At 34.6% G+C, this 72,089-nt stretch overlaps 1 protein-coding gene across 1 annotated transcript; it reads right to left on the bottom strand.

Annotated features, from left to right (window-relative positions):
- Positions 1–8,765: 8,765 nt before the first annotated feature.
- On the bottom strand, positions 8,766–12,933 carry LOC124232193 (amelogenin, Y isoform-like). The gene is made up of 4 exons (XM_046649154.1): positions 12,880–12,933; positions 10,909–10,956; positions 9,475–9,519; positions 8,766–9,191 (listed from the first exon to the last, which is right to left on the bottom strand). Exons 1-4 carry the CDS (start codon positions 12,931–12,933, stop codon positions 8,766–8,768), a joined length of 573 nt encoding a protein of 190 aa, XP_046505110.1.
- Between the last annotated feature and the right edge of the window lie 59,156 nt (positions 12,934–72,089).

The following is a 72,089-nucleotide window of genomic DNA, read 5'->3' on the forward strand; positions in this document are numbered from 1 at the left end:
ACATTACCTACAGGAGAACTTTTTTGTTTTTTTTCCATCTGGCCAAATCATTAATCTTTTTCTAGCAAGGCATGTCTCCTTTTTTCTGATGTGTCCATATAGACTTACAAATAATAAAAATAGACATAATTAATTATTAGCAACAAAAGATGACTTATTTTACAAAAACTATTACTTACAATCTGAATTTCTGGACACTCAGTAAACGTAGTATGTTAATATTGTATGTTTTTCTCTCATCTGAAATGTTATCTTGAATTATCAGCATTATAGAATAAATTTAAAGATTAGGTAGTAGGTCTCTATTATATAACTTTTTCTAATACAGCATATATTAATTTTCAAATTTAATTTTTCCTAAGAATTTTCTGAAAAGTTTCCAGTAAGGCTGGTTCCTGGATCCCAGACATTATGTTTTTCTCAATTTGGAACTGAAATACAGCTAGTCCATTTTGGGCACTAAATCTCTGTTTTCTGATTCAGGGTCTAGTCTTCTCAGTCTTTCCAGGTGTACACATAAATGCCTGAAGCTAAAAAAACTATTGACTCCCAAAGAAATTTTAAAACTTAACTATATGTCTGTAATCAGAGGATGCATCAATCTCATTAATTATGAATTATTATTTTAAAAATTTCATTACATATAAAAATAAGTTTTAGTGTAAATTTTTTCTTTTAGCAAAAGTTCCTGAACATTTACAGTGATTACCTAAAATCACAGCCAGAAAAGAAATGAATGAATGTCCAATGCATCTGGTTTTTTTTTCAGAAATTGTTTTCATAGATTACTCATTGACAAATCATGTCAAAGTGAAAATTATAAAAATGTTTAAATGAACAATTTGTAATGACACAGTGCGTCCTGTGGTGATAGGCCTTAAAAATAAATGCTTAAAATATCTTGAAACCCAGGATACTACTTCTGATTAAAAAAAAAAAATTGTTCTGATAAAGTTGTTCCTGTGCCCTTAGCTAGAGAACCTAAAGTTAATGCATCATATCACCAAAGCATTCTCAGCTCACTTTAATCATTCTTTGAAATTTTGCAGCATTTTCTATGTGTAATGCATCATACTAGATTGAAGTAAATAATGGCAGACACGATATCTATCATCTTGAAGTTTACATTCAATGGAAGACACAGTCAATAAACGTATGAAAATAATTACAAGTTGAGGTAAGAGCTATCAAGAAAAACAACAGAGTATTGAGACTGAGAAGCCTCAACGAATGTTGACTTCAGATTGGGAAAATCAGAGGAGACATGAGATTTACACAGAGACCTGAAGCAGAAAGAGACAGCTCTTTTGCAAAGAATGCAGGGGATGAAGCCTGGGAACAGCAGTTCAGGCATAGAAAACACATGAGCAGAAACCTCTAAGCATGGCTGAGCTTTTCCTATTTGTTTCTAGCTGTAGTATAGGGAGGAAACAAAACGAAGTTAAAGAATTGCAAGAGACAGGAGGGAAAAGAATGAAGCCCTGATCCTATAGTATAAGGAAGCTCCACATGAGTTTTATTGTAAGTACAATGAAGCCCACTGAAGGTTTTTGCTTGTTGGTTTGTTTTTTGTTATTTTTAAAGCTTGGATATGGCAGGGTAATTTGCATAGCAGTTAACTATACAATTCTGGAGCCAGACTGCTGAGGTGTGAATTCTAGCTTTGCTGCTTAGAGGCAGAGTAATCCTGTGATATTCCAGTCTCCTTTTGTTTAATTCTTTGCCTATGGAAAGGAAGTAACATCAATAACCACCTTAAGGTTGTTCATTGTGCTTAATGAATGTCCGATAATCAATATATATCTTAGTTATAAAGATTAATATTTAAGAAGAGCACTCTTACTTTCTCCATGGAGAAATAATTAGGCAAAGGGGAAATAATTAGGTTGGTCATAAAGCTGTTAAATTTGTTCAGGAGAAATATGATGAGGACAAAATATAGTAATAAAAGTAGAGACAGAGAAAAAGGGTCAGCTTCCTGATTTAGTTTGGAGGCAGAGCTGGTAGAATTTGATAGTGGACTAAGTTGGGACATGAGATAATGAAAAACTTCTTGGTTTCTGACATTATCATCATCATCATCACCATCTTCCACCTCCTCCTCCTCAGTGACATTTTTTGAGCAGGTGCTACAATGCTACATATTATGGTAAATGTTTTATGCATGTTTGTTCAGATGTGGGGTGCTGGGGTAGAAAGCTATTTATCAGAAGAGAAAGTCAAGAGTTCAGGACTGGATAAACTACATTTGAAATCACTGTGAGATACCAGGTGGATAGTCTACTCTACCCTGAGATAACTAGATTAGAGATATTTTCAACTAATGAACTTTGCCACAGAATTAACTCTGGTATATTTTTATGGAATGATTTTGTCTGTTACAATATTGTTTTCTTTTGGTTGGTAACCTAACTTTTTTTTTCTTTTCTAAGTTCAAAATCTGCATCTCAACAACTTACTGTCAATTGAATTTTCAGTTGATTTTTCATAGTGTAAAACACAATATTGCCTTAACATTTCTGACATTATGAAACAGAACTACACTGAGCTCAGTTCGTTTAATCTTGGATCTGTGTGGTCTGTAAAGCATTTCATAATTAAAATGAAAAAATCTTTATTTCAAGTTATACACTGAAATCAATGTAATTGTTTAAATTTATTTGAGTATAGAAAAATCTCTTACTTACAACCTTTAAATTCATATTTAAACAGATTTCCCAATCTCCCATATTTGCATAAAACATGAAATATATATTTAATAAATATAAATATTCATTTTATATATTGTATATATAAATATATATTTTATCAGCCTAGTAGCTCCTTGAGATTTACAATCCTAGTTTCTTTTCCATAGAAACACACAAACCTGAGCAGTGTCTGAATTTTCAGTGTTGTTGAAAGTAAGCCGTTTTTGATAAAAATTGTTAACCCTTTGATTTCTCCCTTTGTTTTTTTCTTCATAAGAAGTAACATATGTCTCAGAGCTTTGGCATCACCCATAGCAATTGAGTACACTGCAAATAATCTTTCATACACGTTCTAGAACAGAATGAACAATTCCTTTGCAGCTGTACCTATTCTCAGATGGGAAAATATGCTCAATCTTTTCATCAATGTCTTTCAGGAGGCAATGATATTGATGGATAATCTCAACAGTTTTAAAGGTTGAATATTTTAAGGCAAATACATACTTAGCAAAAATTACGTGTTGGTCTCAAAATGTGACAAATCCCAGAAGCCCAGAATTGCAGCTAATTAGGGCTACTAGCAAATCTTTCTTTTGAATTTCAGACATAATAGCAGATTGTATGGGTTCAAACAAATATTTAAACAAACATGAGGCAGAATAGATCTAACTATCTTGAAGAAAATAATATCCCAGCTATTCATTCACTATGACCTAGAATACTTTGGAAAAATGAAATATATGGAAACAAAAAAATGTCAACAATATTTATAATGAACTAATAATTAAAGTGTTCAAAGAATGCTAATGTAATTTTCTTAGTGGATAAGAAGATTATGGAGGAATTTTGGATTTTTTTTAACCCAGTGACAACTGCGATATTCTCTTCTTGGCATTGTACGATAAATTCAATTTTACTTATGATGGCGAAAATGCACAACTACCCCCGTAGGCAATACGCTAATTTTAAAAGTGATTATTTTGCTAGAAAAAGTACATGCTTTCCCTGAAAAAATAATCATGGGGTAGGCATTATTGAATTTCAGCTATGAGAAGGCTACTGTGAGAATCCTCTGTGTTTCAATTGAGTCGAATCTATTTGGATACGGTGGATTTAATAACAATTCTAAGCTCCAGATAGAAAATCTTTTTCTTTTTTTATGATTCTAGTTGTGGTTTTCTTAGTGATTTCATAGAAATAATGTCTAAATACATCTTTTCTCATTAATTTAGAGTAGTACTAAAGAGCTCTTATGTTGTGATGATTACATATATTTCAGAAGGTATAAGACAAACAAGCAATCACCATAACATAAGACTTGGTTTATTTTATAATTGCTATTATCTTTAACAATAAGCATCATAATATCAACTCTTTGCCATCCCTTATAATGGGAGTGGTGGGTAGAAACTGCTTTTGTGGCTTGTTTTCCCACAAACTTTAAAAATCTAAACCTATCTTTAAGAAGAAATAGATTTGGTTTTGGTGGGGAATATTGGCCCTGAGTTAACATCTGTTACCAATCTTCCTTTTTTTTTTTTGCTTGAGGGAGATTGTAACCAAGCTAACTTCTGTGCCAGTCTTCCTCTACTTTGCATGTGGGACACCATCTCAGCATGGCTTGATGAATGGTGTGCAGGTCTGCATGCCCAGGATGCAGGCCTGCATACTCCTGGCCACCAAAGTGGAGCATGGGAACCCAACCAGCATACCATGGGGATGGCCCCAGAAATAGATTTTAAAATGTTCTATTGTATCTATTTTCAGATTAAGAAGAATGATTTGTTGAAGCCAGAATGAGCCCAAGTTCCTCACCTAGGAAGAAAGTGGGACTTTATAAACATTTGTTATTGCACTTTGCTGTACCCATAATGAAGATTTCCTTTTCTTGTCAGAATGCTCTGGTATGACACAGTTTGCCTGCTGCCTCAGTCATTAACAGTTGTGGAGACTACATGCAGGAAGACATCAGGATATATGATTTTTTTCACATATTTTAATCTGGACATTAATTGCCATTTAAAGAGTTTGTGCTCTATCCGATTAGTCTTGATTCAATGCCTTTTTAAGAATGTATCAGCAGCCTTTCTCTTCTGGCCATTCATTTGAATTTCAGAATTCTATTCTAAATTGTCTTTTCATATGTCTTAAGTTTGCACTCATTGGATTACCTTGGAAGGAAAATAGGTGAAGGTGAAGCCTAGATTTTCAAGTTTGGCATTATTGTTTCCTACTACAGCTTTCTCTGAAGAAATCTAGGTGTCTGCCTCTGGTCAATCTAAGTGGCTGCACACAGTTGGCATATATGGCTTTATCTGATTACCATGGCAATGCTAACCTAGTAGGCTTTCCCAGAATTAGTTGGTGATGTTTGTCCATTTTTACAGAGGTTTCTTTCTCTGCTGTGCTACTTTACCAAAAGAGGCAATTTTTGTAGGCAACTGAAAAGCTGTTATTACATCAGAGCTTCGTTTGACTGAGTTAATATTAGTTACTAGGCACATATTTGGAAAGTCAAATAAACAGCAAAAATTGTGACAAAAGTTGTGACTTTGATCAAATTGAATTCATATTTGCTGTTATAAATAGATGCAAGTAATTTTAGTTAGAGTCCTGGACAAAAAGAAAAAAAAATAGTTTACATTTCAAACGGTGTTTATTCAAAATAAAGCAGAATGTGTGCATGTTTTAAAGAGTGTTTGAATTCCTTTTAGAGTTTAGAAAACATGTCATCTATAAAATGAGGATGGAGACGGATCGACTTCTATAAGGTCATGAGTAGTAAATGGGATAATATGTGACATTTGCTTAGAAAAATATCTGGAATGTAACAGGAGATTGATAAACGTTCAGGATGATTATTATTAATTTTACATTACGGAATCATTGGCTTTTAAAGCTGATGATGGTTCATTGAGCAGATATTAAACATAGCGATCAATTTCCAAATACTTGTCTAAGTCTAATTCAAAAAGCTTGCTTACTGGAGTGGAAACAAACCATTGCTTAATATGCAGGAATGCTCAACATATCCTAGGAAATCTCACAGCTTAACCATTCCAGCATCGTAACAGGCACTGTAGAATTCAGGGATTTGAAGAACTGTATCTGGGGGTGTCAGGTAATAGAAGATATGTGATCACGCTTCTAAGGCAAAATGGAGGATAACAATCAGTAAGTGATTTTCATGTGGCTATATGTCAGAAATGGCTCACAGATAAACAAGAGGTGTGTTAGACTTTAGAAACTTTTGCATCTTAAAGTGCCCTTCTATGCCGAAATTCTGCATCACCTTTGGGTCTACCTGAGTAGTGTTCCCTTGAGGGGTCTACAGAAACATAAGAAGCCTTCTTTCTGAATGAAGAACTGTAGCCAATGTGGTTTATGAACTGTGCTTCATTAACAATATTGTTACATTTTATTGTTGATGAAACTGAGGCACACAAAGTCTAAGAAATTTGTCGAAGATTTCCCAACTGGTGGCAAAGGTCATGACTGTGAACCTAGACAATCTGCTTGCAGAGTCTGCACACCTAACCACACCAGGAAGCCATTTTTGCACTTGTGTGGAGAGTTAACACACTGATTCCAGAAAACCCACATTCCACAAAGTCAAAGGATGAAAAAATTCTTTGAAAAGGAAAACGTGTGTTCGGGTATTCTGACAATGTTGAGCTATTTTTAACAATGTTAGTTTTTGTTGGATTAGCAAGAAGAACAGAAACATTGGCCCCTGGGGTGTTTTCCCTTTTTCTTTTCTTTCTTTCTTTTTTTTGATCACATGGCCATGTTATTGGTAGTGGACTTTATTGGTCTTGATTTTTTTGATACACTATTCAGACGTGGATTGTTGATATGAATAATTTGGGACCCAAATAACCATTCCTTTCTTTTCTCTACCAATCTTCCATTCATTGTATGTAAGCCACTGCAGCATGGACACTGACAAACAAGTGGCATAGGTCTGCACCCAGTAACCGAGCCCGAGTCGCTGAACTAGAGGGCACTGAACTTAACGACTAGGCCGCTAGGGTTGGCCCACTAATTCTGTAATTTTAAATTTAGTGTGTTAAACTGATGTGAGTATAAAACTAGTGTTCCAAATACAAATTCATTTTGTAACAAAGAATTTTTTAAGAGTTCGGTTTCACTGACTGTAAATTGTCATTTTCTTTTATTTTATCAACTATTAGAACTCATGTGTAAACTAAAAGGAAAAAAGAATTGACATAGCATAATTAAATTTTTTTCTGAAAAGAAATAGTATTATTTGCTTGCCAAACTATCAGTTTGTAGGTTGTAAATTGCATGTTCACTCAAGTAACATGAAATTTTACATTTAATTCAAAAACTGTACATGGATAATTTTTAAAACACTTTATTGGCTTCTAATGATATTTATTTTTAGTTACAGATTTTACTAGTAAACTGACTGTAGGCACAAATCATTGTGTTCTTGTGTCATTCCTAAAAGCAACTGAAATATCTAGATTAGTTCTCTCATATTCCAGTCTTTTAATCCTGAAAAAAAATAGCAAAAGGAACATTTAAAGTAATTTACAAATATTTCTAGACAGTGCTATGTACAACAATATATATAGCTTCGGTTTTACTGAAAAAATACCCTAAGTTAAGTTGAACTCTATAATCGCCAAAAATTCCTTATTGAATTGTCATTACATATGAGGTTCCCATGAAGGTAGTCCCTGCCTTCAGGACACTTAAAACCAATTATACAACTTTAAAATAATACAGCTATCTTTCTCTGAGTACTTCTTGCCTGCCAGAGTCTCAGCTAATCACTTTATTTTCAAAATCAACTCTAAGGAAGTATTCATTTACATTCTCAATTTACACATGCGGAAACTAAGTTTGAAAAAATTTAAACTACCTCCTCAGTCATCTTTTCATAAATAGCTTTGACATGGTATGAACACATTGTGAAGTCCATTGCCTCATTTATTAATAAATGAATAAAAAACGTATTTTCTTTATAATGAGAGAACATGTAGCTTAGCCAAAAATAATTGACTATGGATATGACAATATTTGGGATACAATCAACTTTCAAAAATGCTGTCCTATATTCCTGATAAATATACTCACAATTATGAAAGCTCATGTTGCATATAATATAATATTTGAGGGAAAATTATCTTATTATTTCTACTACGAGTACAAATGTTTGAACAAAGCCTTTAAAATTAAGTGATCCAGTCACTTCCCCCCATTTTAGAGATAGGAAAACACCCATAAATGTGAAATAACTTGCAAAATACCATCTCCTTCTTGCAGCAAAGCCAAAACTAGAACCCATGTGTCCTAGGTACTCCTGTAGGTAATTTCTACCTCACTTCTCATAGCTCTAAGTAGCAAATTGCTAACTGAATTTATAAACTGTAGAATTAAATAAACTCATATATATACAGGACTGAGGGTTTATGGGAATGGATGCAGTTTATCTTATTGGTTATTTCTCATTCATTTAGAAAAAAACTTCCTATAATGGAAGGAGATTTTGAGCTAAATTGTGAAAAATTCTTAAAGTTTGATCTATTTAATCTTAGCAATAAAATGGAATCTAAAAGTCTTTCTAGTTTAGCTGCGTCCAAGTTACACCAAAAATCTACATTATGTTAAATAACTAACACAGGTAACATTTTCTAAGGTCTTTAGATTTTCTATCTACCATTTTTTAGACCGTTCTGATATTTGCATCTCCTTACCCTGAAAATTACTTTTTTCGTGTCTTTCTGTGTAATTCTAGCCTACTCTTGCAAGTCAAACCATTGAAAGATGAGGAGATCTGATATTCCCTTATGCAGTTGGCCTTAAAATGAATGTATTTCAGTAATCTATATTGTGGCTGGAATTCAAAATAATCATAGATTTTGAACACACAATAAACATGCCATATAGATAAATAAGCTCATCTATAATATAAAGTTACAACACATGTTTGGACTAATAGAGTCATTGACCTGAATCTACTGAAACTGTAGACCTTGGATTGTTTGAGACTAGAACTCTGAGGGCCAATATTGCTTTACTATTTTCACAGGTGTTGTAGTGGCTTCAAGGTATACTCACCACTTCCTCCCGCTTGGTCTTGTCTGTAGCTGGCCAAGCTTCTAGAGGCAGGTCAGGAAGCATGGGGGCCAGAGGCTGCAAGGGGAATATTGGAGGCAGAGGAGCTTGTGGTGGCAAGGGCTGGATGGGGTGCATAGGTGGCTGAGGTTGGATGGGCTGGTGAGGCTGTGGCTGGAAGGGCTGCTGGACAGGTGGAGGGAGGTTTGGCTGGTGGTGTTGACTTGGAATCATGGAGTGTTGGCCAGGAACTGGTATTGCTGGTTGCTGGGAGACCACAGGCTGCTGGGCTGGCACCATGGGGATGTGGTGATGAGGCTGCAGGGCGTGATTTGAGGGATTCTGCTGGGTCAGCATAGGGATGATTTGGTGGTGCAGCCATCCACTCATGGGTTCATAACCATAGGAAGGGTACTGGTGAGAAAAAAAGAGTCAGGTTTACCATTGGGTCCATTGACTCTCTGCTGGAGATATAGCAATGTTTTCTTTGTGATTCATTATTATATCATTATCATAATATGGATGTTTATTCATTCTTTCTGGGAAAATATTTCTAATTATGTACACAGACATGACTTTTTACAAACTAGATTTCCCAATATGTCTGTATGTGGCATAAATATGTTATTTCACTTAAAATAGGAATTGAAATCCATACTTAATATTTGAAGGGAATAAAGAACAAAATTCTACATACCGGCTGTCTTATCATGTTCTGGTACCACTTCAGAGGGGTAAGCACCTTAAGAGAAAGAGACATTAAAATATATGTGTTTAAATTTATTTACATGAACTATAGACTAATGAAATCATCTATATTGATAGCCTGAAAATATGAGTTCTATGGAAAAAAGAATAAGCTAGACATTTGTCAGGTGCTTCCTATGTGTTAGGCACTATGTTGCATTGATCACACACATTTTTCTTTTTCTTTTTCTTTTCTCTCATACTCTGAAGGAAGTATGATCACGTTTACTTTTATAGACAAGGCCACAGAGAGTTAAAGAGGTTCATGAGCTTGACTGAGTTTACAAAAGTGTTCTTTCTGTTTAATTCCACATCTCCTGTTCTTCTTTGTAAGAGTAGAACAAAACACAAAAAATAAATGTGACATAACATTAATTATATCCTTTTTTGAGTTCAGGTCATAATGAAAACATAAAGGAGGCAGAAACATTGTCCATCATCCTAGAAACACAATTTTTCTTTTCACATATGTCAACCTCTTAAGGTTTAAAAGAGAAGCTTGCTAAACTACTTAAAGTTTTCCTCAGTGTGAATGAGTAAACAGACTCACAGATTGTCGCTTGAAACTGTGTAAGAGGAATAGTTTCCTTTCTTCCTTGAAACTGTGAAAGAGGAATAGTTTCCTTTCTTCCTAAGCAGTATATAGTTAGTTAATCGCAAATCTGGAGACTCCTTCATATGGTAGTACAGCATTTGAAATCAATTACTAACTTTGCTCATGTAATATTTGAGCAACTATTCTTTATATTCCATAACAATTTTGCTCCACAAACAATATTTTGAAGTGTGGGCATTAATTCCCTTCTACAGATGAGGAAACCAAAGTTCTAGAGATGAAGATGACTTGCCCAGGGTCACATGGTTAGTATGGGATTGAGGAGAGCCTTGAGCCCAGATTACAGACATCTCACACTTTCCATTGCTCTGCAGAATGTCTCATAGACCACTTCTTCACTAATCTTTCACTAAAGACAAATGAGACATATATAGGTGAACATTTTAGAATCAGGAGTTTTCCAGCTGGAAAGAATCTAAAATAACATCTTACCTGATCACCACATTTTATGGGCTAGGATAGAACAAAGCTATTCAGCCAGAGTTCACTTTCTGCCCTACAATGTAGCCCCATGAGTGGTAGTTCATAATGGATAATTTTATAGCCATGTAAGGAGATGAAACTGAGCCAGAGAGGCCGAGTAGGAGCGTGATGGGACAATGCAGGCTTGAAGCGATGTATCAGGGCTTAAACTAGGAAACTGGTAGTGGGAACTGAACAAGAGGAATGGAAAAACATCTTGAATAAAGGATAAACACACTATTCTTTACGGAGCCTAGGGCATTGTTAACTCAAACAATGGTCAAAATTAGTAAAGAGAAAAATTACCTCATAGCTGAAGTTGATATAACCAGGGTGCCCAGGATGAGGTGGTAGCTTTTATATGGAAGGGAGAAAGGAGAAGAAAAAGAAGGAGAGGAAGAAGAGGGAGAGGGAGAAAGGAAGAGATTAAGTCAATATGCAATTGTTCACATTAAGAGAGATTGAAGTTACTTTAAAAAACTGATGTAGTGCAGAATATATTTGAGGTCTGCTTTTAGGTTGAACATGTACATTGTGTAGGAGAAGAGCTCTCTTATTTTAAAGTCCAGAAAATTAAATGACTTTCTCAGGGGTTGCAGTCTTATGATGGGAGACCTGGAAGCAGAATCTAGCACACATTTATTCTCCAGTAATCTTGAAGATCCCCTTCACCCTACACCCCATGTTGTCCGTGAATCTTCCCCTATCCTACCCACTATTTTCCTTGTTAACAAAACTCACTCTTTGTCTGGGAGAGAGGTATGAGTCTCTTGCAGAATTATAAAATACCACCAAGAAGAGAATAGCTTTCATTACAGATCATAACATGGATAAATACTTAACTATCAAAGACAGTTAACTATTCTTAACTACCAAATACTTAGCTAGTCCTCAGAAGTGGCATGCAAAGTAAATAACACATCAACAACAACAAAAGAAACAATTGTTTGGGCATTATTGATGTATGTGAGAACAAGATGGGTAAAGTAGAAACATTATAAATCCTATGAAAAATAGAAGTTGATTTATGAAGTTTAGGCCAACTTTTATTACCCTGTCAATGTTTTTATGACAGAAAAATGTTAAAGGTCAAAGTGAAAAGCACACTGAGTAATTATCTAAATCAATACTGTCTTTTCAAATGTGGAGGCCGAATGACCGATGCCTGTGTTGTGCAATTTGTATTGGTGCTGGAGTGGGTGAGAGAGAAAGGATAGAGAATGGTGCAGAATATCTCCCTTAGATGTCAAATTAATTAAGAATTTATTTATCTTTAATGCTCGTATTTCATAAAAGAGTTTAGTCACACATTTGAACGTGAAGTATTTTAGTTAGGTAACTATCATTCTTATATTTTCTTGATATACAGCCCTTAGAGAGTAAGGGTGTTGAATTGAGGAACGGAAAAGGCGCTGAATTTGTGGTAAGGGACCACTTAGGGAACAAGAAATTGGCACCATGCAGGATTTCAAGAAGGCAAAGCACAGTCTTGGTCTTGTGGTTGAGAAGGGAAGAGAGGAGGCAGATATGCAAGTTTTGCTGGCTTCTGGTTGTATCAACTGCTCTTTATGCCACTGTAAAGTAGATGGATCCTGCTTTGCCTGTTTGTGATCTAAGCTCTCTGACCTTATGTACCTATGTCTAGAAAGAATGGATCAGATTCCTGGTCCTTGGTATATTTGAATGTAAAATATATCCATATGTATTGGACATAGGTAGGATTTGGCATCACCATATACAAGTCATAAGAGATGAACTCAAAGTGACGTGGTCTCTCAGAACAGGGAGATGCTTCAATAAAGGAATTCCTAACACAGAATTCTTCCCCTCTGAAGGAAAACAGCAGTGGAGTTTGGAGAGTACGGAGAAATTTAAACACTTGTGAGAAATTGGGTTGTAGAGAAGACTGATGTTTTTGCAGTGTTTGTCTAAGGCTGCTTAAACATTTCTCTGGAGCCCTTTTAAGGATCCCTTACAAAACTTTCCTCCTTCTGCAGATGGGCAATAACGTTTACAAGCTAATTGTTGGAACAGAATCTCCTGGGGGGCTTATTAAAACACAGAGTCCTGGATCCCTCCTCAGCTGTATTCAATCAAAATCTTTGGCAGAGTCATCGGAGAATCTATTCTTTTATAACTAGCTCTTCAAATTTATTCTTAAACATGGAGACATTTGAAGATACATGATCTTGTATTGATTTAAACCCCAAAATTTACCAACAATGAGGCCAATTTTTGCATTCAAGCTTGTGAAATAGGATGCTGATTTATACTTACGGGCATAGCAATGGCTGTTCCAACAAGGCAGGCAAACAAAATCCACGTCCCCATTTCTTGATCGTTCTGAAATATAAGTCAACACCTGCTTTTCTTACCTCATCTCAAACATGTATGTAATTAGTCCTTCATAAAATACATATAATACCTAATAGTCTGTTGCTAGGAAAAAGCTTTGGAACATTTTTTGTGAAGTTACTTCATTCAATGTATAATTTCTAGTTCTCAGCACAATGCTTTCTTCCTGAAGTCACAGAAAGTAAATATGCTTTTCATTCAGATAAGCTAAAGAAATTTATAGAAATGAGTGATCTGTTGTTCTGTAATTTAGAATACCATTTCCCTGTACCTACCCAGCCTGTATATTCACTTAGGATTACAAAAACGAAATGTAATTTATAATTAATGATTTAAGGAACATGGTTGGCTCTAAAAGTTCAGATCATTAAGACATTTATCGTTATTTTCTACTTTTAGAACAAGGAGCCATGGAAGTGTTTCTTGTACTGTCTACTGGGAGTTGCTACTGCTAAAAACAAAGACTAATCATTTAAGAAAAGTTATTATGTAAATTAAATTACCAAAATGGATTAAAAAATAAGCAGGATTTAGTCCTAGATGTTCTAACCCTATTGGATTTTAGGGGTTCTTTTATTCTCCAATGAATTTGGAATGATTTCTACCTAAATGATTCTATTCATAGTCAATGATATTTTCTTTTTTGTTAGATACTGCATTGTAATTCCTCCACAAATTAGATACATGGGATCTAAAGCAAACTCCAAGCATCCTAAAAATTGGACATTGCTTCCTGGCCCAAATTTATCCACTCATTTTTAAAACCGTTAAGTGGGAAAATCTAAACTTTTTTTAATAGAAGGTGAATACAATGGTAATAATACTGATGCATGAACCACAATAAGGTTTTTTTTTAATGTATTAATAAGGAAAAATATGCAGGAAACATTTAGCTAATGATTCTATTTTAAAATAAGTTATTGAGGTACTTAAAGTGTTTTTCAAAGTAGTAAATTATAGCCTGAAAATAATACTTTAACTTTCATTTATAAGTAATTAAAATAAACTTTTACTGTGAGTTTTGGTTTTAGAAAGCACTTTTGGGCTCTGGAACTAAAATGTAAAGAAATACAAACACTTTGCTGCATTAAAAAGTAAAAATTTCAGTTAAGTATTCAAAGATTAATTCAATTATGGTTCAACTGAAGAAGTAATGAATTCTAGACAGCATAATCTATGAGAAATGTGGAATACATTTGCATCTGTTAAACAGAAAATACAGAGACACAAAAAGCATAATAGAAAGAATACCAAACTTGAATAAAACATATACCTTTGAAGGTGCTGGAGTGTCTGCTTGAAATCCAAGGATGCCTGATTTTTCATATTTCTTCCAAGTATGAGCTCAATTTATATTATTCAAAGCATTGAGAACAACCAATCATATTTCTGAATGAAAAACATGTTGAGTGTAACTAAAAATCCTTGTATCACGAATTTTTAGCAATCTGTCAATTTTAAGATGATATATTATGATTAGTACATATAGTATTTCATTATGGGTAATAACAGGCTTAACAGTTAAAAAGTTTCACTGGGCTGTTTTTAAGTCAGTAAATTAGATGACTGCATATGCTGATATATTCAAGATTACTTTTAAGAACCTGTTATGTCACTGTTTCTTAGGGGTTATAATTTCAGAATCACCAATGCTCTGTTTTCTGCCTTCATTGAAGTTGTGTCCTCTGTTCCCCGTTGATCTCCATTGTTGTGTCCTCTCAAAGAAGGGACAAAATATCTTTTTCTTTGACTTCCTGAAACCTATGTTATCAAAGCAACTAAAACTCAAGGTTATCACAGTAGCAATACCTTTACTGATGATCTGAAAGGTAAGACAAGAGACTTATCATACACTAGATAGCACACTTAAATACATATTCTTACAAAATTCCTGCTGATCACAGAATATATTGCCCTACCTATGCCATTCCATGCAGAAATATCCTTTCTTCGTATTATGGTATTCTTCTTTCACATGAGCTTTTAGCCCATTCCTGCTTTCTTTCATACATGAACCTGAATTACTCTTTCTTTTTCAGAACCTTTTAACTGTCTGTTTAGTTGTATTGTCCCCATGTTTTTAGCAATCTTTGCCTAAACAACCACTAACATCTATCTCTCTCTAAAAGTATCATGACCTGGCTATTAAATCCATGTTGGTTTTTGCTATTCAACCTGTACAAAACATGGATTTATTATTTTATTCTATAATCTGTTCAACTAAAACACAAATTTGTAACTAGTGACAAGAGGTAATTGATGAATTGTCTACCAATATTAGATTAGAAAAGCAAATACTGAGTATATACTCAAAGACAATTGATCTTATAGCTGGATCTCTGATTTCTTAAGTGATACTTATAACTGTGTAGTGTACACATATTATTAAATAGATACTCCACAATTGACAAGTTAAATTCTAGAAGAAAATATTTATAGAAAGCAATGTAATAATGGTTAACATTTGGGACTTAGACTTACATGATCCCAGCTTCATCACCAGTTGAATTACCACTGATAATTTACTTAAGTTACTTAGGTTACAGATGAGTGACAGTTTCTTCAACTGTAAAAATGGGACAGTAATAGAATCCACTTAGGATTAGCATGAAAACTAAACAATGGACATACTTGGAAAGTACGTATCACTTTCCTTAACCTCATTGTATGGAACACAGTAAGTATTTAAAATATGCAAATAAGTAAGATTCTAAAATGCTTTGAGGAGATGAATTAATAATGAATAGGGAATTAATAATTCTTGAAGAAAGGTAAATCTTTCAAGCTTAAGGAGATAGTGATTACAAAGAAGGAATTGGAAGATCATAAAATGCAAAATAGATGAGTTAAGGGGACTATAGAAAATAATTGTGAATGCCAATTCTGTCCAAGGTTTATATTTACTTATGAATATATTTATTGGTGAATTGTATATTTAAGGCAATAAAGATTTCTTTTGCGAGTAGTTGCATGAATGTAATTTAGGAAAATTAGCACTATCTTATTTGTGGGGAGGAGGCAAAGTGGTAAGAAAGTAAAAAGAGAAAGCAAAGTGTAGATCACATTTTCTGTTTCAATCGTTTTTTCCATTTTATTTAATTACGTACATTGGAGCTCATGAAAGGACTTTAGAAATTTTTCATGCAAGATTGTGGGTGATATCTATGAAGTCATTAAGTAAAAATCATCAGTCTTCTGGTTTTACAAAATTCATCTCATTATGTTGTCTCACTTTTCAGGAATGAAAAGTGATATATTTGGCCTACCTGATCAACAGAATGCTCATTTATTGTGGCTGGAATTCCTCTCAGATCTCTGAGAGGAAGTTAATGCTAATTCCCCATGGACAGTCTTCCAGGGTTTGATGACTAGTTCTATAAAAATGGTCTGTTTTTTCTGTTTGTTTTCCATGACTGCATTTCCTAAGTTGTAGAGTCTTAAAATATGGATGACTCTGCTGGAAATGTCGTATGTTGATACAGGTCCCACTAAAGAAAACAAAATTTCAATAGAAAAGTTTTTTCTTTCCTATTAACAACTATTTCATTTATTAATAAGTTCAATTTATAAAGTAAAATGGAATTTGCTATTTTGACCTAGGATTCACTACTTTTTCACATAGAGGCTATGACATTTCTAGATTATTTATGTTTTTGCTTTTCTTGCTTTTTGATGTCAGTTATTTTACTCTCTTCTCTATTTTAAAAATGAATAATTTAAAAAATATTGAATAATTTATAATTTCAAAATATGGAAAAATAAAGAATAATTTAAAAATGAATATTTTTAAAAAGCATAAAGTATTTTCCTCTGTGGCAATATCTCAAGGACAACTGCAATAATATGGCCCTAGGAGTCTTTCTTTTCTCACTCATGCATTTGTTCCAAATATATACATGAAATCTATGAATGTGAACCTCATACGATTTTTGTGAAAGCTAAAAACTTATTTGAATTTATAATTGTTTCTGGTTTTCTTCAATATGATGAGTAAATACATTTCCTTAGAAATTATAATTGAGGTATTTTGCTCATTTTTGTAGTTTTATTCATTTGCTGGACTTAAAACCTTTCATATTTTGCTGTTCTGTGATGCTTATGCTAGCAAATTCTCCAATTCTAATTTGCTGCTTCTAATTTATGGTGTTCTGGAAAACCACATGCCCAATCTTGTTAAAAGTATGTGTGAACTACAGCAAAGGGATGAACTAAGTGGTAGTGGTTGGGGTACTTATCTGTGTAAAAGTGCAAGATTTTCAGTTTGTAGCATTGATTTTTGACTGCTAGGAGGGTGCTCTGCTTTGTTTTTGTTTTTGGCTTTGCTTACCTGTTGATTATTGACAGTGTTTAGAAACTGTATATGATTTTTTGGAAAATTCTGGTATTATGAATTCCACAAGCCTTTTTAATTCTCTAGAAGGAGTCTATGCAATTGGAATATGTTCATATCCAGGCTCCATCACTTGCTGTGTGACCTTGGGCAAAGCACCTAAACTCTCCATGCTGTAGTTTGTTCATCTGTAAAGTAAGGATATTAATAATAATATTTACCTCAATTACTTGTAAATCTTAAAGGGATTTTTAATGTGAAGCACTTAGCCCAGTCTTCAGCACTAAATATTCAATGCCGTCATCTTTATTAGTTGTAACATTTATTTTTACTATTTTTTTTTGAAACAATTGAAAGAAAAATTTTCACTTATCTATTCTAGGAAAAGATGTGGATAATGTTTAGGAAAAATATTAAGGGACAGTGGAAAGAAATTCTTGGAAAAGCTGTAGGAATGGAGAAGTTATTATTTAATTGCTGTTAAGGAAAACAGTATTGAATGTTTCTTCTAAAATGAACATATATGAAAAACAGAACTTGGAACAATGGATTTTGATAGCTAGAATTAGGTGTTTAGGAACATGCTAAATCACTGTATGGAAATATTTTGTTGTTTCCTTCTTGTTAATATAAAATTAGTGAATCTTTGGGGCTGGCCCCATGACTGAGTGGTTAAATTTGAGCGCTCCACTGCAGGTGGCCCAGTGTTTCATTGGTTTGAATCCAGGGCGCGGACATGGCACTGCTCATCAAACCACGCTGAGACAGCGTCCCACATGCCACAACTAGAAGGACCCACAACGAAGAATATACAACTATGTACCAGGGAGATTTGGGAGAAAAGTAAAAAATAAAATCTTTAAAAAAAAACTTAGTGAATCTTTAGTGGTTTATTGAAGTCTTTGATCTTAAATAATCAAATTTGTTTACTGCTAAAGCAGTCACATTATTTTTGAGCGAATAATTTTATCCATTATGAGTTTTATTTGCTTGAATCTCACCTGACACTTTCTTCCACCAGAGGTCTAATTTTCATAAACACAGGCAACAGGAAACTCTGTCTTTCTCTTATCAGGGGATCAATGTAGCATCCCAGATAGGGATCCAGACAGCGACTGTGGGGTCAGGGTAGTGTCTTTGTGTTCTCAAGGTGCCATCTTGGTGAGTCACTTCTTCCTATGGGCCTCAGGCTTTCTGCTGAGCAGGAGGAGTTGATTCAGCATTTCTCAACTATTTTTTGAGGAACCTGAGGGATGTGAAAGACATTCTCAAAATCAAAAGAAAAAGAGGTTGGACTATAGCAAGTGTATTTTGGAGATACTCTGGGTTGAATTTTTCCCTATGCAGGATTTCTCAATTATCTCGTGATGATTGTTTAATGTGATTACTTAATATATGACTAGCACATACAATTTTCTCAGACCTATTTGATCCTAGAATAGTTTGGGAAATGCAGTAGTAAATAATTTGTGAGTCCCTTCCAGGCTGATAAATTTTCTAATTCCATATGTATTAATTTTCTATCATTATAATAATAAGTTACTGCAAACTTAAAACAAATCTCACTTATTATTTTATTGTACTGGAGGTTAGAAATCCAATATGGATCTCCCTGGGTACAAATAGAAATGTCAGCAGGGTTCTATTCTTTCTGAAAGGACTAGGGGAGAATCCATGTCTTGCTTTTTTCCCATTTCTAGAGACCCCTATGTTTCTTGACTCATAGGCCCCTGCCTCCATCTTCAAAGTTAGCAGCATTGCATCTCTGTAACCACATATTTCCTTTTCATTCTGAAATATACTGGGAAAGATTTTCTTTTAGGGGCTCATGTGTATTGTGTCCTCCTAAGTAATATATTTTCCCCATCTAAAGATTCTTTTTTTTTTTTTTTTGAGGAAGATTAGCCCTGAGCTAACTACTGCCAATTCTCCTCTTTTTGCTGTGGAAGCCCGGCCCTGAGCTAACATCCTTGCCCATCTTCCTCTACTTTATATGTGGGACGCCTACCACAGCATGCGGTGCCAAGCGGTGCCATGTCCACACCCGGGATCCGAACTGGAGAACCCCTGGCCGCTGAGAAGCAGAGTGTGTGAACTTAATGGCTGCACCACTGGGCTGGCCCCCATCTAAAGATCCTTAATCATGTTTGCAATGTCCCTTTTTCCAAGCAAGGAAACATTGGTAAATTCCAGAGGTTAAGGCACAGATATGTTTGGTGACCATTATTCTGGTGACTGTATTATCTGCCCCAGTATCTTCCTCTATTTCTCAATACTAGAGGGTGTGGAGTAGTGTTCTGTGGATGCAGAAAAAAAGATCGAATAGTTATCTTTCTTGTTTATTTGCTTCTAACTCAAAAAACCCTTGTAGTATGGAATGACTTCTTTGCCAGGGGTTCTTCTAACTTTTCTTTACCTAAAGAGTTGTAAAAACTAACAACTTGAGAGGTGCTTGAACACCCTCTGTAGCATTTTATTTTCAGCTTCTTTCCTGATGTAGGCAAGACTGTATCACTAAAAGGAAGTAGGCTCTGAACTACATTTTATTTTAACATGTAAAGTTGCCATGGTGAGTATCAAGTTTTCAAAATTAAAGCATGAATGTAAAAATATTAAAGAAGTCTGCCTTCTTGTTTTGATATAGCCTTACCCAGCGCAGTAATTTAAAAATGAACATTTGAAATCTAGGCAATTTTCAAATCGCTAATAATCATACTTCATTATAAAAAGCTGGAAGATTGTATTTCTAATCACTACTTGACAAAAGTTCTTATGGTTCATCTATTAGAAGGAAAAACTTACGTGGATTGGCTGATTATTAATTACATTTATGGCTCAATTGAAAAGAATACGGTAAAAAGTCAATTTTGTATTAATTCCTTTTCCAAGTCTTCTTGGTTGGCATCTGTTATTTAAGGTCTTTTGGGATACATATAGAGTTTTATTATGGTGCAGCAATTCCACTCCTAGGTAAGAAAACTGAAAATATATGTTCTCAGAGAAACTTATACCTGATTGTTCATAGCAGTATTATTCATAACAGCCAAAATGTAGAAAAAGCATAAACATCCAAATGCCCATCAGCGGATGAATAGATAAACAAAAATGGTACACATAAACAGTAAAACAACATTCAGCTATTAAAAGGAACCATGCATGCATCCTGAACATATCATGCTATGTAAAAGAAGCCAGTCACAAAAGCTGTTATTCCATTCATATGAAATGTCCTGAATAGGAAAATACGTAGACACAGAAATCAGAGTAGTGGTTGCCAGAGGGTAGTGGAAAAGGAAAATAAGGACTGATTCCTTAAGGAGGTAGAGTTTCCTTTTGGGATGAAAAAGTTTTGCAATTAGATAGTAAAGATGGTTGCACAGTTACTAGAATTAAACCACTAACATATACTCTTTAAAATGGTAAATTTTAATAGTATATGAATTATATTCCAATTTAAATTATATTTATTAATTATAACTCTCAAAGCCTTTTTATAAGTCTCTAATTTATTTTTAATCTTAAGATTCTGTATACTTCCTTGCTCAGAAGCATTCAAAGGAAAAAAGAAATTAACAAAAAGACCCCTGAGAAAGACCAGTTGGTGAACTTACTAGAGAAATCTTTAAAACCACTGTCTGAAAGATACTTGAGTAACTAAAGGAAGACATAAAAAAATAAATATATATGTAAATACATGATCAAAATGTAAATATCAATAAAAAGTTAGAGTGTAAAAAAACCCCCCAAATTTGAAGCAGATAAGTAAAATAAATGCAGTGAAAAACTCAGTAGAGGGATTTGAAAGCAGGTTAAACTGAGCACAGGGGCTGGCCTGGTGGCATAGTGGTTAAGTTCGCATGCTCTAATTTGGCAGCCCAGGGTGTGCAGGTTGGGATCCAAGACACGGACCTACACACAGTTGATCAAGCCACACTGTAGTAGCACGCCACAAACAAAGTAGAAGAAGATTAGCACACATGTTGTTAGTTCAGTGACAATCTTCCTCAAGCAAAATAGAGGAAGATTGGCAGCCGCTGAGAGCCAAACCTCCTCATCAAAAAAAAAAAAAACAACTTTACAAGAAAGAAAAGGTGAGCAGAAAAAAGATTTAGGGAACTTGAAGATGGGATAATCGAAATTATTGCGTCTAAGGAACAGACAAAAGATTGATGAAAAGTGAAGAGAGTCAAAGGACTTGTGAACACCACCAATGGACTAACTTAATGGATTTTGGAAATTCCAGAAGAGAGAAGACAGGGAAAGGGTCAGGGAGATTATTTGTAGAAATTATGTCAGAAAATATTCCCCATTTGATAAACACCAGGAATTTAAACATCCAAGAAGCCCAACAAACTTAGGATAAACTTAGAGATCCACACTGAGATACATTAAAATCATACTGTCAGAATACATAGAAAAGGAAAGAATTTTGAAAGAAGCAAGAGAGAAGGAACTCAAAACATCACACACAAAAGATGCTCAATAAGATTATTCTCAGATTTCTCAACAGATACCTTGGTGGTGAGAAGGCAGTTGACTGATACGGTCAAAGTGCTGAAAGAAAGAAAAAAATCAACCAAGAATGCTGTACACGGTAAGACTGTCTTCAAAAGTGAGGGAGAAATTATGGCAATTTCAGATAAGCAAAAGTTGAAGCAGTTTATTTCTACTAGATCCACCATGCAAGAAATTCTGAAGAGAGTCCTTCAGGTGACATGAAAACACAGTAGGCAGTAACTCAAATCCATGTGAAGAAATAACGATTTCCGTAAAGGTAAAAACACACGCAAATGTCAAGGTTATTATTGTAACTTTGGTTGTATCTCCACTTTTCGTTTCTATAAGATTTAAGTGACTAATGCATAAAAACAATTACTAATCCATGTTTTTGGAGATACAATGTATAAAGATGCAATTTTATGACATCAATTATTAAAATGGAGTGAGGATTGAGCTGTATAGGGGCAGGCTTTGTACGTTACTGAAGTTAAACTAGTATAAATTCAAAATACATTGTTATAACTTTAAGATGGTCTGACATTTAATTGTACATGTTAACTTGGCTGGGTATTGTACTCAGATATTTGACCAATCATTATTCTAAATGTTTCTGTGAATGTATTTTTAGATAAGATGGACATTTTAATCAGTAGATTTTTAGAAAAGCAGACTACCATTTGTGATGTGATTGTGTCGCAACAAATCAGTTGAAAGCGTTAATAGAAAAAGACTGACCTCTATCAAAGAAAAGAGAATTCTTCAGCAGACTGTCTCAAACTCATAACAGCGAAATATGAATTATCTACAGCCAACTTCATATTTAATGGTGAAAAACTGAGACTTTCCTCTAAGACGAGGTACAAGGGAAGGATGTCACATTCTCCATTTATATTTAACATAGCACTGAAAGTTCTAGGCAGAACATTTAGCCAATCAGAAGAAATATGGAGCATAAAAACTTAAAAGGAAGAACTAAATTTTCTCTTTTTGCAGATGATATGATCTTAACTCAACAAAGTAGCAGGATACAAAATTAACTCATTAAAATCAGTTGCTTTTAAATACACTAACAATGAACAACTTCGAAAGGAAATTAAGAAAATAATTCCATTTATTATAGCATCAAAAATAACAAAATGATTAGGAAATTAACTTAAACAAGAAGGTGAAAAACATATGTAATGAAAACTACAAAAGACTACTGAAACAAATTAAGGAAGAAATTAATAAATGGTAATACACTCCATGTTCATAGACTGGAAAACTTAACATTGTTAAGATATCAAAGCTACCAACAACAACCTACAGATTTAATGAAATCTTTATCAGAATCTCAATGTTTTTACAAGAATAGAAAAATCCTTCTGAAAATTCAAACAGAATTTCAAGAGACCTCAAATATCCAAAAAAAGTCTTGAAAAAGAAGTAGAATGCTGGACATCTCAAATTTCTTGATTCTAATCTTACTACAAAACTACAGTAATCAAAACAGTGTGGTATTGACATTGAGACAGATATATAAACTAATGTAATAGAACAGAGAGCCAAGAAATAACCTCATATATGTAGTCAAATGTTTTTTGACATAGTACCCACATTAGTCAATGGATAAACAAGTGTCTTATCAAAAATGTTGTTGGAAAACTGAATATTACACATGTAAAAGAATAAAGTTGGATGCCTCCCGTAAATCACTTACAAAGATTAACTTAAGATCAAAGACTTAAATATAAATGTATAAAACTCTTACATGATAATATAAAACAAAAGCTTCACAATATTGGTACTAGCAATGATTTCTTGGCATGATTTCTATGACATAAAAAGCATAGCAAAAAGAAATTTAAAAAATTTGAAGTGAAAAAATTAGAAACTGTCCTTCAGAAAAGGACACTATACACAGATTAAAAAGAAAATCACAGAAGACAAGAAAATATTTGGTAGTGATAAGAGATTAATATCCAGAATATAAAGAAAATTCCTAAAAGTTTACAACAACAAGAAAACTGGATTTAAAAAATGATCAAAGAACTTTAACAGACATTTTTGTAAGGAAAATGTAAAAATACATATCAATATTTGTATATTGTACAAAATATATAATATATATCAATACAAAAATAATATGTATATACATATGTATATACATATATACAAAATATATATACACATAAATATATATATGGAATGATACACTCAAAGTGCTAAAAGAAAAAGAAAAACTTCCAATAAAGAATACTCTACCCAGAAAAATTATCATTCAGCATTAAAACAGAGATAAAGAGTTTTCCCAGAGAAGCAAAACTAAAGGAGTTAATAATCACTAAACTAGTCTTACAAGAAATAATTAAGGGACGTCTTTAAGCTGAAACAAAGATATTAATTAGTAACAAGAATGCATATGAAAAAAGAAACCTCACTGGATAAGTAAACATTTATTAAACATGTGGATTAACTGTATATAAAGCTAGTAGGAATATTAAAAGACAAATGTAGGGGCTGGCTCAGTAGCACAGCAGTAAAGATTACACATTGTGCTTCAGTAGCCCAGAGTTCACCAGTTTGGATTCTGGGCATGGACCTATGCACTTTTTGTCAAATGATGCTGTGGCAGGCACCCCAAATATAAAGTAGAGGGAGATGGGCATGGATGTTAGGTCAGGGCCAGTCCTCCTCAGAGAAAAGAGGAGGATTGTCAGTGAATGTTCGCTCATGCCTAATCTTCCTTAAGAAAAGAGAAAGACAATGTAATAAAAAGACAAAATTAGTAAAAATCACCAGGATTACAATAATTAGTTAATGGATAACAAGATAAAAAGATGTACAATGTGATATCAAAAACAAAACGATGGAGAATAGAATGGGATCAAATTTAAGTTGTTCTCGACATAAAAGAGACTGTAATAGATATAGGCTGTTATATGTAAGCCTCATGGTAACCACAAGCAAATATCTATAGAAAGTACACAAAAGATAAAAGGAAAGAAATACAAGCATCCTCTAAAGAGAGTTACACAAAAGGAAGAGAGAAAGAGAGAAGAAATGAACAAAGAGAAATTACAAATCAGCTAGGAAACAATTAAAAAAATTGGCAGTAAACATATGCCAAAATGTAATTTGACTAAATTCTTCAAAGACGTAGCATAGCTTAAAGGATGAACAAACAAGACTAATCCATTTACTTCATACAACAGACATACTTTAGATATTCTAGATTTAGATATTTTAGATATAAGGACACACAAAGACAGAAAGTGAAAAGATGAGGAATTATTCTATACAAATGAAAAACACAAGAAACCTCAGGTAGTTATACTTATGCAAGATAAAATATACTTTAAATAAAAAATTGTAATAAAGGCAAAGAAGGATGTTATGTAATGATAAAGGGATCAATCCAAAACAGGAATATCAAATTTGTAAATATTTATGAACCCAGCATAGGAGCATCTAAATATATAAATCAAATATTAACAGACTTAAAGGGAGAATATAGAGAATATAATAGTAGTACAGGAATTTAGTACCCCACATATATCAATGGATAGATCATCAAGTCAGAAAATCATTAAGAAAATCTTGACCTTAAGTGACATGCTGGATCAAATGTACTAAATAGACATTTACAGAATATTCCATCTGAAAGCAACAGAAAACAATCTTTTCCAGTGGACATCAAACACTCTCCAGGAGAGATCATATGTTAGGCCACAAAACAAGTGTTAATAAATTTGAAGGGCCAGCACCAGTGTCCTAGCGTGATATGTATACAAATATTTATAATAAAACATGAACTTGATCTTAGTATGCCAAGTGAAATAAGTAGAAAAGAGAAAGACAAATACTGTGTGACCCCTCTTATATATGGAATCCCCCCAAAAAGCTTGTAGATACAGAGAACAGATTGGTTTTTGCAAGAAGAAGTGTTAAGGGGACAAGAGAAATGTTTTTTTGTTTTTTCTTTTAGTGTGAGTAAATTTTCTTCAAAAAAGAAAATATACAAAACTACATGGAAAGAACTCAACATCACTAATCATAAGGGAAATGCAATGAAAAACAATGAGACAGTAACTCATATCAATTAGAATGCTACTATTGAAAACGGAAAAAAAAAAAAAGTGTTGCCTAGGATGTGCAGATATTGAATCTGCATGCTGTTGCTGGAAAAGTAAAATGATAGTCATTTGGAAAACACTATTGTAGTTCCTTAAAAAATAAAATTAGAATTACCATATGGTCCTGCAATCCTATGTCTGGATATATATCCAATGAAATTGAAAGAGAGGTCCCAAAGAGATATTTGCAAAACCATGTTCACAACAGCACTATCTGCAATATTCAAGAGATGTAAGAAATCCAAGTGTCCATCAATAGAGGAATGTATGAAGAAAATGTGATACATATAAAAAGGAAAGTAATTCTGAAATGTAGAATGAGGATGGACCTTGAGGACATTAGGTTATGCAAAATAAGCCAGTCACAAAAGGACAAATACTGTATGATTCCACTCATATGAAGTATCTAAAGAAGTCAAATTCATGGAAACAAAAAGTAAAATGGTGGTTGACAGGGTCTTGAGGGAAAGAGAAAAAGAAGAGTTAATTGTTACATAGTTTCAGTTTTGAAACACAAAATAGTTCTAGGGATCTGTTTCACAGTAATGTGAATGAGCAGTATACTGAACTCTACACTTAAAAATGGTTAAATGGTAAAATTTTTGTGTGTTTTACCACAATTTAAAAATTTAACATAAAAAAGTAAGTTAAAAAAAGATAAAATAGGGGCCGGCTCTGTGGCCAAGTGGTTAAGTTCGTGCGCTCTGCTGTGGCGGCCCAGGGTTCTGATCCTGGGAGTGGACATGGCACCCCTTGTCAGGCCACGTTGAGGTGGTGTGCCACATCCCACAACTAGAAGGACCTGCAACTAAGATATACAACTGTGTACATGGGGGGTTTCAGGAGATAAAGCAGAAAAAAAAAAAAAAAAAAAGGATTGGCAACAGTTGTTAGCCCAGGTGCCAATCTGCCAATCTTTAAAAAAATAAAAAAGATAAAATAGTAGATAAGAGGAGAAAATATTTGTGAAATAAAAGACTGAAAACTTGGCAACTATAAACTCAGGTATGTGTCAATGAATATAGATGGTTTATATTCATGTGAAAATTTGTATTTCAAGTCATTCTACAAATTAGTTCAATTACCCCTTAACACATTTTGACACAACAGTGAAACTTGGGAATAAGTTTTTTTTTTTTTTTAATTTTTACTCAAAGTAATATTAGCTGTTTAAAATAAATGTCTTAAAAATAAATATTTCCAACTGGTCTTATTTCCTCTGTATTAATTGACACAAATGGTTTTCTGTATACATTCAGAAGTGCTACTTTTTCCAAAAAATTCTTTTTCCCTAATACATATTGAAAACTTATAAAATGCAAGACATTCTTCTAAGTGCTGTTTCTTCTTTTGGATAGACAGTCTAGCCAGGTGGAGAAGCACATAGAAAATAAAATAGCTTTCCAATGTTTCAATAAAAATTAAGAAAATAGCCGAAATGTCAGAATTATGTTAACAATTTGGTGGGAGGTTAAATGTGATTGTTATGTAGGAGGGAAGCATCTTATGAGACTAAAATTTTCTGGGAAAATAACTGACATTTAAACATTTGCCAATCCCTACTTCCCTCCCTCAATGAGACATCATGAATGATTTCTTACATAAGTGTCTATATCATTTGAGACCTTAAATGAAACAGATTTTCTTTGTTCTTCAAACATAAAGTGGATTTCCTTTAGTACTGTTTTAATACATTCATTATAATTCTATAGGAAACACTGTTGTAGATCAGATATGATTTTCTTGTTAATTTGATGTTTGTGTAATGGTTAGTTGGCAATACTACTGTGAAGGGATAAGAGAGCTTCACCAAGGATGTGATACTTAATAAACATTGCAGGGTGACCAACAACATGGGGACAGCATTCAGTGTGAGAGCATTTCTGCATGAAATATTTTTTATGAAATATATGGGGAAGTATACTCCATGGAAACTGGTTACTTTCAAGTTGTGACACAAAAGATGGAAGATTGTTTACTTAAGGACTAAAGTGAAAGCTTACTTTGTTTCAGTTTTCCTCTGTCATTGTAGGAGGCTAATTTTGATCTATTTGAACCACAATTGTTTCCCCTAATTTTTTTTTTTTTTTTTTTTTTTTGCATAAGCCTGGCCCTGAGCTAACATCTGTGCTCATCTTCCTCTGTTTTATATGTGGAATGCCTGCCACAGCATGGCTTGATGAGCAGTGAGTAGGTCCATGCTCTGGATTTGAACCAGCAAAGCCTGAGAGCCAAAGTGGAGTACCTGAATTTAACCACTGTGCAACTGGGTCAGCACCACCCCTAATTTTTAAGTGTATATTTTAAAACACACAGGACAAAGTTGCATGTGTTACATTTTAAATACATCTTATGTATCACACACCAGTTATAAATACTTGTATACATAAGATCTAAATACTTTGTGTATCTAATATATAATATAGTAAGCATATAACATTTAAGAGTTGCATATTTATTAATTATAATATGTTAAGTATGATAGAGGTGGAGATATTTAACTGAATTTCATATTGACATAAATATGTAGTAGCTGTAGGTCTTTAAGTTTGCTTAGGTTCATTATAGTAGATTTGGTAAACACAATCAATATTAATATTTCTTCTGTTAAGAATCTTGGATAAATGCTTACTTCTAAACAGTGACTTATACTAAATACTAAAATCTCTTTGGATAAATGCTTACTTCTAAACAGTGACTTATACTAAATACTAAAATCTCTTCCACATATTTCTTTTTCTTTTCTCAGCTTTCTTTCACTATAGTCATAAAAGAAAATAAGTTATTGAGCCATCTTTAGGGACCCATTTGCTCATATATACATACATACTGTAATGACAGTCTTAAAAAGATGTGGTTCTTTTGCTGTTTAAAAATAGTGAAACGTTCCATGAAACTCTCATCTTTGTTTTGCTTGTCAGGTGACGTTGCAGCGGGTCCAGATCTAGAGTCAACAAACTGAAGTAAAGTGACAGATACTCAAAATTTTATATTAGTGCGATGAATCATTGATGATTAGTCCTTACCACGCACCATTAATAACTACATTCTCTAAAAATTCATGGCAGTAATGGGTTGCAATTTATAGTTTCTCACATTTAAAGAATTACCCCAGGGTCCAGTCTGGTGGTGCAGCAGTTAGGTTCACTGGTTCTGCTTTGGGGTTTGCCAGATCAGATCCTAGGTGCAGATGTAGCACTGCTTGTCAATCCATGCTGTGACAGGCATCCCACATATAAAATAGAGGAAGGTGGGCATGCATATTAGCTCAGGGCCAATCTTCATCAACAGAAAAAGAGGAGCATTGGCGCAGATGTTAGGTCATAGCTCATTTTCCTCAAAAAAAAAAAATTAAATAAATAAATAAAATATTATTTCAAAAAATAACCGCAAAGTGAATACTCAGTAAGAAGGCAGCAAGACTCAGCATAGGAAATGTGAATATGCATATATCAATAATGCCTGAATGAAAATTTCATCTGAACATAATCCCAGCTACTATGATCAAAATTACCAAATGATCAACCAAGTGATTGTGTAACTGAAAACTATATGCTTGTTCTTGTTGGTTATACCAGGGAATTATGGAGTTCTAAGTCTTATGTAAAAAAACATGTTTATGTTATTAGTACACTTTCCCATCTTTCATTAACTTCTGACATGGAGTCAATAAAAAAAATGATACAAAATAAAAAGCTTACTACTTCAAAAAAATCAGGTCGGCATTTTTATTTACTTTTTTCTTGCAACCATTTTCTAAACAGTCTTTAAATTGTCAAGTCAATGAATTATGTGCTTAGAACATGCGTTTATATGAATCCTGTTACTTTCTCTCCTAAAAGTCTGTCCCACTTTTGCTTTGCTAAACACAAAAGTTGTGTGTGGGAGAGAAGGAGCTGAAAAATCTGTGTCCAGGAGAAGAAACATATGTGTTATTCACCACATGGGTTACATGCATGACTCTATCTTCCCCACTATAGTACTTTTAGCCTCAGTTTACAAATATTGTAACTGAGACTTAGAAGGGTAACCACTTGCAACCACTGTGCTATAACAATGCATCCCATTTAAAATGAAACAGCCAACAAATGGAAAGCAATAACAGGTTAGCACACTGTCCCAAAGACAGAAGACAGATGATCTATTGTTAAATTCCCATTAAAAATATTCCTCACCACCTGCATGGTAGAACTTGTAGAAGATGACATCTGGATCAAGCATCTGCAAATGAGGAATAACTTTAAATTATCAGTGCCTTAATTTCTTATTCACTAGCATTACTAGGTTTTATTTCTGCTTCCAGTGAAAGAGAAGGGAAAAGGATGGAAATCTGAACTTAGAGACGCCAGTGCCATACACTGTCTGCTCATGTTATGCCCTTGGTATCAAAGAAAGCTGGCATGGTCACTAAAGAAAGTGATATACAGATAATGTACCTATTACCAGGAAGTGTGGAGGAGTATGAGAAGCAAGGAGTAGAAGTAGGAGGGAGAGAGGCAAAGCTGCATGGTAAATGCTTAGTGAAATTTAGGATAAAGTCATGTTTCCTAGAAAAATTTCAAGAAATTGGCCACCCTTTATAGTTTCATTAATTTCATACCATTACAATAGCTCAAACTAAATTGCACTTTGTAGTCCCCTGGAGAGCTTTGTAAATCTACCAGTGTCTGCCTCCAACTCCGAAATAGTCTAAATGATTTGTTTTTGAGTTGTGCTATCCAATGCAGTAGCCAGTAACCAGCTGTGGCTATATAAATTTAAATTAATCAAAATAAAATAAAATAGAAAAATACAGTCTTTCAGTTGTCCTGGCCAAATCTGAAGTGCTCAATAGCCATGGGTTGCTGGTAACCCCCATATTGGACAGAACAGATAAAAAATCAAATTATCATAGAAAAGTCTGTTGGAAGCATTTGTCTGGTCAGGGATCAGGCATGGATAACTTTGAAAAATGAAATAGGTCATTGTAATGTGAAAACCTGTTAGGAAACCCCTGGTTCTTATACAGTTTGCTCTAAAATGAATCACCTATTACATTGAGACTAATTTTGTTTTTGTAGGGCATTCAATATTAATTCATTAAGGTAAAATACTTGTTAAATACAATATCATTTTGAAGAATTTGTTTTCTTTTCACAATAGAGAAGAACTCTATCAGGAGGAAACTTTCAAAAATTAAGTACAATTAATGAAACAAAATGTAAAATAGAGCACTGAAATTAGAAAATGAAAAGGAATTCACTTAGGCAATTTTATCATGCCTATTGTATTTTCCTAAAAGTTTTCAGTAGTAAGTTTAAGAATTTCTTTACCAAAGAGATTGAAATGATAAAACATAACTAAACAGAAATTCTGGAACTGAAGAATACAATGAATGAGATAAAGAATGTAATAGGGACCATCAACAACAGGGCAGAGCATAAAGAATAAGTGATAATTTACTTGGAGGATAGGAATAAAGGAATAGTTTAGTTCAAAGAGGATAACAAAGAATTTTAAAAAACAGAGAAACCCTATGAAAGTCTTCAATCAGAAAGGAAAATAAGACTAATTGGCATACCAGAAGAAGAGAGGGAGAAGGAGGTAGAAAGTTTACGCACAGAAATAATCACTGAAAACTTCCTAAATCTGAGGAAAGACTTGGAAATAAATGCATGAAGCCAATAAAACATCATTATATCTCAATGCAAAAGACCTTCTCAAAGACATTAAAATGACACTGTCAAAAATTAATGATAAAAATGAATCATGAAGGCAGCCAAGAAAAAAAGTAACTTACAAAGAAATGCTCATTAGGCTATAAGTGGATTTCTCAGGTGAAATTCTATAGGCCAGGGCAGAGTGAAATGACATATCCAAAGTATTGGAAGATTAAAAATTGACAGGCAAGAAAACTTTGGCAAAATTATCCTATTAAGGAGACAAAAGGGCTTTCCTAGACAAATGAACTGAGATGGTTCACCAATGCTAGATTTGCTTTGCAAAAAATACTGAAAGGGTTTCTTCAAATTAAAATTAAAAGATGCTGCTCAGTGACATGAAAACATATGAAGTACAAAACACTGATAAATGTGAAAACAGTCGGAACTAGAAAATCTAACTATTATGATGTCTTAACCACTTAACTATAGTATAAAGTTTAAAAGAAAAAGTATATTATAGATAAATATAGCTAGTATAATTTGTTAATGAATCCACAACATAAAATAGGTAAATTGTGACATCGAATATATATGATGGGAAGAGTAAACGGGTGGAATCTTCATAGACAAAGAAAGATAACTGCTATTAGCATGAAATGGACTGTTTTTTCTATGAAATGTTTTTTATGAGCCTCATAATAACTACAAAGCAAAAATCTAGATTGGATTCACAAAATATAAAAAAGGAGATATAGAGCATATCACAATGTAAAGCCAAAATTTGTATAGGTAAGCAGAAACAGAGGGAAAAAGAAACAGTGGAGATGTAAAACAAGCAGAAGGCACACAGTAAGATGTCAGTAGTAAGTCTTTACATGTCAATAAACACTAAATTAAAATGGATTGAATTCACCAATAAAAGGCTCAGAGTGGCTGGATAGATTAGCAAAAAACAAGACAAAACTATATTCTGCCTACAGGAGACTCATTTCAGCTCCAAAGACATAGATGATCGAAGAAGATAATCTAAGCAAGTAGAAACCACAAAAAGTGGAGGCAGCCAACATAGAGCAGATAAAATAGACTTCAAGTCAAAAGAGACAAAGAAGGTCATTATTTAAAGATAAACTGGGCAATAATTCAAGAAGCTATAACAATCAATATATACATACCCAACATCTTAATACCCAAATATAACTATATATTATTTTATATATAAATATACATTATGTATTATTATATATCTATATTATATAATATATAAAGGAAATTTCTTCGTATCGCAGGGAGTCTTCAGAAAAGGTACACAGACATTTATATACACACACACACACTCACATACCCCTAGTGTGTCTTCTTGTCCATTTACACAGGACATTATTTTACAAACTATACTGCAGACCTTAATGTTGTCTTTTTCCACACTACTCTGTCTCATTTATCTTTCCTAAAACACCCCTTTCAATAGATTACATACTAGTGAAAAAAATTAGTGTGAGAATGATGTCTGTAAGTTGGTGTACTAGGAAGCTCCAGCCCACACTCTTATAAAGAGAAACTGCAGGAAAAGTATATGGACCAGAATACCTCTGAAAGAATTCTAGAGACCAGTTAAGAAGCTAGTGCATCCAGGCCAACATAAAACTAAGAAGAGATACTGGTGAATAGGGTAGGGAAATTCACAGCAGTTTGCTTTTAGACACCTGCTACCCTATCCACGCACCTCAGCCTACATGGCATAACTGCGAAACAGGGAAGAAGCCCCCACACCAGGGCCACCCTACAGGGTCATCCAATGTTCTGTCTTATCTGGGAGCTGCCTGAGGGACTAGTTTGTGTCTCACCTGACTGGGAATAATGACTGGACTGGTGTCAGACTTTGGCAGCCATTGAAAACAGAGGCAAAACCTTACAGCTGCATTTCCACAAGTATTCACCAGGGGAAGTAAGAGATCTGGAGGGACATCTAGGAACCTCTAGCAACCGAGGTTGGGGAACACCTTCCCCTGCACAAAGACAATTCAGGAAGACTGGGAGATGTGGCTGTTTTTCCAAAGCCCAGTCTCAGCAAAAGTCTACAAGACACAATGAAACAAGGAAAACAGCACAAAGAAACAAAATAACCTCCAGAAATCAGTCTTAAAGAAAAGTAGATCTATGAGCTGCCTGACAGAGAAGTCTTTAAAAACCATATACATGCTCAATGTATTAAAAGAGAACACTCAATGGACTTTGATTTGCATTTCCATGATGATCAGGTGGGCATCTTTTCTTGTGCTTATTGGCCATTTTTGTACCTTATTTGGAGAAATGTCTATGCAAATCCTTCGCCATTTGAAAAATACGTTGGTTATGCTTCAGTTTTTTATTTTTTTCTCAAAGTAGGGTTTATTATGTTGGGTCAACTTGATGAATTGTCAGATTTTGTATTAGACCGTTGGGTAATGTATGTTTCATTTTTAAAATACTTTTTATTTAGATTATGATAGTTTACAACCATGTCAAAATTCAATTGTATGTTATTATTTGTCAATAATATTGTAGGTGCACCACTTCAACTGTTGTGCACACTCTCCACTCCCCCTTTCCCCTGGTAACCACTAACCTGTTTTCTTTGTCCATGTGTTTAATATCCACATATGAGTGGAGTCATACAGAGATTGTCTTTCTCTATCTGCTTATTTCACTTGGCATAATACCCTCAAGGTCCATCCATGTTGTTGTAAATGGGACCATTTCATCCTTTTTTAAGGCTGAGTAGTATGCTATTGTATATATATACCATATCTTCTTTATCCAGTCATCAGTTGTTGGGCACGTAGGTTGCTTCGAGGTCTTGGCCATTGTGGATAATGCTACAATGAACATAGGGTGTATGGGTCTTTTTGAATGGCTGATTTCAACTTCTTTGGATAGATACCCAGTAGTGGGATGTCTGGGTCATATAATATTTCCATTTTTAAATTTTTGAAGAGTATTCATACTGTTTTCCACAGTGGCTGCACAAGTTTGCATTCCCACCATCAGTGTAGGAGGATTTCTTTTCTCCACAACCTTTCCAACGTTTATTTTTGGTTTTGGTTATTTTGGCCATTCTATTGGGTATAAGGTGATATCTTAGTGTAGTTTTGATTTGCATTTCCCTGATGCTCAGTGATGATGAGCATCTTTTCATATGCCTCTTGGTCATCCATCTGTCTTTTTGGAGAATTGTCTGTTCACATCCTCTGCCCATTTTTTGATCAGGTTGTTTGTTTGTTTGTTGTTGAGTTGTGTGAGCTCTTTATATATTATGTAGATTAACCCTTTGTCAGATACATGATTTACAAATATTTTTCCCCAATTAGTGGGTTGTTTTTTTCTATTTCAATGCTGTTTTACCTTGCCTTGTAGATGCTCTTTAGTCGAAGTAACACTTGTTTATTCTTTCTATTTTACCCCTTGTCTGAGAAGGCATGATGTCCAAAAAGATCCTTTTAAGACTGTTGCCAAACAGTGTACCGCCTGTGTTTTCCTCTAGAAGTCCTATGGTTTCAAGTCTTATCTTTTGGTCTTTGATCCATTTTGAGTTTATTTTTGTGATAGGCATAAAAGGATGGTCAACGTTCATTCTTTTACATGTGGCTTTCCAGTTTTCCCAATGCCATTTACTAAGGAGACTTTCTTTTCTCCATCATATGTTCTCAGCACCTTTGTTGAAGATTAGCTATCCATAGATGTATGATTTTATTTCTGGGCTTTCGATTCTGTTCCATCGATCTGTGTGCCTGTTTTTGTACCAGTACCATGCTGTTTTGATTATGATGGCTTTGTAGTACATTTTGAAGTCAGGGTTTGTGATGCCACCAGCTTTGACCACTATTCTCGGGTTTGCTTTAGCAATATGGGGTCTTTTGTAGCCCAATATGAATTTTAAAATTCTTTGTTCTATTTCTGTCAAGAATGTCATTGGGATTTTGATTGGGATTGCATTGAATCTGTAGATTGCTTTAGGTAATATGGACATTTTAACTTTTATTCTTCCAATCCATATGCATGGAATATCTTTCCATCTCTTTATGTAGTCATCAATTTCTTTCAGGAAACTCTTGTAGTTTTCATTGTATAGGACTTTCACTTCCTTGATTAAATTTATTCCAAGATATTTTATTCTTTTTGTTGCAATTGTGAATGGGATTGTGTTCTTGAGTTCTCTTTCTGTTAGTTTGTTATTAAAATATAGAAATGCTAGCAATTTATGTAAGTTGATTTTATACCCTGCAACTTTGCTGTAGTTGTTGATTATTTCTAATAGTTTTCAAATGGATTCTTTGGGGTTTTCTATATGTAAGATCTTGTCGTCTGCAAACAGTGAGATTTTCACTTCTTCATTGACTATTTGGATTTCTTTTATTACTTTTTCATGCCTAATTGCTGTGGCCAAACCAGCAATTATGTTGAATAAACATAGTGGACAAGGGTGGACACACTTGTCTTGTTCCTGTTCTCAGAGGGATGGCACTCAGTTTTTACCCATTGAGTAAGATGTTGGCAGGGGGTTTGTCATATATGGCTCATATTATGTTGAGGTACTTTCCTTCTATACCCAGTTTGTTGAGAGTTTTTATCATAAATGGATGTTGGATCTTGTTGAATGCTTTCTCTGCATCTATTGAGATGATCATGTCGTTTTTGTTTCTCATTTTGTTAATGTGGAGTATCACATTGATTGACTTGCAGATGTTGAACCATCCATGTGTCCCTGATATAAATCCCACTTGGTCATGGTGTATGATCTTTTTAATGTATTCCTGTATTTGGTTTGCCAAAATTTTGTTGAGGATTTTTGCTTCTATGTTCATCAGTGATATTGGCCTGTAGTTTTCCTTTTGTTTGTTATCCTTGTCTGGTTTTGGGATTAGGATGACGTTGGCATCATAGAACATGTTAGGAAGTGATCCATCTTCTTCAATTTTCTGGAATATTTTGAGAAGGATATATATTAAATATTTGAATGTTTGGTAGAATTCTCCAGAGAAGATGTCTGGTCTTGGACTTTTATTTTGGGGGAAGTTTTTGATTACTGTTTCAATATCTTTACTTGTGATTGTCTATTCAGATTCTCTATTTCTTCCTGATTCAGTTTTGGGAGGTTGTAAGAGTTTTAGAATGTATCCATTTCTTCTAGGTTGTCCAATTTGTTGGCATATAGTTTTTCACAGTATTCTCTTATAATCTTTTGTATTTCTGTGGTATCTGTTGTGATTTCTCCTCTTTCATTTCTAACTTTATTTGAGTCTTGTCTCTTTTTTCCGTAGTGAGCTTGGCTAAGGATTTGTCAATTTTGTTCATCTTCTCAAAGAACCAGCTTTTTGTTTCATTGATCCTTTCTACTGTCATTTTCATTGCAATTTCATTTATTTCTGCTCTAATTTTTATTTGTCCCTCCTTCGACTGACTTTGGGCTTTGTTTGTTCTTCTTTTTCTAATTCTGTTAGGTGTAGTTTGAGATTGCCTATCTGAGATTTTCCTTTTTTATTGAGGTGAGCCTGTGTTGCAATAAATTTCCCCCTTTGGATTGCTTTTGCTGCATCCCAAATGAGTTGGTATGGTGTGTTTTCATTTTCATTTGTCTCCAGGTAATATTTGATTTCTCCTATAATTTCTTTGATGATCCACTGGTTGTTCAGTAGCCTGTTGTTTAATCTCCACATTTTTTCCCCTTTCCAAGCTTTATTCTTGTAATTGATTTCTAGTTTCATAGCATTATGGTTGGAAAAGAAGTTTGACATTATTTCAGTCCTCTTGAACTTGTTGAGGCTTGCTTTGTCTCCCAACATGTGGTCTATCCTTGAGAATGTTCCACATGCACTTGAGAAGAATCTGTAACCTATTGTTTTTGGATGGGGTGTTCTATATATATCTATTAAGTCCATCTGATCTACTTTTTAATTTAATTCTATAATTTCCTTATTTGACATTCTGTCTGGATGATCTATCCATTTGTGTTAGTGGGGTGTTGAGGTCCCCTACTGTTATTGTAATGTGGTTGTGCCGGGGTCCCGCCCCGGCGGAGTCCAGGTTCCTGAGGGATGGACGGCGTCGGCGCGTTGAGGGAGGGGGAAAATAAAGGGGACGTGAGACTTGGGTTGGTGTTAGCAAGTCCGACTTTACTGTGCACAAGTGTCATTTATATATTTTTCAGGATTAGTACAGAAATAGTTCTACAAATATTCTCAGAGAGATAAGGAAGTGAAAAACGAGCACAAGAATATTTATTAGCATTCTATTCTATAGAGCATAATGTTAATGGTAGTCTTCTCCGCAATTAACTAGTGTTTGTTGTCTCTAAGCTAAAGGAGATAGGTACCTAGGCATCTGTTGTGATTCATGGTAAAGTTAAATCAAAGAGAGAAGGTCCAGGCCTCCGGACAGGACAGCAGTCCGTCTGCTTACATCCTGGTGGAGCCATCCCTGCTTCCCTCAATCATTTACGCCATTAGTGTAGATGGTTAATGGGAACAAAAGGCGACTCCAGGGTGTCTTATCCCCAGGGCTATCTGCATTCTCAGCGGACAGTTAAACATCTTTACTTTTGCGTGCCCTTTAGGGGGTGGAAGCATTCCTTTGTCTTTTAGATTGTAGAGCTAACAGTCCCTTAAGTACACTGCCGGAGAAAGTATCACTTTGTTAGTAAAGTAAAGGGCTGAAAAGCTAAGCTAAACTATATATCTTCAAGAATAAAAAAGAGAAATAAGTATACACATAACTTTGATAGAAAGCATGCATATAATTCAGAAAATATCAGGGGTGTCGGCCGGCCATCCTTCACCGAGGGGCATTCTTGCACCCCTCGGCCCTTCTGCTCACCAATTATTTATTATTTATTGCTTTTAGGAGAAAACCTGTATAACATTTTAACAGAAAGCAGAAGGTCAAGAATAATATATAGATACTTCTTGATCATCCAATTAACCAGCAAACTTAGAAGGACGATGCATATGTATATTTAGACAAAGGACTGGAGGGAGAAGGAAACATTAACCAGATGGAGGCCATAAACCTAATTCGACATCTTATCTGGGCAGGATTCCTTTCCGATTGTCTCAAATGGGACTGTGTGCTCCTCCATTAATTAACTGAAAATATCTTGAAAGTTACCTGCAGGTGGTCACATTCTCTTAGTATATCTAATTTTCCCAGGAGGTAGTGCCTCCCAAGCAGCCACCCAAAGGAGTGAAAACTGGAGGTTAAGAAAGGAACAGGAATGAAGGGCAATTAGAAGCAGCACAGGTTTCAGAACTATGTGAGGGGCTGGCTGGTTATTCTTCACCAAGGGGTGACCCTGCACCCCTCGGCGTTAATCGGCTGGACCCTGTCAAACAGCCGATCAAATGATGTAGCCACGGCTCCCAGCAGTTGATATCTCCTTTTAGTTTTGTTAGTAGTTGCTTTACTTACTTTTGTGCTCCTGTGTTGAGTGCATAGAGACTTGTAAATGTTATGTCTTCTTGGTGAAGTGTCCCTTTTATCATTATAAACTGCCCTCTTTGTCTCTCTTTACCTGTTTTGCCTTGAATTCCACTTTGTCTAAGTATGGAAACATTTGCTTTCTTATGTTCACTAGTAGCTTGGAGTATAATCTTCCGTCCCTTCACTCTGAGCCTGTATTTGTCATTGGAGCTGAGGTGTGTCTCGTGGAGGCAGCACATTGTTGGGTCATGTTCTTTAATCCATCCTGCCACTCTGTGTCTTTTGATTGGAGAGTTCAATCCATTTAAATTTAGAGTGGTCATTGAAAAGTGGGGGCCTAATGCTGCCTTTTTATCACTCACTTTCCATTTCTCCTGTTCTTCTGTTTTGAGTTGTAGAAATTCTTTTTGTATTTTGAATATTAATCCTTTATCACCCATATTATTTGAAAATACTTTCTACTATTCAGTGGTTTGAACTTTATGTTGATAGTGTCCCTTGATGCACAAAATTTTTATGTAATCCAATTTATCTATTTTTTGTGTTATTCTTTATGTATTTAGTGTCATGTCCAAGAAATCATTACAGTATCCGATATCATGAGAGTTTTGCCCTGTGTTATCTTCTTAGAGTTTTATAGTTTTAAGGCTTATGTTTAGGTCTTTGATCCATTTTGAGTAATTTTTTGTATACAACAAAACATGGGTTACAAATTTTGCTTCTTTGCGTGTGGATACATTGTCTCCCTAACATCATTTGTTAAACAGACTGTCCTAACCCTTGTCAGAAATCATTTGACTATATATATGAAGGTTTATTTCTGGGCTTTCTCTTCCATTCCCTTGGTTTATGTATCTGTCTTAACATTAACACTACACTTTTTTGATTGCTCTAGATTTGTACTAAGTTTTGAATTAGGAAGTGTGAAACCGCTAACTTTAATTCTTTTTGTTCAAGATTATGTTGGACATTTGGGATCTCTTGAGATTCCACATGAATTTTAGGGTGAATTTCTCCGTTTCACACACACACACAAAAACATGTGTGTCTAGGAATACGCCCATTTCATATTGGTTACTTAAGTTTTTGGTATGCAGTTGTTCGTAATACTGTTATGAGACTATCTGTTTTCATAAAATAAGTACTAATATCTCTCTTCATTTCTTATTTTACTTGAGTATCCTTTTTTCAGATTAGCTGAAGATTTGTCAATTTTTTAATGTTTTGATGAACTGTATCTTAATTTATTTGCTATACTCTATTTTTTAATCCACTGTTTTATTTATTTTTGCTCTCAATGGTATTATTTTTTTCTGCTAGTTTTGGTTTTAATTTGTCATTATTTTTCTTTTTCCTTAAGTATACACTTAAGTCATTGATTTGAGATGTTTCTCTTACGTATGCAAAAATTTAAAGCTATAAATTTCTCTCAGAACTGCTTTCTATGTATACAATAGATTTTAATATGTTGTTTTCATTTTCATTGATGTCAAAATATTTCCTAATTATTCTTGCAATTTTTTCTTTGACTCATTATTGTGTTGTTTAATATTCATATTTAAGTCATTTTCCAGTTTTGTTTCCATTATTTACTTCTAATATCATTACATTGTGATCAGACAATATACTTTGTAATATTTCAGCTTTATAAATTTATTAAGAAATATATTGTGATGTAAAATATGGGCTATACTCGTGAATGTTTCATCTGCACTTAAGAAAAATAGGTATACTGTTGTGTTTTGTGGAGTGTTTCCTCTGTGTGTGTTAAATCCAGTTAGTCTATAGTATTGTTCAGGTTCTCTGTTTCCTTGTTAATCTTCTGTTTGGTTCTTCTGTCCATTATGAAAATGAGGTATTGAAATCTCTTACTGTTATTACAGAGCAATTTTTCTCTTCATTTCTGTCAATGTTTGCTTCATATATTTTTGAGTACTGTTGCTTGATATTTATATGTATATATTAAAATTCTCATATCTTTATGGTGAAGTGACCATTTTATAATTTAATATTTTACTTTTCCCTTTGTAACAATCTGTTTTTGCCTAATATTGTTACAGCTATACCTACTCTCTTTTGGTAACTATTTCCGTGGAAAATCTCTTTTTCATCCTTTTCCTTCCAACCAATATGTGTCCTTAGATCTAATGTGAGTTTCTTGACAACACATAGTTGGATCTTATTTTTTTTTCTTGTCTATTATAAACAAACTACGTCTTTTTTTCTTGTCCATTCTGAACAAACTATGTCTTTTGATTGGGAAACTTAATTCTTTTACGTTCAAAGTAATTACTGATAGAGAAGGACTTATTATTACCTAATGTTCTGTTTGTTGTCTGTGGGTCTTACAGATTTTTGGCCTTCACTTCTTCCGTTACTAATTTCCTCTCTGTTTAGTTGATAAATGCTAGTGACACGTTTTGATTCCCTTTTCATTTATTTTCTACATATCTATAGATGTTATCTTTGTGATGCCAGGGATATTACATTCAACATCCTAATTTTATAACATTATAAATCAACTTTACTGCAATTGCTCACAAAAACTCTCATACTTTACAAATAAAACCCCCACTTTATGTTATCGATGTCACAAATTACATCTTTATATAATATCTACCCATAATGTTGACATATTTGTTTTAAATGCTTTTTACTTTTAAACCCTGTAGAAGAATAAAAAGTGGAGTTATAAACTAAAGTTATAATCCTATTGGGTTTTGTATTTGTACATGTATTTGTTTTAGTCAGAAAGTTTATATTTTTGTATAGCTTTGAATTATTGTGCATCACCATTTTATTTCAATGTGAAGGACTCCTTTTACTATTTCCTGTGTGGAAGATCTACTGGTAAAGAATACTCTCATCTGTGTTTCTTTGGCAATGTCTTAATATCTCCCTCACCTTTAAAGGACAGTTTTTCCTGCTATAGAATTCTCAGGTGACCACTTTTTTCTTTTACTACCTTAAATATATTATCCTACTGTCCTGGCCTACAGAGTTTCTGCTGAGAAATATGCTGATAATATTAATGAATATGCATTGTGTGATGAGTAACTTTTCTTTTGCTGCTTTCAAGATTCTCTCCTTGTCTTTGATTTTCAAAAGTTTAATGATAATGTTTCTGACTGTGTGTCTTCTTAGGTTTATGTAGTTTGGACCTTGTTGGTATTCTATTTATATATCCATGTCTTTTCTCAAAGTTTGGGTGTTTGGGATCATCATTTCTTCACATAGTATTTTTACCTATTTCTGTATCTTACATCCTTCTGGGAGTCAAATAATGTATGTACTGGGGCAGTTAATGATGTCCTATAAGTCATTTAGGTTCAATTACTTTCAACTCAGTCTTTATATTTTTCTGCTACAGAATTTATTTTGTTTTGTGTTATAATTTCCATCTCTTTGTTGATATTTATCTTTTATTCATAAGTTATTTTCATGATTTCCTGTAGTTATTTTTCCATGGTTTTCTTTGGCTCTTTGAACATATTTAAGACAAGTATTTTAAAGTCTTTTAAGTTAAGTCTGAAACCCATGTTTCTTTAGGGACAATGTCTGGAGATTTATTTTCTTTCTTTGAATGGGCCATGTTTGCCTGTGTCTTTATGTGCCTTATGACCTGTTGTGGATAGCTGAGCATTTGAAGAAATAGATAATTCCTCCAGTCTTTGCTGCTGTTCCAGTGCAGAGTAAAACCCTCACTAATCCCACCAGTAAAAGCTTAAAGCTTTCTGAGATTTATGGCTATGTATCTTCCCTAGGCCTGTGCATGGGCTTTTAAAATTTTCCTGTGTTTATGGCTGCTTTAAAACATATTCATGTCCACAAGAGTTTCACACACACTTCTTCTCAGTACCTTATATATTGTTTTGAAATTTTCTGCCCATAATTTCTTATCCCAGCCATGCACCTGTAGTTACCCTGCTGTTTTCATGCAGCATGGCACATTCCACTGCCTACCACAGGTACCAGCTTAAGACCTAAATTGTGCTGTCCATTCCTATCTGCTGTCTAAGTCAGGGGATACAGAGACTAGTCCCTTGGGCAACCCAGAGACAGGACAGAATAATACAAACAAGTTTCTCTTGTCCTTTCATCCTAAGGACAGGAATAAAGAATTGAGAAGCTTCCCTCTGACCCTGACATTTCATGCTGAGGAGGGGTTGGGGCAATGATGAGCAAAAGCGCTACCAAATTTCCTTGGCTTTGAGTGTGGCCTTTTCTTGATTTGACATTGGCTTAGTTGCTACTGATCTTGATTAGTTTCCAGAATTCTCATAAAACTATTTTAATAAATATGTAATTGTTGAGTATATTTTCCTTGGGGAAATAAAATCTGGAGATTCCTAGTCCACCATCTTGCTGACATTTGTCCTTATCTACGTTTTGGGTAAAAATACAGATATTAGATAATACTAATAAATACAATATGCTTTTTATAGAAAATCACTTAGAGTTGAGTTACTGGTAATAAAGAGATCCAGCTTTGCAGATAAACACTTTTTATTTCACCACAAATCCTAAATTATGACTACATTGTGATTTCTATATAAACTGTTTGATATGTTTTCTAAGGAAAAAATATCTTAGGAGAGGAGAAAAATGTTGGTTCAAAAGCAAAATTCTTATCATAGATATATTTTTATTCTTATCTAGTCCAGAGGTCAGCAAATATCATAGCAAAAAACATAGTCAATATCTTTGGTTTTGTGGACCACATAGTCTATATAGCAACTTCTCAACTCTGCCATTACCATGTGAAAGCATCATAAACAATATCTAAATGACTGAGCTTAGCTCTGCCCCAATAACAATTTATGTATGAAAACAGTCAGGGGGCTAACTTTGGCCCACAGGCAGTAGTTTGCTAACCCCTGGCTATCAAATGGTATTGGCAAAGTCATTTACTTGAGAATCTTATAGTATTATAGTCTGCGAACACTGTCCTAAACATTTTATGAGTTTATTCTTTATCAATTTGCTCTTAATCTATGAGATAGATAGCACCCTCATCCCCAAAGTGAAGAATAGGAGTGATGTGTCAATTGGGGAAAAACCCACTACAATTTAAAAAGCAGATATGTAACAAATTAGAATTGCAATTTGGGAGACCTAGATTCAGGTAGAAACCAAAAATGTACTCCAAGGAAGACACTGGAAGCAAGAATTTCTAAAGGCAAAAAAGAATATTACACAGATTGTTTTGCAAGATTTGTGATTGGTGCTGGCAACATCTGTTATTTCCTGGCTATACATGATTGGTTGCTAAGACCACCACTAAGGCAAAAAGTTCTTATCTATGGCAGTAAGCATTTTTCTTGAAAGAGAATCAAGATGACAGCAGTGAATCATGGTTTAAAAATACATTCCATTTGGGTAGAGATGTGATGTGCATGCATAAGCCCTACTTCCTTAATGGCCTTCCAGTTCCATTTTAGACACCTTGACATATGTTACTGTATTTTGTTATCATTGTCCACATTTACCCCTTTGATCAAGACCTTTTAGCAGAAAGCATCACAGATCGATCATTTGATGTATTGATATTTTCCTCGTTGCCAGCAAGGCTCATTCCTGGGAAGTCATGTTCCCAGAAAGGGGACAGTGAGATGCTCAATCATCAGCAGAAGTATTGCAGTGTGATGTTTTGGCTACGTCTGAGCCACAAAGAGGCAAAGAGGAAATGAGTCTTAGGCAACATGTCTATCTGGACAAAGTAGCAAGTCCTTTGTTCAGCATTGCAAGATTGATAGATCATCTCAAGTGACTGAGTGATCAATATTCTAGCAGTAGAAACAAACATGCAATATCTTGAAACAACAAATCATTAGCATCTAAATTCAGCAAAACTTGAATAAACCACACAATGGTCATTAATAAGGCTTGGAACCTTTATCTCAAAATACCTCTGTGTGCAGAGAATAACCATCCAAATAGGTCATAGTAGTCTAGGGGGCCAGTAGTGTGACCACATCACTGAGGAGATTTATACTATCTTTTTTTACCTTTCATTTTTATTTATGTGATGAGATTCATTTACAAAGAAGCAGCATTCTTCCCCCAACAAGTAACCCATTGTTGAAGAATAAGAGTGTCAAGAGCATTTTGATCTTGTAGGATGACTTCTGTCAGACTACTTTGTCCTGTTGATATTCTACAGCTTATTGGGCAGCAATTGAAGGGTGGAGCCATCTTAAGGAAGAGGTTGTGGATGGCATTTTCAAGGGCAATAAACCCACAAGTGGGAAACAGTGCTGTAGCACATCCAAGTCCTATAATAACTACAATAGAATTGTATATAGGAAGTCCCTGAAAGTCATAATTTCTTTTGGCTCTTCGAGTTGATAGGAGAATGAGCTAATATTTGGAATATGAGCAATAGGTGGGATTTGTTTTTTTAATGATAACATCTGGGACCAGTGCTGCTATTATACATCATCCCTCCCAAGAGATGGGGAGAGTGGGAAAATGTTGGAGCCACAAAGGAGAAAGTTTTCAGTGTTTTTGAGAGAAATGGGTCAAGTAGGTCTATGTACACAGACCCTTTTGTTAGGTTTAAAAGAGGAGATCCCATGGTCAGAAATATAACTGTTTTCACAGAGGATATGGTAATCAGAGGTAGTATTGTTGTGAGAATGATTCTAGAAACAATGAAGTTTTTGTCAATCTGGATTAGAAGATGAGGTTAATTTGGGGTGACTGAATTTTTTTGAGGGTCAATTGAGTCATTAAAGCTATTATAAGTTTTATTTAATTTCCACCATTCTTATGTTTGACCTATACCCTAATAAGTGCCAATTATGGGAGTATGTTAGTTCCTAAATCACCAGTTTCATTATTTTGGGAGTCTCCCACCAGAACATTGCATTAAGGGATGCAACATTATAATGATTTTTTGAACCCCAGTAAGATGTTAATTCATGGTCATTGGAATCAGAGAGAAAGGTAAAATAACAGATATTAAGTGATAAGTAGCCCAGGGTTTTTCCAATGTCATTTGTATTTTCAGTGCATAAGGAAAGGTGTGTATAAGTACTCAAATTTGAATGAGAAAAAAAACATGGTACACGTGAGGTACCCAACAAAATGAAGTAATATCTGAGTCTTATTTTCCAAAGGACAGTCAATAGGTGGTTTCAGAAAGGCCATAGGAAAAACTCACATACTTCCCAGTGATAGTCCTCCAAAATTCTAATGATAGAGGCTGTGCTACCAGTTCAGGAATATTGTGAGTGTGATTTTCCCTTGCTTATATACAACAATTGGTTAGAATGGCGCTCTTTTCAAGCTTTTGCAGTCTAGACAATACGGTGATATAAAGTGATGCAAAGTGGGCTGCAGCTTATTGTAATATGTACTGTTAAAGCAGCTTTTATACAGATTTCAGACATTTTGCTTACCAATTAATTGGTGATCGAATTAAATAATTTTAGATGGTTATCACAAATGGTTTATTAGAATTAAAACCTTCATTATTAAGTTTTAGTCTATTTTATACAAAATTTAGAGAAACTGAAAATAAAAAAATATAGAAGGAGGTAAGGACAATGTTTAAACAATGTTGAAAAATAAATCTAAAACACAAGGAAGGTGAACCATGTCATGCAGGAGTATTAGGATTGTTAGTATACCCAGAAGTATGATTATTATATCAATTATAAAGTAAGTATATGACTTTGAATTAAAAGGGTTTAGATAGGAGACCAATGAATGGGTGAGATATCAGTGTAAGGCAGATGCCAAATATTATTTTCTATCTCCTCAGTTTCTAAAAATAGGAAGTATTCTATGTAAAATTGTTCCTGAGGAATGATGTCTAGAAGCAGGAACATTTGAAAGATATCAAGAGTGGTGCTTGGTGCATCAGGCATTAGGCAGAAAGAAGTGAAAATAGAAATGCAGGCCTGGTCCTGTGTCTTGGTATTGCAGCATACACCAGGTATCATCTAATTCTCATTCAAATGATTGCTGATTTGGGGCAAGTTCTGTTAACTTTAAGATCATCAAAAGGTTGAGAAATGCAGTCAGGTATAGTAGAAGTGGGAGATTTTTAAATAATAAATATGAATTCATGAGTCAATACCAACTTTGTAGCACAAAGTTCAGTTAACATTACTGATATGGTCCTTTCTAGTGAGGCTAGAGGGTCTCTTTATGAACTTGCCTTTTAACATAACATATATTTCCATGTTGTAGGCCATGGTGTCTAACGTATTTATCTCCCAGGCATATGCTATGAAAAGACTGCTCTACAAAATGTTCAGTTTTTGGAGGGCTTGATTAAAGCCCTTAAATAGATCATTCTGTCACCTTTGAGTAGATTGGGTTCATAGGTCCTTTGGTCCAGTCTCATAAGTCTTCCGGTAATAATTTCAAAAGGTGAAAGCTTATGTTCCCAAAAAGGATAGATCTAAGATTTAAAAGTACTAAAGGGAGAGCTTTTGGCCTCGGCAAATGGAAAGATGCTGTAAGTTTTCCCAATTGGGTTTTCATAATAGCATTAATTAATTCCACAATGCCAGATGATGTAAATATTGCATCATTGGCCAAATGTGACAAATCAAATATAATATTTGTCCAGTAAAATTCATCACCCAGTCACTGTGAAGTTCTGATGGTATTTCCCAATTTGGGTATTTTTTCCAATAGTGTCCTTCTTACTACTGAGGCCATAGCTCTATGACATGAGAAAGTTTTGACACAGCCAGGAAACATAGAAGCCACTACTAAAATATATTTTATACCCCTGAAATGGTAGCACTGGATAAAATCGAGTTGTCATACCTACATGTCTCCAAATAGCAAGAGAAAATGTCCCATAGGACTATGATAGGTTTTCCAGGATTCTCCTTAGGACAAATTTGACATATATTAAAGATATTAGAAGCTATTTTAGGTGAAATTTTCCAATAATACTGTTTCCCCAAAGTATCATTTTATCTGAACTCAAATGGATAAGATCATGTATACAACCAAGAATTTTTTCCTGGAGGCAGTCAGGGAGGAAAAGTCAATCTTTGGGGCCATACCAAAGGTTGGTTTTGTTGTTGAATTGGCAGCCTTGTTTATTCCTTTTCCTTTTTTTTAATCATTCAGAGTCTACCCTTTGGGCCTCCTTAAGAGTACCTTTAAGGTCTTTTGTATTTCCTTTGAGTGATGGTGATAAAGAGATCTCTAGGATAGGTTTTTGTTTTGTTTTTTGCTTAGGAGCAGGATCAACCAAATAGTTTCTTCCACATCTGCTGCTGAATGCCCAAAAATCTGTATAATAGCTAAGGATTTAGGCCTTTGGATAGCATCTAAAAGTTTCAAAACATGTCTGGTGTTTTTAACCTTTTGTCCTGAAGAGGGTAAAAATCCTCTTTATTTTCAAAGCAAGACAAAATTGTGAGCTATCCTAAAGGCATAGTGGCTGTCTGTATAAATATTACCAATTTTATCTGTAGCCAAAAGACAGGCTCTAGTCAGTGCTATTTGTTCAGAGTCTCAGGCTGGTGTGGACATTGGTAATGGCACAGCTTCAATAGTTTCTGTTAGGGAGACAAAGGCATATCTGGCTTGGTTTGTTTCTGTTTCATCTTAAGGTAAGAACTGTTGGTAAAACACATCAGGTCTGCATTGTTGAGTTGAGTTTCTTGTAACTTAGGTCTAGGAAAAAGAAGTTAGTTGTCAGAGAAATATAGTCATGGATGTTTGATCAGAAGGCAGGAGTAGTAGAGTGGTATGGTTTAGACAGAACAGTGGAAATAGTAACATTAGGAGATGACAATTATGGAATTTCATAGGCGGTTTGTGTGCTAGAAGATAGATGTTGAGTATCATGGGAATTAGGAAGGACTCCACTGAATGGGGAATACATATCTTAAGTGGAGAGTCTATGATTATTTCTTTTGTGCTTTCTAGAGATTTTACTGTAGCAGCTATGTGCTATCATGCAAGGAGGAAGGCCTTTGGCTAATACATCTAATTGTTCACTGTAATAATCAGTAGGTGTATGTTGGCCTCCGTGTCATTGGGTTAAAACCTCAAGGGCATTTCCTTCTCTTTCATATACAAAGAAAAAGAATGGTAAATCATAACCAGGATGTCCTAATGTTGGAGGATCTATGAGCCTTTTTTAAATGTTATTAAGGGCTTCGTTAACTTCTTTGGTCCATGTAGGGTTTTTCAGTTGACCAGTTTTAAGGAGAGGATACAGTGGTTGTGGTGGGGTTGAAAAGATAGGCATACAGTTTCTGCAGTGTCCAGCTAGTCCTCAGAAAACTTGTAGTTGTCATTTGGTTTTGGAGCATGGAAAGGAGAAGATTCTCCAAATCCTATCAAGCCAAAAAGTAACGCTTTTTGAAATGAGGTGTCTGAGCTATTTAATTTGAGGCAGACAGAATAGTAGTTTTTATTGAGATACTTTATGCCCCTTTTTGGCTAAATTTTGAAGATATGAAGGCTAACATCAGTAGATACTTCCTGGGAAGAGGAGCGAAGAAGAAGACCATAGGCATATGGTACTAAAGAAGAGCCTTTGGAAAATTAAATATCTCAAATGTCAGCTTAGAAAATATGGGGAATATAGATAGGGCTTTCAGTGTATTCTTGTGGCATAACAGTCCAGGTATATTATCATTTTTACCAGTTAAAAGAATTGGCAGTCTGGGTGAATGTGTACACTAAGAAGGTGCTACAAAGTTTTGTAACAGTGAAGTTTTGGCTATTAAGAGGAAAGGCTGAGAACAGAGAGTGTGGATTAAGCACTAAAAGGTATTGAGGAATAACAGTATTATTTATTCCTATGTTGACAAATATTTATTCAATGACAATTAAAGGTCAGGCACTGTCTTGAATCCTGGGAACACCAATGTGAACAGCAAAATAAGTTTCTTGCCCTCATGGCTATGGCTTATGTACAGAAGATAATGAGGAATCCAAGGACTGAGTGCCTGGTACATGATAGTAGAGGTTAAATAAATACATGTTAATACTAAACAACTATAATATCTCTAAATCAAGGGTTTAAAACTACAGCCACATAGTTAAATCCAGATTTCTCCTTGTTTTGGTATGGCCCACAAGCTAAGATTAGTTTCTACTTTAAGTGCTTGTAAAAAGATTAAAAGAATATTTTTTTTTGTGATATGGAAATGTTATATTAAATTCAATTTTAGTGTCCACAGTACAGTTTTAAAATTTTATTGAAACACAACTACACACATTTATTGTGCATGGCTGCTTCTGTGCTACAATGTTAGAGTTGAACAGTTATGAGAGAGACTATATTGCCCACCAATATCAAAGTATTAACTATCTTGCCCTTTAAAGAACACATTTGTCAAACTCTCTTCTCTATAACTTTATTTTGTGGGCAAAATGCTTTCAGGATACCAATCCTATGACCCTTCAGCTCTGACAACTGGTGGCAGTACCTGTAGTATGAAGCAGCATTTTGTCATCAGATTGTGAGGGAATAAGAATCAGATGAGCCAAGTCCTAGCTCTTTTTTTAATGTCTAGGAGCATACCTTCATCTGAACTCAACCCCCTTTACCCTACAAATTCCCTTTTGTTTTCACTCCTTCTTTCTGTGTTAGTTTGCCACTTATGGTAATATGTCCACAAGTTCCAGGTATTACAATATGGACACCTTTAGGGGAGACCTTATTCTGGTGACCACATGTTCTATCCAGTAACTACATACTATACTTCTCTCCACATTGCAGAAAAGAATGCAGATTGAAGGGTATCTCTCAATCTCCTAACAACCAGATTATTGTAGTAATAATATAGGCTTTAGATTATAATAATAATAATCTGAAAATCTCATTTTTTCGTTCAAAAAGTAACGTCTTTTCTATTATGACTATCACAGAATATGTTTATTTATAGTAGTACATTTGCATCTTTATTGATGGTAAACTTCTTGAATTCCTTAAGAACAGTAGACCTAAATAACTGAATGATGGAGTGAAGACTGAAACCTGAATCTACTCAAGTGTTGGCTTTAGCTATTCTCAACCCTGACTGGATGGGCAAAGCAATCAAGGAACTTTTAAAAGTACATATTCTCTGACTGCATGGCAAAGAATGAAATAAGAATCATTGTCTGGTTCTGGGACTTCATTAATCTATTTTGTCTTTTTGCATATATTTGAAAATTTCAACAATAAAAAAGTAAATCTACTTTAAGCACAAAAATAATGAGAACCCTGAGAACTCTATGAAAAGGCCATATAAACAGATTTGAAAACACTTCTTGGTTTTTCTCTGCATTGTCCCAATTCCTACCTGTGAAGCTCCCGTGGGAACCAAATCTTGGGTCTCTGATCATCAGCTGTAGTAAACTGAATAGAGAAGTGATAAGGCAGCAAACATTCTGATTCAAATCTTGTGATAATTTGGGTAGACATTGGATTAATATTGTAAGAAAGCACTCATTCTGATAAATTACCTTTTTTAAAAGATAATTTGAATTGGGATCAGAAAGGTGATTCCCCTTCCTAAGTGTCTTAGCCAGCTTAGGCTGCCATAATAAAATACCACAGATCTGGTGACTTAAACAACAGAAATTTACTTTCTCACAGTTATTAAAGCTGGGAGTCTGAGATTAAGGTGTCAGCAGGGTTGGTTTCTTCTCAGCCTTCTGTCCTTAGATTGCAGATAGCTGCCTTCTCATTGTTTCCTCACATGGACAATACTTAGTCTGTGTATTTATCCAGATTTCTTCTTCTTGTAGGGACACCAGTCACATTAGATTACAGCCCACTCATATGACTTAATTCTATCTTAATTACTTCTTTAAAGTCCCTATCTCCAAATAGAGTCATATTCTGAGGTATTGGAGGATAGGCCTTCAACATTTGAATTTGAGGAGGTAAGATAATCAGCTCATAATATCATGCATTCAACCAGTAACTCAGGAGCCAATAATAAGCTTTCTTATCTCTTAACAGAGATGCAACTATATTTTAGAAACACTATTTGAAGAGTTTTCCAGACCCATTTGTAATATCTTTTTGACTCTAAGTGTACTTGGCTCTGAAATTAGATCTCTAATTTCATCAAATGTCTATATTGTATTAAGAGTAGGAAGAAAAATGGAGAAATACTGTTCTATGCCATTTACAGTGACAGATAGCTCCTGAATGAATATAGTTCTATCTTAGGTGTTAATTTTATAATTTCTCTTATAATGAACTTACCTAGAAACTTAACATATTTCTCACTTTAAGAAACTGTTTAAATTGCATATAATTAATTTGAAAAAGCTATATTAACATGGTGGTGGATATATAGATATGAATGAATTAACAAATAGAGAAAGATAAAGAACAATGGATGCATTACTGTTAATTGACAGGTATCAAAAGACAATGAGATAGTGGAGAATGAAAGGAGAAGAGGATAGGAGGGAGTGATGAATGGGAGCAGTCATATTAACTCTTTTCCAGATCTATAAAATCTCTTTAAGCTTCAGATATTACCTGTTCTGATCAGTAATGGACTGCGAAACAACTTGGTCCATATACCATAATCAAAAATGTAACTGAATGATACGATCATTAACATAACTTCCTTTTGAATACAATAAGTACTACTGGAAATACTCTTGAAGTTACTTTTTATTATTTTGCAAACTTCTCTCCTATGAAAATGATTCTCTTGGCCATTGGCTAAGTATGCATTTAAGAATCAATTCACTCTGGAGAAAATATTACCTCTTTTCTGAAATAACTTGTAAGACCTGGCAATGAAGCTACCCACTTTCAAGAAAACATCATACCTGCCTTGCATGCTGGATATTTACTCTGGCTTTAGCCTCCTATCCAGCCATCAGATGAATTAATAATTAAAAGGTTGGGGGAGTGTAGCAACATAGTGGAGTGAATGGTTCCCTTTGTCTCTCCCCCTTTGGTTTATAACTAAACAGACATTCCTTGGCCAACTGTGCACACCCCCACAGCACAAGAGGATGCCAGAGAGACCCACACAGCTATACATCCAAAGGTGCATGGACTAGGTCCCCAGGAAGCAGTGAAGATATGTGAGCCTTTCTTTTCCTATTCCCAGTATCAGTGAGCCCATGTCATGGGTTCTCCCACAGCAGTTGGTGCTACTCTTAGAGGAGGTGGGGACAGCCCAGACTATGGGTGAAAGCTATACTAATCCATGGGCCATGGATGCACACACCATTCTACTGTGTCCATTCTACTGTGAGAACACACCTCAGTGTGACTGTAAGAAGAGGTGGTAGCAGCCCTATGCACATGCAGCAACACTTTCCTGACCTGTGGGAGCACCCACTGTGCTTCTGTGGCCCCACCAATGGGAACACACCTCAGTTTGATGGTAAGAAGAGGCAGTGGCAGCATGTGCAAATGAATACTTTCCTGGCCTGTGGTATTGCCCCCATACCACTATGGCACTAATGTGTGGCCCTGTCAAGAACCCTACAAAGAAGCCCTGCTCACCAAGCACAGCACCCAGCTTGACTGTAAGCAGAGGCAGTGGCAACCCAGGGTGTGTGCAAACACTATCTTGGCCTGAGGGGACAACAACCATACCTGCACAACTTCCAGCAGACAGCATGGAATCAGAAACGCAGCTCATGCTTCCCTCTGGCAGTAGCAGGTGGAATCTGCTACCTGATATTATCACAAATGTGATGCCACCACAGGATTAGCTCATCAAACATCTGAAAAGCTACAGCAACAATTCAGAGCAGAAGGAAAATGACAAGTCTCTAGAAACCAACCCTGAAGTCACAGATATTTACAGTCTAAATGACAGAGAATTCAAAATGGCTGTCACAAAGAAACTCAATAAATTATAAGAAAATTCAGAAAGACAATTCAATGAGCTCAAGAATAAAATTAAACAGCAGAAGGATTACTTCACCAAAGAGATTGAAACCATTTTTTAAAAAGTCAGAAATTCTGGATATGAAGAACACAATTAATAAGATAAAAAAATAATTTAGAAACATTAAAAAAAAGAAATGATATTATGGAGGACAGAACGAGTTATTTAGTGGATAGAACTATAGAAATGCTTCAAGTGGAGGAGGAGAGAAAAATAAGATTTTTTAAAAATGAAGGAATTCTTAAAAAAAATCTGACACATAAAGCAACTTAAGGATTATATTGAGGGAGAACTGAGAGAGAAAGGAGCATTGTTCAAAGAAATAATAGCTGAAAAAATTCCCAAGCTTGGTTAGGAAACTGGACTTACAAACATGAGGCTAATAAAACTCCTAAATACGTCATTGCAAAAAAACCTTCTCTAAGGTATATATAGTAAAACTGTCAAAAGTCATCAACAAAGAAAAAATACTAATGGCAGTAAGGCAGAAGAAAGGAATCTATGCAGAAATTCTCATCAGGCTTTCAGCAGGTTTCTCAGCAGACTCATTACAGTCTAGGATAGAATGGAATGATATGTTCAAAATACTGAAAGATAAAAACTTCTAGCTAAGAATACTGTATCCAGCAAAACTCTTTCTTACAATAGAGAAATAAAAGCTTTCCCAGATGAGCATAAGCTGAGAGGGTTCATCCCCACTAGACCTACCTTCCAAGAATTAACAAAAGAAGCCCTCATAACTGAAACAAAAAATTAAAGTCTACAATCCTTTGAGCAAGGAGATAAGTAGACAGACAAAAATCAGGAAATCACAGCTCTCTGTCAGAACATGTTAGCAAACAGGTAAGCAAACTTAATTAGAACATTAAAGATAAAGGGAAAGAAAGCATAAAAAATAGCTATAAACACTTCAATTTAGCCACCAACTATGACAATAACTTAGAAGGGCAAGAGGACATGTATGGCGTGTGCTTAGGCTAATGAAGACAAGAGGCTACAGAAAATGGACTATCTTACCTGTGAGATCTCTTATGCAAGCCTTATGGTAACTACTAAAATAAAATCAGAACAGAGTCACAATTTATAAATAAAGAGAGAACCAAGAAAAACCACCACAGAAAACTACTATACTGAAATGGGTGTCAGAAAAATCTGGGAAGAGAAGCAATGGAAATATAGAACAACCAGAAAACAAGAGAGAAAATAGCGGTATTAAGCCCATGTACATCAATAGTCCCTTTAAATATAAATGTACTTAGTTCTACAATCAAAAGTCACAGAATAGCTGGATGGATTAAAAAGAAAAAAGACACAACAATATATTGCTTCCAGGAAACATCTCAGATCCAAAGACAAACATGGGCTTGAGTGAAGGGATGGAAGATTACACTCCAAGCAAATGACAGATAAAAGAAAGCAGGTGTTGCCATACTTACATCAGACAAAGCAGACATCAAGATAAAAAGACAGTGAGGGATAAAAAGGGGCAGTACACAATGATGAAAGGGACATTCCACCAAGAGGACAAAACACTTATAAATATGTACACATGTGACACAGAAGCACCAAAGTACATAAAGCAACTTTTAACAGACCTAAGGATAGAAATTACCACCAACACAATAATAATAGGGGACATCAACACCCCACTTAAATCAAAGGATAGATCATCCAGACCTAAAGTCAACAAGGAAATAGTGGATATAAATGAAACACTTAATCTGATGGACTTCATAGATATAAAAAGATCATTCCATACAGAAACAGGAGAATACTCATTCTTCACAAGTGCACATGGAACATTCTCAAAGACAGACCATATGTTGGAAAACAAAGTGAGCCAGAATAAATCTAAGAAGATTGAAATTATATCGTCATCATTTCTGACCATAATACTATGAAATTAGAAATTAACTTCAAGAAAAAACGTGGGAAAGTCATAAATAGGTGAAGACTAAACAACATGGTGCTGAACAACCACCGGATCAATGAAGAATTCACAGGTCAAATTAAGAAAATACCTGGAGACAAGTGAAAATGAAATAACAACATACCAACACTGGTGGGATACACCAAAAGTGATTCCCAGAGAGATATTCATAGCAATAAAGGCCCACCTCAACAAATGAGAAAAATCCCAAATAAGTAATCTTAAACTACACCTAACAGAACTGGATAAAGAATACACAAAACCCAAAGTCAGCAGAAGGAGGGAAATAATAAAAGTTGGAGCAGAAATAAATGAAATAGACACCAAAAACACCCACAACAAAACATTAAAAAAGGATTAGTGAAACTGAGAGCTGGTTCTTTGAGAAGATAAACAAAGTCGACAACCCTTAGCCAGACACACTAAGAAACAAAGATAGAAGCCTCAAAAATAAAACTAGAAATGATAGAAGAGAAATTACAATGTATATCACAGAAATGCAAAGGATGATAAGAGAATATTATGAAAAACTATATGCCAACAAATTGCATAACCTAGAAGAAATGGATAAATTTGTAGATTCATAAAACCACCCAAAAGTGAATCAAGAAGAAATAGAGACTCTGAATAGAGAAATCACATTAAAGAGACTGAAGAAGTAGTCAAAATCTCCCAAAACATAAAAGTCCAGGACCAGGGGGCTTCTCTGGAGAATTATACCAAATATTCAAAGAGGATGTAGTGCTTCTCCTTCTCAAATTATTCCTCAAAATTGAAGATGATGAAAGGATCCCCTACTCATTCTGTGAAGCCAAAACTACCCTAATACCAAAACCAGTCAAGGACAACACAAAGAAGCAAAATTACAGGCCAATATTGTTAAAGATGATGGATGCAAAAATCCTCAACAAAATATTGACAAACTGAATACAGTGATGCATTAAATGGATCATACACCATGACCAAGTGGGATTTATACGAGGGATGCAGGGATGTTTCAACATAGGCAAATCAATCAATGTGATACATCACACTAACTAAATCATGAATAAAATCACATGATCATATCAATAGATACAGACAAAGCATTTGACAAGACCCAACATCCAATTTTGATCAAAACTCTAAATAAAATGGGTATAAGAGGAAAGTACCTCAACAAAATGAAGGCTATCTATGACAAACCTGTAGCCAACATCATATTTAACGGTCAAAAACTGAAAGCCATTCTTCAGAGAACAGGAACAAGACAAGGGTGCTCATTCTCCATACTCCTCTTCAAAAGAGCACTGGAGACTTTGACCAGAGCAATCAGGCAAGTAAAAGAAATAAAATCTATCCAAATAGAAAAGGAAAGAGTGAAAATCTTACTGTTAGTGGATGATATGCTTCTATGTATTGAAACCCCTAAAGAATCTATCATAAAACAATTAGATCTAATCAACAACTACAGCACAGTTTCAGTGTACAAAATCAACTTATAAAAATAAGTTGCATTTCTATACACTAATAATGAACTAGCAGAAGGAGAAGTCAAGAATACAACCCAATTTACAATGGCAACAAAAATAATAAGATATCTAGGAATAAATTTAACCAAAGGTGAAATTTCACAAGGTAAAAGACCTATACAGTGAAAATTGTGAGACATTATTGAAAGAAAGAAAATATAAAGCAATGGAAAGATATTCTATCCTTGTGGATTTGAACAATAAATATAGTTAAAATTTCCGTATTACCCAAAGCAATCTACAGATTCAATGCAATCCCAATCAGAATGCCCATGACATTCTTCATGGAGATAGAACAAAGGATCCTAAAATTTATATGGAACATCAAAAGACCCTGAATAGTAAAAGCAATCCTCAGAAAAAAGAACAAAGCTAGAGGCATCACAATCCCCGACTTCAAAATATACCGCAAAGCTATAGTAATCAAAACAGCATGGCACTGACACAAAAAGAGACACACAGATCAATGGAATAGAATTGAAAGCCCAGAAATCAAACCACACATCTATGGATGGCTAATTGTCAACAAAGGAGCCAAGAGTATACCATGAAGAAAAGAAAGTCTCTTCACTAAATAGTGTTTGGAAAACTAGACTGCCACATGCAAAGAATGAAAGCAGACTATTGTCTTACACCATGTAGAAAAATTAACTCAAAATCATTTGAATATAAGAGCTAAAATTTTAAAATTCCTAGAAGAAAATAAGGACAGTACACTCTTTGACATTGGTCTTAGCACCATCTTTTTGAACACCAGGTCTACTCAGGGAAGTAAAACAAAAGAAAAAGTAAACATATGGGACTATATCAGACTAAAAAGCTTCAGCAAGGCAAAGGAAACCATGAACAAAACAAAAAGACAAATCACTAACTGGGAGAAAATACTTGCAAATCATACATCTGACAAGGGGTCAAATCCCAAATATATAAAGAGCTCACACAACCCCACAACAAACAAAAAATGGGTAGATCCAAAAATTGGGTCAAAATATGGGCAGAGGATCTGAATAAGCAATTTCCAAAGAGGATATACATATAGGCAACAGGCACATGAAAATATGTTCAACATCAGCAATCATCAGGGAAATGCAAATGAAAACTACAATAAAAACCCCACACACTTTGGAATGAGTATCCGTTAAGACAAGAAATAGAGGCAGCCACCATGGCCGAATGGTTAAGTCCGCATGCTCCACTTCAGCAGACCAGGGTTTCACCAGTTAGGTTCCTGGGTGCAGCCAAAGCACCAGTCATCAAACCATGCTTGGAGGCATCCCACATAGCACAACCAGAGGCACCCACAACTAGAATATACAACTATGTACTGAGGCTCTTTGGGGAGACAAAGAATAAGACAAAGAAAAAAAGAAGATTGGCTACAGATCTTAACTCAGGTGCGAATCTTAAAAAAAAAAAAAAGTCAAGAAATAACAATTGCTGGAAAGGTTGTGGTGAAAAAAGAACACTTATATACTGCTGGTGAACATGTCCATGGGTACAGCCACTATGGGAAAAAGAATCCAGGTTTTTCACAAAATTAAAAATAGAAATACCATATGATCCAGCAATTCCACTTCTGTGTATTTATACAAAGAACACAAAAATAGTAATTCAACAAGATACATACATCCCTATGTTCATTGCAGCATTATTCATAATAGCCAGGACTTGGAAGTAACCTAAGGGCCCATCAATAGATGAATTGACAAAAAAAGATGTGGCATATATAAACCTATGTATGTGTGCACCCATACACACACAAGGAAATACTACTCAGCCATAAAAAAGGTGATAGCATATGTATATGGCACCTATACTTTTGGTGGTGAACACAATATAGTCTCTACAGAAGTCAAAATAGAATAACATACAGCTGAAATTTAGATAAAGTTATAAATGAATGTTTCTTCAATGATGAAGGATGGAAGGAAGGCAGGAAGACATTTCTGCAGCCTTTTTTTCAAATTCAGAGAAATTCTATTAAAACAAGCCCTCCAGTAACATTTAATATAGCAATCGGCTTTCATAAGGCAGCAGCTTTGTTTTGTCAAGGTTTGCACTCCTCACATCCAGCACAGCTTTTGCCACTCACAGGATAGCCAAGGGTACTAAGTAAGATTGAGCCTAAACAAAGGGTCTGCCTGAGTGTTCAGCTCACCAAGCCCTGCTCTTGGTACAGAGTAGTCATCCCTGTTGAAGCAGCATCTGATAATAATTCATTTTATTGAAATGGCACAATTTTCTACTCTGCCCTCAAAGCACCCTGTGAATTAGCAGCAGGACTGGGCAGTCTAAACTTTACAGATATTTTTATTGTTCTAATTTTTAACTTTAGTTAGCTAAAAAATGGCATTTTATCCCATAGGACTGCTGAATATAGAGAAAGAAAAAACTGCAATTGGTGTTCTGTGTGAGTAGAGTCTCTTGACTATTTAATAGGAAGCAAATGAGAATCTTTTCATTTAAGGATTGTTCCTGATCTTTAAAAGACATAATGATATAATAGGTGTAAAATGATATAAAAATGTATAAATAATATAAAATAGAATGGTGAGGAACATATATACAGCTCAGCTATTAATACGAAGTAGGAAATTCTAAATGTTTTATTTTCAATTGAAAAATGAAACATTTTTTATGAGAATGTCATTCTTCATAATGTTTATTTGTGTTTATTCAGAAAATATCAAAACTAAGACAGTTCAGACGATAGTTTAGAAATGAAAATCTTCAAAGAAGACTATCTTCTTTTTTCTTACTGTTCATGCTGGGACTAAAATTCTGCTCAGTTAAGTACTTTTGAAACACACGTAATTGGGAGCTCAACTTTAGGGCAAGAAGGGAGGAGACTCATAAGTCAGAGTTTCTAAAGTGGCGGAAAATTTGAAATAATCTCCTGTTTATATCTCTCTAATATGGAATAAAATATGTGTCTAAGTCAATATAAAAGGTCTGTTGTGCCATTCTAGGGTAGCATGTTTGCTGGAAAGAGATAGCTTAGATGTATTTTTCAATAGCCAGAATGATGTTTTTATGTGTGACTAGTAAGATTGTTTTAAGATTTCAACTACATTTTAGCTCTAAAACTCTGGGCTACTCTTTATGTTTCCATCATTTTTTAGTAGCATCAACGTACAATTTAAGCTTCTGTAAGGTCATGACACCACTTACATTAGTATTAAACATTCCTTGGAGCCCTTAGTGGAGGGATCTATGACTTATGCAATTCTATAAAAAGACAGGTTATCTTATGCTTTAGTTGGCAAAGCAAGTTTGTAGAAAAGTGGACTCCATTTTACACAAACATTCAGGACCAGGATGAAAGATGCTCTAACATCTTGTAGCTACAACATCTGGAATAGATGATGTAACAAATTACAGTTGCATATTGGGTCCTCAATATTCTGGTCCTGAATTGTTACGTGACCCTTTTACTGACATCTCATGTGCCACATAATCCCTTGGCCATAGTTAGTTGCTGGGAAATTTTAGGAAGTACATGGGAAATAAGTGAAGAGAATATGTTTCTATGACATTAATACATCATTACCCTAGAAGTTTTGCAAATACAAACATTTTTAATAAACATCCAGCTCTGATAGCAAACCAAAATCTTCAAAGACAATGGCCTTTTCACCAAAAATTCAAGTATAATACCTAAAAGTAGGCCAAGATTTATTAATTTGAAAAATATTTGAATGTTTTCTTGATGCCAGCTGAATTCTACATACAAAAGATTTAAAAATCCCTGACTTATGCAATCTATGTTCTAAGTGGATAGATACAAAGTAAACAAATATATAAAGTATATCACATTATGAAAAGTATAGCATCATTTATTTTTTGTATGTCATTTGTCCTCATATTGCTGTTTCAAACAATTTACTTGTCTTAAAAAATGTTTTCAAAGTATGGAAGAAGTGAATAGTTTGACCTTTTGGAATAAGAAAAATATTTCACAATTATACCTTCTATTATTTTTTCTTTGCATGAAAGATAATGAAAACCATTCCTGAATTTGGGGACTGGCACAATGGCATAGTGATTAAGTTCATGTGCTCTCCTTTGGTGGCCCAGGGTTTGCAGGTTCCAAACCTGGTGCAGACCTACACGCTGCCCAACAAGCCATGCTGTGGTAGCATCCCACATACAAAATAGAGGAAGATTGGCACAGATGTTAGCCCAGTGACAATCTTCCTCAAGAAAAAGAGGAGCATTGGCAACAGATGTTAGCTCAAGGCCAATCTCCCTCAGGAAAAAAAAAAAATCTTGAATTTAAGCATGGCTTATTTTGTGCACGAGTGTTTCTCTAGTTACTAGGATATTAATGAACTGATGTTTCTTCAGAGATGATTTGTCATAACTAGTAAATGTTGAGTTGAGGGGTGATTTACCTCACTTTGATAAGATTAATCACTGGAAAACCCCATTCACGGAGTACATGCACAATGAATGAACAGACCTGAACTCAAAGTGCTGACAGATACTAATATTTCTACCACTTTAACAAATCTGTTCCATTCAGAAATGAAATATCCAAATTAGTGTTTTTCTTGCCTTCATTTTGGGAAGTTTGTAATCCTTAAAGGTAAAAGAAAGAATAACTGATGAATGTAGTTTTTGTACAATATAAAACACATCTTTATTATTATTATTATTATTTTTTGGTGAGGAAGTTTGTCCCTGAGCTAACATCTATTTTGAATGTTCCACTTTTTTCTTGAGGAAGATTGTCCCTGAGCTAACATGATGCGAATTCTCCTCTATATTTTTTTATGTGGGATTACACCACAGCACGACTTGATGAGTGTTGTATAGTTCTACACCAAGGATTCAAACCTGTGAACCCCAGGCTGCTGAAGTAGAGTGCTTGAAGATAACCACTAGGCCACTGGGCCAGCCCCTAATTCCCATTCTTATACATGTATTCTTATACATATACAGAGTAGTACTACTAAATTATTCAGTGAAAACTGTAAGACATTATTGAAAGAAATAGATGATGACATAAAGAGATGGAAAGTGATTCATGCTCATGCATTGGAAGAACAAACTTATTTAAAAGCAATCTACCATCTGCCCAAAGCAATCTACAGATTCAATGCAAACCCAATCAGAATCCCAATGACATTCTTCACAGAAATAGAGTAAAGAATACCCAAATTCATATAAGGCAAGCAAAGACCCTGGATTTCTAAAGCAGTACTGAGAAAATATAACAAAGCTGGAGGCATCATGATTACTGATTTCAAAACGTAGTACAATGCCATAGTGATCGAAACAGCATGGTATCAGTACAAAAACAGGCACACAAATCAATGGAACAGAACTGGAAGCCCAGAAAGAAAATTGCACATATACAGACATCTAATCTTCAACAAAGGTGCCAAGAACATACAATGGAGAAAAGCCAGTCTCTTCAATAAATGGTGTTGGGAAAACTGGACAGCCACATGCAAAAGAATGAAAGTAGACTGTTATCTCATGCCACACACAAAAATAAACTCAAAATGGATCAAAGACTTGAAGATACAACCTGAAACCATAAAATTCCTTAAAGATAATATAGGTATTACTCTCTTTGATGTCTAACTTAAAGGGATCTTTTTTAATACCATGTCTTTTCAGACAAGGGAAACAGGAAAAAATAAATAAGTGGGACTTCATCAGAATAAAGTGCTTCTGCAAGGTGAAAGAAACTAGGATCAAAGCCAAAAGAAAATCCACCAATTGGGAGAAAATTCTTGCAAATCATATATCTGATATGAGGTTAATTTCCAAGATCTACAAGGAACTCACACAACTGAACAACTAAATAGCCTTATCAAAAAATTGGCAAATGATAAGAACAGACATTTTTCCAAAGAAGATATACAGGTGGCCAATAAACACATGAAAAGATGTTCAACATCACTAATCATCAGGGAAATGCAAATCAAAACTACTCTAAAATGCCACCTTGCACATGTTAAAATGGCTATATGCATTAAGACTAAAAATAATAAATGTTGGAGAGGGTAAAGAGAGAAGAGAACCATCATACCCTGCTGGTGGGAATGCACATTGGTGTAGCCACTATGGAAAACAGTATGGTGATTCCTCAAAAAAGTAAAAATAGAACTATCTTATGAGCCAGCTATCCTACAACTGGGTATCTACCCAAAGAACTTGAAATCAACAATTAAAAGTAACATATATACCCCTATGTACTATTCACAATAGCCAAGACCTGGAAACTATACGAGTGCCCATCAACTGATGATTGGATAAAGAAGATGTGGTGTATATATATATATATATATATATATACAGTGGAATGCTACTCAGCCAGAAAAAAGACAAAATCATTCAATTTTCAACAACATGGAAAGAACTGGAGGGAATTATGTTTAGTGAAATAAGCCAGAATGAGAAAGACAAACACCATATGATTTCATTCATATGTGGAATATAAACAAATAAATGGACAAAGAAGACAATTAGGTGGTTACCAGAGGAAGTGATGTGGAGGATAGGCACAGGGTGTGAAAGGGAGCACCTATGCGGTGACTGAAAAGAAATAATGTACAGCTGAAATTTCACAATAATGTAAATTATTATGAACTCAAATAAAAACTTTAGCTGTTCATCATTGTACTGTGGTTCTAATAAAAAGAAAGTCCTTGTCATTTACAAAATTAAGAAAAAATAAAATGTATCATGTTCATGTATAAAAAATAATTCTCAATAAAATGGGTATAGAATGAATATACCTCAGTACGGTAAAGGCTACATGTCATAAATCCACAGTTAACATCATACTCAATGGTGAAAAATTGAAAACTAAGAAATGGAACAAGCATGCTCACCGTCACCAATTTTATTCAGCATAGTATGGGGTATCCTAGCCACAGCAATTAGGGAAGAAAAAGAAGTAAAAGTATCAAAAGAAAAAGAACTTTGTCATCAACAAAATTGCAGATTTTATTCAGATTTCATCAATTTTTCGACTATGGTATTTTTTTATTCAGGATCCCATCCACTTGTTTATTGAAGATATCAGTTCCTTATTACATAGCACTTATCACAGGGTTTCTCTTGACAAGAGTTCTCTCAGCATGAATGAGATGCTGGAGAGAGAAAGAGAGAACAAGTACCAGACATAATCCACAGCAACAGTGTTTTTTTCAAGCTGCTTGTTCCAGTACTGGGCAAGTACCATTTTCCGGCAGAAATTCTTCCTATAGTTTACTCCTGAATTCTTATTCTGACCTGTGAAGGCCTCACCAGGAAATATTTTCATTCACCACTTTTAGTCTTCTGAATGATAAGAAAGCACCACTATAACCCCTGAGTATTCTCTGCATTCTATACAGCATCATTCACACAACTGTTCATCATCAGATGCTTTCTTAGACCTAATCTTACCCCTTAAAAGGACATAAAAACATTTTATACAAAGAAATATAAGTCTGTTTACTGAAGGATCATGTTTTATCCCTTACCTGTAGTGTTCAGAAGTTGATAAAAAAATAACTATAGGTGAACTCACATTTTTTAAGAAACGGAAGGAAGTTGCTATTGTGCCAAAAATTCAATGTGATATATAAGTCTCGATACAGTGCAAACTTTTTATATTGTTCTAGTTAAAACAAAAACTGGCATTGATTATAAATTGAGCACTATGTCCATTGAAGAAATGTGAGTGTTTTGTAACGTGGGCTTCACATGGTTTGAGTTTATCGGTGCTCTTGAGGTGCAGTTATGCAGAGAGCAGTGTATTTCAAATGGCTTAATTTTGCCAACACTTCAGGGGACATTTGTGAATGTCTGGAAAAATTTTGGATTGTCACCGTTTGAGGTGGGGTTACTCTAGGCATCTGGTAAGTAGAGACCAGGGATACAGCTAAACATTCTACAATGCACAGGACAGTCACTCCTCACAAAGAATTATCAAAATGTCAGTTGCACTAAGGCTGAGGAACCCTGGCATAGCTGATATGTACTTTTTAAAAGACTACTTCCTATCCTGCCACCAAAGCGTCTCTTTTTGTATACCATATTTTCATCAGTTTTTATTTGAGCTTCTCTCACTACCTATGAATCCTTTGGTTTATTTTTTCTGAGAATCTGTTTTTTCTGGTTCAAGTAAAAGTGAGGCAACTGTGAGGTAGGCAGAAAAGATGGTGACAAAAGCATTTCTTAACATTGTTTTAAGCAGGAATTTTTGAAGATCTGAAAAAATCTAGAAGTTTCTTTTTAGGCCGTGTTGGAGTTAAAAATTCCAAAACGTGCCAGGCAACGTAAATGGGTACATTTGCCCAGGGTTAGGTTTCTATGCTGTCCTGGGGCAAGTGTGAGCAATGTAGGACTGGGTTTTCCCAGCCAGTTCACTTTTCTCAAGAGGACGGAAACCCAGATATGTATGTGAATGCACACGATTTTGCCTTTGAGCTCAGGATTTTATAAATCACGGTGTGGGCTAAACACTATCCGAATAGCAAGGTACTAAGTAGGGTCATTTCATACCCACTGAACTAGTGTTTATACCCACTGTCTATGTTTGTAGCAGCATTAGAAGAGGGCTTTTTCCCAGTATACGTTTAGCAAGTCTTTTCTTCATTTGATATCTTAATGCAGGTGATTACTTCTCCTTTTCATTGACCTAATCTTTTTGGAGATGTGCAAATGATGGGATTTAAAAGGGACTGTATGTTTATGCCCTGCCCCATATTCAGGTGCACTTGTAAATTTAGGCTGTATATACCTGTTCCATGACTTCTTCACTAAGGAATGAGCCTTAGTGTCTTTCTCTCCCTCGCCCATGTTTCTGGGAAGGCAGAGTCTAATTCACCCTCACGAATGAATGTCCATTGTCTTACCAATACCTCTAGAACAATGTCTCATAATACAGATGCAAAGTGACCTTACTCTTCCACCTTCATCAAAAATGAGTCATTCTTGAATAATATTTATTTTATTATCCAGAATCAGCTCAATATGTAAAATACTATTTTATCATATAACCCACAATTATCAAAGAATCTGATCTCTTTAGAATAAGGAGATGAGTATTACATTGGTCCTGTAGTCCCTTGGATTCAACCCCAAACCTCCATCTTACTTCTGGCATAGACAGTTTTGACAGGTCCTCATGGTGTGCTGCACCCTATGCTATTAACTTGGAGGGAGGCAAAAGCCCAGCTGACATACTTCCACCCCTAGAGAGCTTCTAGTCTTGCTAGAGAAACAAGCCTTAAAATGGAAGATCACCTGACAGCAAATGAGTCCATGAAAATCATGTCATAGTGGAGCAATCTCATGTTTCTTGTTGTCAACCCTCCTGAAGACCTTGTTTGGTATTGGCCTCCCTCAAGAGGATGTTTAGATTAACCACACTCCATATCAGTGATTTATTTGCTTTCAGGTCACTACAATGTAAAAGGCTTCCTGTCTTGCCATCTGCTATTGTGTCAAGTAAGTACATATTTGAAGTACATATTGTGGGACTCTGTAATCTCTCATACTCATGGGAACAAAAATTAGCAAAACCACTTAGAAAACACTTCCACGTTACCTACTAAAGACTAAGATTACACACATGCTGATCCAGCAGTGCAGCTTCTACATATATACCCTAGAACATTGGTTCTCAGAATCTAGTGTGAACCAGAATCCCCTGGAGGGCTTAAGAAAACACACAGTGCTGGGCTCTACCCCAGAGGTCCTGATTCAGTTGGCCTGAGTTGGGACCATGGAATTTAGGTCTCTATCTAGGCACTGCTGATGCCGCTGCTCCTAGAACTACACTTTAATAACCACTGTCTTAGAGAGACTCTTGTACGTGTACATAAAAGACAAGAACTAAATTTTTCAAACACATTGTTTTTTATAGTTCCAAGCTATAAACAGCTCAAATTTCCACAACACTTCAAGGAGAAAATTAAATATGTCATATTCCTACAAGAAAACACTGTCTAGACAGCAATCCAAATTTGTGACCTACAGCTACTTTCCTAAACAGAATGTATTTCAGGAAGTTTTTATGAATGAAGTATATGAGGCAAGAAAAAATACCTACAGGGTGAGTCCACCTATGTGAATTCAAATGCAGGAAAAACAAAGCTATGTTCTTTATAAATGCATACATAGATGGTAAAGCTGTAAAGGCAAGCAGACAGTTGATTATTGCAAAAGTCTGCGTATCAACTTGGCAGTTGGCTATGTAGAAATTGGCCTCCTAGTTATTATTTAAACCACACATTTACATTTATAAACACCTATGTATATGATATAGCCCCTAATTTTAAAAAAAAGTTAAAAAATATTATTTCATCTTAAAAGATAAAATAATGTGTTTAAGTGGCCATGCATTGAATCGATAATTTCAGCTAGTTTAACAAAGTATGACTTCAACCAAGTTTATGGTTCCAATTATGAGGCTGGCCAGCCATCAATCATAATGAGAAACTGATTGAATAGCCCTGGGCATAATCTCTAATGTTAACTGTCTGGAAAATCCAAATAGTTAGTCAGGGATATTTAAATGAGAAAGAATTTTGATTCACTTACCATGACTGGTGGAAAGAAATTGTCTCATACTTATGGATTACTGAAGATGGTCCATTCTTAGTGTTTTTATGTATGTACATAACAGTATGCTTGTTTTTTGGACTATGTATTTTGGAAATTGTTGACTTTTTTCTTATTTTTTTCCCCATTCTATGTGTATTTTGGAAACTGACACTTTAGCCAGTCTTTCAGTGGTATTTGTGGTCATCTGTAACTGATATTCTTTGAGCCTGCATAATGGGCACTTAGGCCTTATTAGTACAGTAGAGCTTTTTTGTGATTTGCTTTTGTGATCCCATATGCAATGACTACTTTTTGGTATAGTTATGTGAATATATTTTTATTTTCTGTTACATAGTGAATGAGTATTGACTAAGAGACAGTCATATGTCTCACTTCAGAATTCTTATAAAATGATATAGATTTATATCATAGATGTTTGAATAATTTGATCTTATAAAATAAAATGCTGAAAAATAATGGAAGGGAGAAAATTTGGGGAAGATGATACAGTAGGAAGCACCAAAATTCTGTCACTCCACCTAGACAACAATAGCACTGGCACATTGTATCTGATGTAACTATTGTGATGGATCACCATTTTCTTCTATTCTATTTCTGTCTTTTGGAATGAATATGTCTATCCTATGCCTATACCACAATGTTTTTTTGGAGGCACATAAATTGTCTCAATTCAAACAGTCACAACTGGAGAATTTTGCCTCAGGGTGAATCATAGTCTCATCTATATCTGGTTTTGATAATATATAGATGAGATTTGGGACTTCAGTCTTTACAATCAACGTTTGAATCAGTTAAGAATTTGGGGGATTGTAAGAATAGAATAAATGTATTTGCCATGTGAGGACATGAATATTGGAAATTACGGGTGGGATGTCATGGGCTGAATGAATATCTACCCCACAAATATATATTTTGAAGATCTAACCACCATATAATAGTATTTAAGGATGAAACCTGTGCTGGGTTATTAGGACTAGAAGAATTCAGGAGATTTAGACTTTCGAAATGGTATTACTAGCTTTATAAGATGAGGGAGGAAGAAAGAAACATCACCATCTTGGTAACATATGAAGACATGGTGAGAAGATGGCCATCCATAAGCCAGGAATCAGACCCCCACCAGGAATCAAATCAGCCAGCCCCTTGATCTTGGACTTCTCAGCTTCCAGAAATGTGAGAAATATGTGTATATTGTCTAAGCCACCAAGTCTATGCTATTTCTAATAGCAGACTAATATATGGGGAAAACAGAAAGTCACTTCACATGTCCAGGGGAAGCTACAGGCTCATAAACGACTTGAAAACACTAGAAGTTTACAACTCAGTCTGATTCTCAGCATGAAGACAACCTACAACAATAATAAAATGAAAACAAAACACGGCAAATTTGGGGAATGTGGAGATTTTTTCCAGAGTTATTACATTTTCAGATTTAAAATCTTAGTTTTTGATTAAAAAAAGGCCACAAGCATGCGAGAAAATAGAAAATTATTCCCCATTAAATGGAAAATAAAATAACTAGAAGAAACTGTCCCTGCTAAAGACCTAAAGGCAGATCTAATAGAGAGATTTCAAAACAAATGTGGTAAAGATGCTCAAATCACTAAAGGAAAATGTAGAGAAAGTCAAGATAATGTATAAACAAAATAGAAATATTACTAAAGAAATGCAAAACCTGAAAAGAAACCAAAAAGAAATTCTCCAAGTAGCAAAGTAAAAACAATAATAAAAAGGATACAAAGACAGATTTGAGCAGGCAAAAAATGAAGTCAGAAAATATAAAGATAGGAAAATTGAAATGATTAAGAATGAGGAATAAAAAAAGAGTTAAGGAAAATTAATAAAACCTAAGTGATCTGTGGAATGCTACTAAGTAGATCAGTATGTATACTGTGGGAGTCTGAGAAAGAGAAAAGGAGACAAAGAACAGAGAGATTATTTACAGGTATAATAGCAGAAAAATTACCAAATTTCATGAAAAAGATGAATATAAATATCCATGAACTCAACCAATTCCAAGTAATGTGAAATCAAAGAGATCCACCAAGACATAAAATCTAGCTGTTAAAGGTTGAAGAGAATTTTGAAAGCAGAAAAAGAAAAAGACACATCACATATAGGGGATCTTCAATAAGGTTATCAACATATTTCCCATCAAAAACCTGTAGTTCATAAACAAGGGGTTTACATATTCAAAGTGCTAAAGGGGGAAGGAGCCCTTGTAAACCAAGATTCCTATATCTGCCAAAACTATCGTTCAAAAGTAAGGAGAAAATTAAGACATTTTGAGATCAAACAAAAGTAAGGGAGATTGTTATCACTAGATCTTCCCTTCAAAAAAATGTCATAGGCTGTCCTGCAGGTTGAAATGAAATTATTTCAGACGTTAATTCAAAGCTGTTGGACAAAATAAAGTTATCAGTAAAGGCAAATTTATGAGAATTATAAAAGCTTGTATTATTGTAACAATGGTGTATAACTCTACTTTTTTTGTTTTCTAATTGATTTGAGATTAAATTATTTACCTAAATGTTAGTATTCTTTTAACTACTGCAATTAATATTCTATTTTGTTTTCTACATAATTTAAGCACTAACGAATTAGAAAATTATTAGTTCATGTTGTTGAACACAATGTATAAAGATGTAATCTTGTGACATCAATAACTGAAAGTAGAGGAGACAGAGTTGTTCATGGAGCAGAGTTTTTAAATGCTATTGAAATTATATGGCATATATTCAAGTTAGAGTGTTTTTTTGTTTCTTTGTTTTAAGACTGGCACCTGAGCTAACAACAATTGCCAATCTTCTTTTTTTTTCTAAAGATTGTCACCTGAGTTAACAACTGTTGCCAATCTATTTTTTCCTTCTGCTTTTTCTCCCCCAATTCCCCCCGTACATAGTTGTATATTTTAGTTGTGAGTCCTTCTAGTTGTGGCATGTGGGATGCCGCCTCAAAGTGGACTAATGAGAGAGCCACGTCCGCTCCCAGGATCTGAACCAGCAAAACCCTGAGCCACTGCAGTGGAGCGGAGTGTGCTAACTTAATCACTTGGCCACGGGGCCAGCCCCTCAAGTTAGAGTTTTATAATTTTAAGAAATTAAACGTAATTTCTTTGGTAATCACAAAGAAAATATCTAAGGAATATACACAAAAGAAATGAGAAAAAAATTAAACCTCTTACTATAAAAACCAACAAAACACAAAAAAGACAGGAATACCAGAAATGGAGGCAACTGAGAAAGCTGTAAACTGTATAGAAAATAAACAGAAAAATGACAGGAGTAAGTCAATATGTATCTGTAATTACTTTTAAATAAACAGATTCAGTTCTACAAACAAAAGACAGAGATTAGCAGAATAAATTTAAAAATCAAGATCCAACTATGTTATGTCAACAGGACACATACTTTAGTGATAAAGACCCAGATAAGTCTGAACTGAAATGATAGAATAGTATATTCCATACAACAGTAATCAAGAGAGCAGAGGTGTCTACATTTAAATCACACAAAATAGGATTTAAATCAAAAAAGATTTTAAGAGGTAAAGAAAGATGTTACATATAAGTGAGAGGTTCAATAACACAAAAAATAAAACAGTTATATACGTTTACATACCTCAAAATGAATCATCAAGATATATGATCAAAAACTGACAGAAAAGAAAGAACAAATAGTTGTAATATAATAATTGAAAACTTCAATTCCTCACTCTCAATTATGGATAAAACAACTAAACGTAGTGTAAATAAGGAAGTAGATGACTTTAACAACACAATAAACCAGCTAGATCTAACAAATAGTCAGAACATCTAGTCCATAACAATACATATTCTTCTTAAATGCACATGGACATTCTCTAGGAAAAATGGCATAATAGGCCATATGTTAATTCCTAATAATTTCAAAAGATAGATATCATACAAAATGTCTTTCACTACACAGGATCAAGTTAAAATCAATAATAGAAGAAAACAAAAATATGCAGAAATTAAATAACACAGTCTTAAACAACCATTAAATCAAATGTGAATTCAAAAGTGATATTAGAAAATAGAAACAAATGAAAACAAAAACACAACATATAAAAACTCATGGGACACAGGTGAAACAATGTTAAGGAAGAAATTTACAGTTACAAATTGTTGAATTAAAAAACAAGAAGGAGGAGTGATGTCAGCATCGTGGCAATGTGAGCTCTTCCCTCGGGCTCTCCCTTCTAA

The sequence above is a fragment of the Equus quagga genome, unplaced genomic scaffold (assembly GCF_021613505.1).
Source record: "Equus quagga isolate Etosha38 unplaced genomic scaffold, UCLA_HA_Equagga_1.0 HiC_scaffold_32_RagTag, whole genome shotgun sequence".
Taxonomy (NCBI): domain Eukaryota; kingdom Metazoa; phylum Chordata; class Mammalia; order Perissodactyla; family Equidae; genus Equus; species Equus quagga.

Coding starts and splice junctions, on each gene's coding strand:
- LOC124232193 (XM_046649154.1), bottom strand. CDS start 12,933: ATGGGGACGTGGATTTTGTTTGCCTGCCTTGTTGGAACAGCCATTGCT. Junction 10,957..12,879: donor GAACAGCCATTGCTATGCCC/GTAAGTATAAAT, acceptor TCCATATAAAAG/CTACCACCTCATCCTGGGCA. Junction 9,520..10,908: donor ATATCAACTTCAGCTATGAG/GTAATTTTTCTC, acceptor CTTTCTCTTAAG/GTGCTTACCCCTCTGAAGTG.